Source organism: Vipera berus, assembly GCF_964194415.1.
Source record: "Vipera berus genome assembly, chromosome: 15".
NCBI lineage: Eukaryota > Metazoa > Chordata > Lepidosauria > Squamata > Viperidae > Vipera > Vipera berus.
This window is the reverse complement of record NC_138218.1, coordinates 4,311,145-4,379,859: the sequence shown is the minus strand read 5'-3', so window position 1 is coordinate 4,379,859 and position 68,715 is coordinate 4,311,145. Positions and strand designations below refer to the sequence as shown.

At 49.5% G+C, this 68,715-nt stretch overlaps 5 protein-coding genes across 16 annotated transcripts in view; 4 read left to right on the top strand and 1 right to left on the bottom strand.

Moving 5' to 3' along the window:
* Positions 1-6,751, top strand: part of PDCL (phosducin like) — a 21,653-nt gene extending 14,902 nt beyond the window's left edge. For all 3 annotated transcript variants that reach the window (XM_081340005.1, XM_081340003.1, XM_081340004.1), the window contains exons 3-4: positions 2,882-3,063; positions 5,384-6,751. In XM_081340005.1, the coding sequence (XP_081196131.1) occupies positions 2,882-3,063; positions 5,384-5,917 (716 nt within the window). In that variant the 3' untranslated portion in view covers positions 5,918-6,751. The remainder of the gene's footprint in view (positions 1-2,881; positions 3,064-5,383) is intronic.
* A 5,248-nt stretch (positions 6,752-11,999) lies between these two features.
* PTGS1 (prostaglandin-endoperoxide synthase 1) lies at positions 12,000-26,274 on the bottom strand. The gene is made up of 11 exons (XM_081339572.1): positions 26,136-26,274; positions 25,966-26,037; positions 20,590-20,706; positions 20,230-20,370; positions 19,900-20,043; positions 18,929-19,110; positions 17,630-17,713; positions 16,095-16,341; positions 15,029-15,315; positions 14,179-14,326; positions 12,000-12,604 (listed from the first exon to the last, which is right to left on the bottom strand). The coding sequence occupies exons 1-11, from the start codon at positions 26,140-26,142 to the stop codon at positions 12,243-12,245; spliced, it is 1,791 nt and encodes a 596-aa protein (XP_081195698.1). The 5' UTR covers positions 26,143-26,274; the 3' UTR covers positions 12,000-12,242.
* A 7,258-nt stretch (positions 26,275-33,532) lies between these two features.
* On the top strand, positions 33,533-35,715 carry LOC308674853 (uncharacterized protein). The gene is made up of 2 exons (XM_081339658.1): positions 33,533-33,550; positions 33,780-35,715. The coding sequence occupies exon 2, from the start codon at positions 33,863-33,865 to the stop codon at positions 35,360-35,362; it is 1,500 nt and encodes a 499-aa protein (XP_081195784.1). The 5' UTR covers positions 33,533-33,550; positions 33,780-33,862; the 3' UTR covers positions 35,363-35,715.
* A 7,851-nt stretch (positions 35,716-43,566) lies between these two features.
* On the top strand, positions 43,567-55,930 carry LOC308674854 (uncharacterized protein). Of its 7 annotated transcripts, none has more exons than XM_081339665.1 (10): positions 43,567-44,557; positions 45,717-45,819; positions 46,100-46,176; positions 46,510-46,725; positions 46,940-50,554; positions 50,892-51,055; positions 51,198-51,471; positions 51,674-52,525; positions 53,618-53,835; positions 54,016-55,930. In XM_081339665.1, exon 5 carries the CDS (start codon positions 47,023-47,025, stop codon positions 48,352-48,354), a length of 1,332 nt encoding a protein of 443 aa, XP_081195791.1. In that variant the 5' UTR covers positions 43,567-44,557; positions 45,717-45,819; positions 46,100-46,176; positions 46,510-46,725; positions 46,940-47,022; the 3' UTR covers positions 48,355-50,554; positions 50,892-51,055; positions 51,198-51,471; positions 51,674-52,525; positions 53,618-53,835; positions 54,016-55,930. The 7 variants fall into 7 exon arrangements, with proteins under 7 accessions (XP_081195791.1, XP_081195789.1, XP_081195787.1 ...); XM_081339663.1 differs by having other exon boundaries at positions 50,892-51,231; positions 51,285-51,471; XM_081339661.1 differs by having other exon boundaries at positions 46,940-48,872; positions 50,892-51,231.
* A 703-nt stretch (positions 55,931-56,633) lies between these two features.
* Positions 56,634-66,406, top strand: LOC308674856 (uncharacterized protein). Of its 4 annotated transcripts, XR_014027992.1 has the most exons (7): positions 56,634-57,624; positions 58,784-58,886; positions 59,167-59,243; positions 59,577-59,792; positions 60,007-61,939; positions 63,959-64,298; positions 64,741-66,406. XR_014027992.1 is itself a non-coding variant. In XM_081339667.1 (5 exons), the coding sequence occupies exon 5, from the start codon at positions 60,090-60,092 to the stop codon at positions 61,419-61,421; it is 1,332 nt and encodes a 443-aa protein (XP_081195793.1). In that variant the 5' UTR covers positions 56,634-57,624; positions 58,784-58,886; positions 59,167-59,243; positions 59,577-59,792; positions 60,007-60,089; the 3' UTR covers positions 61,422-62,264. The 4 variants fall into 4 exon arrangements, 3 of the variants coding, with proteins under 3 accessions (XP_081195793.1, XP_081195794.1, XP_081195795.1); XM_081339667.1 differs by lacking the exons at positions 63,959-64,298; positions 64,741-66,406 and having other exon boundaries at positions 60,007-62,264; XM_081339668.1 differs by lacking the exons at positions 58,784-58,886; positions 63,959-64,298; positions 64,741-66,406 and having other exon boundaries at positions 60,007-62,264.
* The last annotated feature ends 2,309 nt before the right edge of the window (positions 66,407-68,715 follow it).

Sequence of the window (68,715 nt, the reverse complement as noted above, 5' to 3'; positions counted from 1 at the left end):
CTAACTGATGAGAACATAAATGAGTTCGAAATGATCATCTTAGCCTCCCAAATTCTTTATTAGCAATTTGAATAATTTGCACATATATATATATATATATATATATATATATGGCCTCTCCCGTTTTCCAGCCTTTTCGGTATCCCATCTCTCCTCGTAGACCCAATTTTTTATTTAAAAAAAAATGTGTCAACGCTACAAATGTTGGGTGTTTTTGTTTTGACAATATAAGAGGCAGCCTTTTCCTTTAAATTGTTTTGCTCTTAAAATGAGATGAAGCTGGGGCTGGGAGGGAGAATGTTGTTGTTAGCTGCGAAGTCGTGTCCGACCCATCGTGACCTCATGGACAACGTTCCTCCAGGCCTTCCTGTCCTCTACCATCTTCTGGAGTCCATTTAAGCTCACGCCTGCTTCTTCAGTGACTCCATCCAGCCACCTCATTCTCTGTCGTCCCCTTCTTCTCTTGCCCTCAATCTTTCCCAGCATGAGGCTCTTCTCCAGTGAGTCCTTCCTTCTCATTAGGTGGCCAAAGTATTTGAGTTTCAGCTTCAGGATCTGGCCTTCTACAGAGCAGTCAGGGTTGATCTCCTCTAGGACTGACCGGTTTGATCGCCTTGCAGTCCAAGGGACTCGCAGGAGTCTTCTCCAGCACCAGAGTTCAAAGGCCTCAATTCTTTGGCGCTCAGACTTTCTTATGGTCCAGGGAGAATGTTATCCCACTTGTTTTTAATAAGATAAGAAATGGCAGCAAGTGCAGAAGGAAACTTTGCCCTTCAAACTGATGGGAGAATGTGATTTATGACTGCAAATTGGAGGAGGGAACTGTGCCAGATATTACCTGTTGAAGGGAGTGGAATTCAAATCTCGGCATCCATCCATGCCCTGCTGACGATTTGTTCTCATTATTATAGACTTTTTAGCGTAAACAATGCCTGGAGGTTCTTTGAAGTGTTTCATTAGTCAGAACCATGACAAAATGTTCGCAAAAAAGATTTTTTAATTATTATTATATGTTTTATTGTTTTTTTAAAAAACATAAATCACATCACAGTTGGCTAACAGTGTGTTTGCCGGGTTTACATTGGTAAAGAAAAATCCTTAACAATTGGTTTCTATAATCCAGAATCCACATGTTCAAACAAATGTTTCTTTTTTTCCCCCCCAATATTCTCTCTGGTAGGTCCCCTCATCTATATTCTTAATTTTCACTTTTTAATATTTTTCCCCTGACCCGTATCTTTCTCGGTCAGTGTGTTTTGCGGAGTCAGAAAGATTTTCTGTATATATATAATAGATTTTCTGTATATAATCTCAGATAAAGGGTATGACTAACTGATGAGAACATAAATGAGTTCGAAATGATCATCTTAGCCTCCCAAATTCTTTATTAGCAATTTGAATAATTTGCACAAATAATGAGCTGTCATAAGTTGACTAGTTCCTGTGGATAAGCCCTGAGCCGGGCCAAAACAGGAATGAAAGAGTTAATTAGCAAGGTCCATTCAAAAAGCCTTGACAAATACTTAAACATACATTTGCCTTGCCTTCCAGCTAATATAAGAGAGACAGAACCTGTGGCTCAGGAGGTTAAAACACTGCCTGATATACAATCAGCCCGGGTTCGAATCTCAGATAAAGGGTATGACTAACTGATGAGAACATAAATGAGTTCGAAATGATCATCTTAGCCTCCCAAATTCTTTATTAGCAATTTGAATAATTTGCACAAATAATGAGCTGTCATAAGTTGACTAGTTCCTGTGGATAAGCCCTGAGCCGGGCCAAAACAGGAATGAAAGAGTTAATTAGCAAGGTCCATTCAAAAAGCCTTGACAAATACTTAAACATATATATATATATATATATATATATATATATATATATATATATATATATATATATATATATATATATATATATATATATATATATATATATACACACACACACACACACATATTTAGCAATTTAAAATTTACACAAATATGAGCTGTAACCGGTGTGACTACTGCCTGTCGATTGCCTTCAGGTTAGGCTGACACAGGAAATAAAGATTGGGGCCTAGCAAGGTAATCTAAAAATAGTTAACAAGCATTTGACACATATCTCCCCTTGCTTCTCAGCTAACAAAGCGAGAGAGAGCCTGTGGCTTAGAGGTGAAAACAACTGCCTAATGTGCAATCAGCCCAGGTTCGAATCTCAGAAGGGTATGGCTGACTGATGAAAACTAATAAGTTTGAAATGCATATCAGTCTCCCTTAATTCTTTGTTAGCAATTTAAAATTTACATATATATATATATATATATATATATATATATATATATATATATATATATATATATATATATATATATATATATATATATATATATATTTTCCCCGACCAATTGCGCAATTTATTCCAGATTTCGTAATAAGCGGTTTCCCTCTTACCCTTCGAGTTCTAACGTCAACCTATCCGTTTCGGCACAGGATAAAATCTTATTTATTAATTACCTCTTCTGAGGGTGCCTGTCTCATTACCTTGCCAAGTTTACAAAAAGATTTGAACCCCTGCGCAGTTTTCCAGTCCTCAACACACACACCCATTCCCCTCTTGAAAACCTCTCGGAGGTTGGGTGGTGCTTTGATGGCCGTGGATTAAACGGTGGTTGGAGTTGGTGGGACCCGTTTTTGACCTCCTCCTCCTTTCTCCTTCCTTCCTTCCTTCCTTCCTTCCTTCCTTCCTTCCTTCCTTCCTTCCTTCCTTCCTTCCTTCCTTTCTTTCTCTTTCTTTCTTTCTTTCTTTCTTTCTTTCTTTCTTTCTTTCTTTCTTTCTTTCTTTCTTTCTTTCTTTCTTTCTTTCTTTCTTTCTTTTCTTCTTCCTTCCTTCTTCCCAGGTCCGAAAGGGGTGATCAACGACTGGAGGAGATTCAAACAGCTGGAGACAGAGCAGCGGGAGGAACAGTGTCGGGAGATGGAGAGGCTGGTCAAAAAGCTCTCCATGACCTGCCAGTCACACCTGGATGAAGAGAAGGACAAGCAGAAGCAGAAGGAGCTACAGGAGAAGCTGAACGACAAGGTAAAAACCTTCCCCGTTCACCTCGGATCCATTCCCCGACGTCGGCAGCGTTTCCGCACCGGGGTAGGGGTGGAGTTTATTTATTACAAGGGGGTCCTCGGCTTAACGACCGCAGCCCAGCATTTCTGTTGTTAAGCGAGACACTGGCGGTTTTGCCCCATTTTCCGCCTTTTCTCGCCGCGTTTCTTCAGTGAACGGCGGCGGTTGTTAAAATTAGCCACACGGTTGCCAAGCAAATCTGGCTTCTTCCCCCATTTGGCTTTGCTTGGCAGAAGGTCGCAAAAGGGGATCACATAACCACGGGAGGCTGCGACCGTCATAAATACGAGTCCGTTGCCAAGCCTCTGAATTTTGATCAGGTGACCTATCGTGATAGTAAGGGTGAAAACCGGTTGTACGTCACCTTTTTCAGAGCCCTTGTAACTTTGAACAGTCACTAAATGAACAGTTGTGAGTTGAGGACGGCCTTAGAAATTGTGGGCACTGCATCACTGGAGGCGTTTAAGAAGAGGGTGGACAGTCGCTTGTCTGAGACGGTATAAGTCCTCCTGCTTGAGCAGGGGGCTGGACTAGAAGACCTCCGAGGTCCCTTCCAGCTCCTATCCTATCCTATATTCCATTCCATTCATTTTCTATTCTATTCTATTCTTTCTGTATTATTATATTCTCTACTCTATTCTATTCTATTTTGTATTGTATACTATAATTCTATTCTGTTCTGTTCTAATTTCTATTCTATTCTATATTCCATTCATTTTCTATTCTGTTCTGTTCTTTATACTTTCTATATTCTATTCTATTTTTTATCATATATTCTATTCTTATTGTATATCTATTCTCTTTTATTCTATTCTATTCCTATTCTATTCTATTCTGTATTCCATTCATTTTCTATTCCTATTCCTATTCCTATTCTATTCTATTCTATTCTATTCTATTCTATTCTATTCTTATTATTCTATTCTATTCTATTCTATTCTATTCTATTCTATTCTTATTATTCTATTCTATTCTATTCTTATTCTTATTATTCTATTCTATTCTATTCTATTCTATTCTATTCTATTCTATTCTATTCTATTCTATTCTATTCTATTCTATTCTATTCTATTCTATTCTATTCTATTCTATTCTCTGCATTTCTTTATTTGTAAAATTCATTAGCCACCTACCTTGTCACACAGTAACTCTGGGTGGCTTACAATATTAAAACCCCAGCCGGCAGCCACCGGTTGCTCTTGCCTGCATCTCACCCTTTTAATTGTGGCTTGAGCCAGCAGGGCTATCTCTGAAAACTCTCCAGAGGCTTGTGATCCTCCCTTTCTGAAGGTGGCTGACCCGATTCTCAGCCCGATCTTGATCTTCCTCCAGGGGACCCTTGAGAAAGGTTGGCTTGGTCAGAATAGAAGAGAGTTGCTCTAGGATTCTCCGATGCTTTTCGCAAAACATCCAGTCTCGGGTTTCAGGAATTTTTATTTTTATTTTTATTTTAATTTCCATTTATATCCCGCCCTTCTCCGAAGACTCAGGGCGGCTTACAAGCTTAGCAGTAGCCTTCATTCTATGCATATGCCTGCTTATTACGGCTTTCACACACACCCCCAAGCGGCATTAATACAAAGTCAGCTTAATTGCCCCCAACAATCTGGGTCCTCATTGAGGCAAGACTTTCGTGGAGGCAGCCAAAGGAAAAGACAGATATGCAGGAACTTGGGTATGTCTAACCTAACAAAGAGAAAACATGGGGGGTGATATGATAACAGTGTTCCAGTACTTGAGGGGCCCCCCCACAGAGGAGAGGAGGGGGGGTCAACCGATCCTCCAAGGCCCCCGAAGGCAGGAGAAGAAGCAAAGGGTGGAAACCGATCAAGCAGAGAAGCAACCTGAAAATGAGGAGGAATTTTATGACAGTGAGGAAAAATTAATGAGTGGAAATGCTTCTCTTCAGAAGTCGTGGGCGCTCCATCCCTGGGGGATTTTAAGAAGAGACTGGACATTCATTTGTCTGGAATGGTATAGGGTCTCCTGTGTGAGCTGGGGGGTTGGACTAGAGGACCTCCAAGGTCCCTTCCGGCTCTGTTCTTCTGTATGAAAGTGTCTCCTGCACGAGCTGGGGGGTTGGACTAGAGGACCTCCAAGGTCCCTTGGGTTATGCTCCCTGATTCTTGGCTGGGTTCTTTGTCCTGTTAGCATTCCTGCTCGCATCCTCCAGGCAGCAACCGTGCAGGCATCCGGGCACGATCTCTCCCCCCCCCCGCTCCCCCCCTTGACCTCCTCCCGCCCATTAAAAGCTGTGGCCTCTTTCTTCCCCTCCCCCCAGCTGGCGCTGCACCAGGAAGCGGACGACGAGGAGTTCCTGCAGCAGTACCGCAAGCAGCGCATGGAGGAAATGCGCCGGCAGCTGCACCCCGGCCAGCAGTTCAAGCAGGTCTTCGAGATCCAGAGCGGGGAGGCCTTCCTGGAGACGGTGGACAGAGGCAACAAGAAGACGCTGGTGATGATCCACATCTACGAGGATCACCTGCCCGGGGCTGAAGCCCTGGACGGCTGCATGCTCTGCCTGGCCGCCGAGTACCCCACAGTGAAGTTCTGCCGGGTCCGCAGCTCCCTGATCGGCGCCAGCGCCCGCTTCACCGGCAACGCCTTGCCGGCCCTGCTGGTCTACAAGGGCGGGGAGCTGATCGGCAACTTCGTCCGCATCACTGACCAGCTGGGCGAGGACTTCTTCGCCGCGGACTTAGAGGCCTTCCTCCAGGAGTTCAGCCTGCTGCCGGAGAAGGACGTGGTGCTCTATGCCTCCATTCGCAGCGCGGCCGCCTGCTACGGCGAAGACAGCGACTTGGAGATAGACTGAGGGGTGCCAGGGCGCCGGGGCTCCTGGTCCTCCCCCGTCCTTCAGGGGCCCCTGGCTAGTTTGTAAAGGGTAGTTGTTCACCTCAGAGCTCCCCCCCAAAAAAACCCCACCTGGCAGGTCTGGCTGCTTCTTCGGTGGGGGTCCGTGACAGTTTGCCGTGGCCAAAACTCACCACGGACAACTCGCCAGGGAGAAGAGTCGCAGCAAGATCAAAGAAACAGAACAGAATAGTTAAAAGACAGTACGTGAAATGAGGCTGGAGCCGAACCGGAAGGGAAATGGGAATGGCCCAAGTTAAAATCGTTTTTTATGGGTTTCAAATAATGAAAAAGAACGGTTTCAATTGCCCTGCGGCGAGTTGTCCCACGTGCGAGTTTGCCGTGGCGAGTTTGTCCCGTTCCCCATTAGGTGTTGCCTCCGAGGCCTGCCCTGCTCCTGGGCACTGTGTAGTTTCACAAATAGGCCTTCCACTTTTTTAGTCCCGTGGGCTGTGGGTCAGCCCCACAGGTTTCCTTGGAGAGAGGGGAGGAGGGGGGGCATCTCACCTTTTGCTTGACCTGACAGTGACGGACAGGACGTGGACGTGTCTGGAACTGCTCCACCGGGTGGTGGCCGCTCCTAACCCTGTTGCCTTTTCCGTCCCATGAAGGGTTTTTTGGGAACTGTTGGTCTTCGTCTCGCCGAATGTGGCTGTCCCGTGGCGGGGGGAGGGGGATGTCTCCCCCCTCTCCCTCCCCACCCCCATCTTGTGCAGATTGACTGTTGAAGTTTCCTTCATGCCTAGCAGAACTTAAAAATGTTTTCTTCATGCATTAAAAGATTAAAAAACCCGAACCTTCTAATGGAGTAGTCGCTTGACCAAATCGAAGTGAGAAAAGGCCCCTCCTGGATATGGGGTGTGTGTGTGTGTGTGTGTGTGTGTAGGGGAGTGATGAAAGCTTTGAGAGGCAATGAAAAAACGGGAAGAAGTGCCCCCCCTCAAAAAAAAGCTTTTCCTCTTGCATCAGTTGAGAGGCAGACTTGAAGCCAGAGGGAGCTCAAGATGACTCAAAACTACATTCCTGGCACATTTTAGAAGGATGTTTGGAAGTTGCTATTAGTTTATGTTTGGCTTATCATAACAGGAAAACACGCTTGGGCACGAAATGGCCCAAGCGTAAGCCTGTTCAGTGGGGTGGTGGAGGGTGGGGTGATTGGTACATCAGGTAGGGCAGAGATTGGCATCGGTTAACCGAGATAGGTTTTGTCTAGCTAGAGAACAGAATGACAGAGTGGAAAGGGACCTTGGAGGTCTCGCTTCTCATCCCAGGAGCTTCTTGGCTGTTTTCTTGCAGACGTTTCATGACCCAACTAGGGAACATCGTCAGTGCTAGAAAGGAGGGGGGTTTGTGGAGAGGAGGAGGACTGTGGGGTCCTTGGTGCCCTCTGAGCTTGGCTGTTTTCTTGCAGACGTTTCATGACCCAACTAGGGAACATCATCAGTGCTGGCGCTGACGATGTTCCCTCGTTTGGGCCCTGAAACGTATGCCAGAAAACCCGCCAAGCTTTCGAGAGCGCCAGGGATCCCTCATTTCAACCTTGAGCTACAAATCATCTCCTTGGCGGTGTCCCTCGGCCTTGGTCCCGGCCAGCGTGCAGAGCGCAGAGCAGGCACAGGCAGCCACCACTGGCCCTTCCTGGTAGCTGCGTGGCCAGATTTCCAGCTGCGTCAAACCAGGAGAGGCTGGATTTGGGGCTTACTGGACACAGTCCGGAGAGAAGAAACCAGCCAGTCTTTGGAGGAGCCATTCCAGAGCTGAATTTTAGTTATTTTGCTTGAATGCCCCGTTTTCCGACAACTCTGCAGGTTTTATCGATGATTTATTGCCTGTACAATGCCAGGAAAGAGACCTTTTCCTCTGTTTCCTCTGCGTCAGACGAGGAGGGAGCGCCTTTAACGGCCGATGGGCCCTCTGGAGACACATCGGTGACTCAGGCCGTAAATATTTGTTTATATGCACTCGTAATTCAGACAGTAAACATTTGCTTATGTCCGTCCCGCCCTTGGCATGAAATGGAAGGCTGGCAGCTGCTGAGACAAACCTCTGGAGCCCCAGGGCCGGCCTGGGTTGCAGCAGCTGTCCCCAGCTGTGCCCTCCGGGTGGATTGTGCTCTCCCCCCCTCCTCCCCAGCCAGCGCATCCAGACCGGGGACGATGGGAGCCAGAAGGGAGCATCCCGGACCGGGGGGGGGGGAGCAGCAGGTGCACACCTGGGCCCGACAGGAAGGTGTTTACGTTGGGTGGAGACATCCCGTCAGGTCTGGCCTTTCAGAATCCAGGCAGCAGAGGTTAGGGGCTCTTTCTGCCCCACCCTCAGAGGAAGGAGCCGTGCCAGTGCGTTTTACACACACACACACACACACACACAGAGAGAGAGAGAGAGAGAGAGAGAGAGAGAGAGAGAGAGAGAGAGAGACGCCCTTTGGTTGAACTTCAGGAGGTTTTTTTAAAAAAAAACAGAAAAGAACACAAGGATTGAATAAGGGACTTGAAAACCAGGCTTGTAGTGGTAAAATTAAAATTTAAAGAGAGTACTGCCCCCCCCCGCTCTCTCTCCCTCTCCCTCCCTGTCTCATCTCCCTCTCTCCCTCTCCCTCCCTGTCTCTCCTTCCCTCTCTCTGTCTCCCTTTCTCTGTGTCTCCCTCCTCCCTCCCTCCCTGTCTCTTCCTCCCTCTCTCCCTCTCCGTCTCTCCCTGTCTCCCTCTCTCTCCCTGTCTCCCTTCCTCTCTTCCTCCCTCCCACCTTTTCTCCCTGTCTCTCCCTCCCTGTCTCTCCCTCTCTTCCTCCCTCCCTCCATCTCTGCCTCCCTCCTTTCTTCACTCCCTCTCTCCCTCCCCCTCCCTCCCTGCTTCTCCCTCCCTCCCTTCTCTCTCTCTCTCTCCCTCTCTCCCTCCCTCCTCTCTGCCTCCCTCCCTTCTTCCCTCCCTCTCTCCCCCTCCCTCCCTGCTTCTCCATCCCTCCCTCTCTTCTCTCTCTCTCTCCCTGTCTCTCCCTCCCTCCCTCCTCTGCCTCCCTCCCTTCTTCCCTCCCTCTCTCTCCCCCTCCCTCCCTGCTTCTCCCTCCCTCCCTCCCTTCTCTCTCTCTCCCTGTCTCTCCCTCCCTCCCTCCTCTCTGCCTCCCTCCCTTCTTCCTTCCCTCTCTCTCTCCCCCTTCCTCCCTGCTTCTCCCTCCCTCCCTCCCTTCTTCCCTCTATCTCTCTCTCCTTCTCTCCCTGTCTCTCCCTCTGTCTCCCTCTCTCCCTCTCTCATTTTTTCAGATCTCCTCTGCTACCTGAAGGCAGCTAATATCTGGAAATGTGTTACATGTTTTGTGCCAGCCCATGGCAGTTCCCCAAATAGGTCATCAGATGGAGCAAAGAGGCTTCTTTGCTCCCCTGCAGCAGCCCCATTGGCGAGAGAGTTTTATGGCTAGGGAGGGGCCGAGACCCTCCATAAATACCTCTGCCCAGGGGCTGCTTCTTAGTTCTGCTTCTCTTTCCTATCTTCTCACTTGCATGCATTCTCTATCATACAAGCATGGATGCTTCCATGCCATATAGCTCTTTTTATATAACCTGTCGATGAATAAAGCTTCATAATGACTGCATTTCTGCATTCTGCCTATTTCACTTGGAAGCACCTTAACGTCCCATCGATCTCTTGTGAAAGCTGCTTCACAAAATGCAACCCAACTCGATGCAGGCAAATTTACGTTGCCATAGCAGCCAGGAGGAGCACTCCCCCTGCCCCTCCCAAGCAGTCACTTTGGGTGCTGAAGGGCCGCGTTGAACATCTGCAGCGTCAAGGCAAGCGGGACTGTTGCCCCAGCTGACTTCTGCATGTGGCCAGGAGGGCGAGGGGAGGGGTGGCCTTTACAGGCAGGCTTGTGTGCTCAGGAGGGTGGCTTGAGGCCTGGGTGAGAACAGTGCCCCAAGGGAGAGGCTGAACCTCAGCGGTGCAAAGCAAATAGGAATTTTCCCTTTGTTTGCTTCCCTGGGCAAATGCGTCCGAGTGGTTTAACCCTCCTGGCCCAGCGAGGCAAGGGCAGGAAGTTTTGCTCCCTATCGCCAAGGTTCATCTGAATCTTCCCGAGAATGTATTCCTTCCGGAACAGAGCTGGGAGAAAGAAGAACTCAGGTCTCTTGCTTCGAGCAGTGGGTTGGACTAGACGACCTCTGAGGTCCCTTCCAGCCTTAGCATTCTATGTTCTATTAAAGGCAGGGACGGCTACTGGGGCAAGCAGCCCTTCAGACTCAAAACCCTCCCCTTGCCATCTTATAGCTCGGGGCTCTTAAAAGGGCGCACCTGGATCCCAGCGTCTTTTCCAGGTGAAGAAATGCCAACTTATGACAAATCGTCAGAAAAGTTTTCCGTTTTATTTCGAAACCTCTCTTTTTTCCCCCACCCCCACCCCTTGGCACAAAGGCGCACAGCTGCATAAATAAATTTGAAAGCGGAGACGGAGGCGGTCGCCAAAGTCTCACCTAGGGCAGGTTTGGTCCACCCCCCACTTCCTTTTGCACAACTTGTTCTTCCTCAAACGTCCCCGGGAGCAGCTACGAAAGGCAAAGCTAAAAGAGGGCGGGGAGGGGGGAGGGAGGAAGTGAAGACCACTAGGTGATCGGCCAGGGATGGATTCCTTCCACTCGACTGAGCTGGTGTTTCCTCTCCTCTCTGGACAGGATCCCCCGGAGGCATTTGCAGAATGTCAGGAGCGGGAAGGGACATTTAGGCGCCCATCTTAGTGTCTGGACAAATGGGCAGGTGGGAAGGGCAAGGGGTGGAGGACCCCCTTGGCCGGGGAGAATGGCCGGGGGAGGACCAGCAGAGGAGGAAAGCTGGCTGTAAATCAGCTGAGGAGGATGGCTGGGGGGTGGGGTGAAGGGGGGCGCGACCAATGGTGGGCGCCTGAACATCCTAAACCAGTGGTGGCGAACCTATGGCACGCATGCCAGAGGCGGCACTCGGAGCCCTCTCTGTGGGCACGCGTGCCGTCATACCAGCCCCGCCTCCCCCCACCCGCCTCCCCCTCACCAGCAGGCCCCCCCCCAAAAAAGAGTTGCCCCCAGGCACGGCCTGCACGAAGCAGCGCAGCCCAGCACATGGCAGCAGGGACAAGACTCCACCCTCGCGCCCCGTCGCACATAGATGATGCTGCGGGCACGGGTGGAAGGCGTGGCTGCCATGACGCTGCTGGACCGCCTGGGCCAGGGGTAGGCAACTTTGGCTCTTTTATGACTCGTGGACTTCAACTCCCAGAATTCCTGAGCCAGCATGGGGGAACCATGGCCCCTTCATGACTCGTGGACTTCAACTCCCAGAATTCCTGAGCCAGCATGGGGGAACTATGGCCCCTTAAGGACTTGTGGACTTCAACTCCCAGAATTCCTGAGCCAGCATGGGGAAACTATGGCCCCCTCATGACTCGTGGACTTCAACTCCCAGAATTCCTGAGCCAGCATAGGGAACTATGGCCCCCTCATGACTCGTGGACTTCAACTCCCAGAATTCCTCAGCCAGCATGGCTCAGCTTGGAAACCTCTCCCTTTCCCCTCAGCATGGCTGACTCGGGAATTCTGGGAGTTGAAGTCCACGAGTCATAAAAGAGCCAAGGTTGCCTATCCCTGGCCTGGGCGATCTGCTATGGCAGGCCATGGAGGCGGTGGGTGGTCCTGTGGGCGGGGGGGCGTAGTGAGGGGGCGGGGGGCGGTTTTTGGGCACTCGGTTTCTAAAAGGTTCACCATCACTGTCCTAAACCCATGAGGAGAAGGCTAGGTTACAAGCTGAGGGAGACAGGCCACATGCAGATCCACACACGCGCACACACACTCATTTCCCTTCTTGCTCTTCCGTCATGGCTTCCCGGCCTCAAAAGCCTGGAGGACTTGAGTACAGGTCATCCTCGACTTACGATCCAATTTCTGTTGCTAAGTGAGACCTTGGTTCACTGAGTTTCCGCCGCCACATTTGCTAAGCGAATCACTGCAGCTGTCGTTTAAATTAGTCACAGGGTTGTGAAGGGAAGCTGGCTTCCCTTGTGGACTTCCCCTGTCGGGAGGTGGCGAAAGGGGATAACGGGATTCCCCCCCTTCCCCCCCCCCGGGATGTTGCGGCGGTCGTAAATGTGAACCAGTGGCCAAGCCTCTGGATTTTGATCACGTGATCGTGGGGACGCTGCGGAGGTCGTAGCTATGAAAAACGGTCCTAGGTCCCTTTTTTTCCCCAGTGCCGTTGTGAGTTCGAGTGGGCACTAAACAAACCGTTGTAAGTTGAGGACTACCGTGTAACCCGACCGAGGAGAGCCTGGTTAGAGCTCCGTTGAAGGCCGCTGCTTCTCCTCTGAGCCTTCAGGAGCCTCTCCGTGGTCGGGCGTGTGGAAAGCCACGTAGGGACACCGCTTGACGTTCAGGCAGACCAGTTTTTCCAAGCTTGCCGTGTTCACGATTCGGAAGCCGGCGGCACCGCCAAAAGTGCTGGGCTTCCAGTATTCGGGGGAGCAGATGGGGTTCCCCAGGAGCCCCTTCAAGGAGAAAGGAGCCCCCATCTCTATCATGCTCTCTCCAAAGATGCTGTTGGGGTAGGTCTTCTCCACCAACAGGCCGGGGAAGAACTCCAGAGCATCAATGTCTCCATACAGCGCTTCCAGCTTGGCAACCATGTTCTCATCGTCTGTACCGAGGAGAGAAAAGAGAGAAATCAGGCAACGAGGCACCTCAGCTTGTGAAGGACATGCAAAGATTGTCCACATCTGGACTCGGCTTTGCTGCTGCCTCCCCCCACTGTGGAAAAGCTAGTTGGGGAGAGCTGGAGAAGCTTCTTGGGAGGAGAAGCGAAACGTCTTCAAATGTAAAAGCAGGGAAGGGGCCCGTTGATGTTTTCAACACTCAAGAAATGCTTGAGGGTGGAAGGAATTGCTACATCCACACAACTGTACACGTCCATTTGGACAAGCCCTCAAAAGAACGCTTCCTCTTGTCCTGTCATCCCCACAAATTCATCTTTAGAAGCAAAGCACGTCTTCCTTCCCCTGTCCTGACCACGTTCTACAGGGGGACAATCCTGTCGTACAGAATTACAGTCTAGTTTGGAAGCATCCCTGCTTCAGACAGGAAGGCGGTGCAGAGAGTGGTGAGGACGTCCAAAAAGATCATGGGCAGTTCCCTCCCTCCCATCCAGGACATAGCACAAAAGCGTTGTTTGAACAGGGTCTGTAAGATTGTCTGGGACACTACTCATCCTCTTCACCACCTGTTTTCCTTGTTACCTTCTGGGAGGAGGAGGCTTCGTGGTATCCGTAGCAAAACATCCAGATTCAGCCACAGTTTCATTCCCTACAGTATTAAACCTTGTGAACTCTCAAGCTTCCTCCTTCCGTTGTATATTCAAGATGGAGAGCGATTAATATTTATATGTTACTTATGTGTAAGGATGTAGGTCTATACATATGTTGTATATAGTAAGTTTTAATTGTGCGTTATGCATGTGTACACTTTGAAGGAAGCAACTAGATTTCATTTTTAATGTGTGCCATTGTGCTCACAGGAAAAAAAGGACAATAAAGGCTAATCTAATCTAATCTAATCTAAATCTAATCTAATCTATAATAATAATAATAATAAAGTTGGAAGGGACCTTGGAGGTCATCTAGTCCAACCCTACACCATTTCAGGCAAATAGCTGTCCAGTCTCCTCTTAAAAACTTCCAGTGTTGGAGCATTCACAGCTTCTGGAGGCTGGTTGTTCCACTGGTTGTTCTAACTGTCAGGAAGTTCCTCCTTAGTTCCAGGTTGCTTCTCTTCTTGATGAGTTTCCATCTGTTGCTTCTTGTCCTGCCTTCAGGCGCTTTGGAGAATAGCTTGACTCCCTCTTCTTTGGAGCCGCCCCTGAGATACTGGAAGACTGCTATCATGTCCCCCCCTAGTCCTTCTCATCATTAAACTAGACAGACCCAATTCCAGCAACCGTTCCTGATATGTTTCAGCCTCCAGTCCCCTAATCATCTTTGTTGCTCTTCTCTACACTCTTTCCAGAGTCTCAACCTCTTTTTTACATGAAGGTGACCAAAACTGGATGCAAGATTCCAACCTATTCTAATCTAATCTAAAAAGTCCTGTTTGGCTTTCCAGATAGGGACATGTGCTCATTCTGGTACCCAACATGGCCAAGGCAATTCTTTCAAGAGGTCCATACATGCTGACAGCATCTGAAGAAGCTGACTTAGAGGTTTCTCCTGGGGCTGTTACCTGTCAGTTCTCGGAAGGATGTGTACGGCTTCAGATGGAACCTCTTTCGGTATTCGTTAAAAGGACGGAAACGCAACAGCCGCGATTCTTTGATCACTCCAATAGACACTTTGAGAAGATTCTTGTTGATATTCGGCTTCCCACCGATCTGAAACGGAGAGTCAAAGGAGGTCCTTTGTCAAGAACAATTTAAAAAAAAAATATTGTCTGATACAGACCGGTCTCTGGATCTACAGCCTGAGACATTCCTACTCTTCCAGCAGACCATCAGAATCAGAATAGAGCTGGGAGGGACCTTGGAGGTCTTCTAGTCCAGCCCCCTGCTCAAGCGGGAGACCCTAGACCAGGGGTGTCAAACTGCCGGCCCGCGGGCCGGAGCGTCACGGAGAAACTGCGCCCATCCCATTGCCGGCAATGGGAAAAAGTTCCGATACGTCGCGCGACGTCACGTGACGTCGTGAGTTTGACATGTCTGCCCTAGACCAGACAAGTGGCCGTCTCTTCTTCAAATCAAGGAAGGAAGGAAGGAAGGAAGGAAGGAAGGAAGGAAGGAAGGAAGGAAGGAAGGAAGGAAGGAAGGAAGGAATATAACAGTTGGAAGGGACCTTGGAGGTCTTCTAGTCCAGCCCCCTGCTCAAGCAAGGAGACCCTATACCATTTCGGACAAATGGCTGTCCAGTCTCCCCTCAAAAGCCTCCAATTTTCATGTTCAAATGGGACTTTTTGGCTAGGAGATGAAGATAGCTCAGAATTGGCACCTTTGAAGAGGAAGACGAAGGCGGGCCAGATGCAACCTCCCCCCCCCTTTGCTCCGCAAGCAGACTCCCCCGGTTCTTGCCAGTGGACCCACCTGTCCAGCTCGCTGCTTGGAGAAGGCCTCCACCAGGGTCTCTAGGCTATAGTGGGTGAAAATGGTGTGGTTGAAAAGGAACTGGTCGTAGCTGAATTCTCGGTCCGGCAGCTGGAAGGAGTCTGGCATTAAGGCGTGCCAGTGGTACAGCTGGTTGAACTCCAGAGCAATGCGGTTCTGGTACTGGAACTGGGCCCCAAAAAGAAGCTCAGGCTCAAACATCAGCTTCAGGTGGTAGCCGCTGAGATGCTGGACGTAGTCCTCAATGACAATTTTGATCGTCTCGCCTGGAAAGAGCAGAGGTTTAGACTAACAGAGTCAGAAGGGACCTCGGAGGTCTTCTAGCCCAACCCCCTGCTCAGGCAGGAAAGCCTATAAACCGTTTCAGACCAATTGGTTGTCCAATCTTTTCTGGAAAACTTCCAGCGTTGGAGCACCCACAACTTCTGGAGGCAGGTTGTTCCACTGGTTAATTGTTCTAATTGTCAGGAAGTTTCTCCTTAGTTCTAGGTTGCTTCTCTCCTTGGTTAGTTTCCATCCGTTGCTTCTTGTCCTGCCTTCAGGCGCTTTGGAGAATGGCTTGACTCCCTCTTCTTTGGGGCAGTCCCTGAGATACTGGAACACTGCTATCATGTCCCCCCTTCTCCTTCTCTTCATTAAACTAGAGATACCCAATTCCAGGAACCGTCCCTTATACGTTTTAGCCTCCAGTCCCCTGATCATCTTTGTTGCTCTTTGCACACTTTCTAGAGTCTCAACATCTTGTTTACATCGTGCTGAACAAAACGGTATGCCTTACTTTTTTTTAACCTTGGATTTCATTTTGTTAGATGGTTTTTCAGGTGACAACTCAAGTTGTACGCACACACAGACACACACACACACGTGTGCGCGGCAGGAAAGTGGCATTGGCTGTGAAGGCCTCTAAAATACCTTCTGAAATAGCTAAGAGTTGGGACAATAATTAAATACTAGCTTATTAACTTTATTGCCCGTTTGGGACTTCCTATGAACCCCAAACTCACAACAGGCAACTTGGACACCCTGCAGCCCCCCCCCCGCCCACCTGTCAGAATCAGCCGGGCGGTCTGGAACAGCTGCTCGTCATCCCAGGTGGGGTGTTCCTGTTTCAGGAGGTCACAGACCCGATTGTGTTCCCGCAGCCAGAGGGTGGCATACATCAGGAGGCCTGGGAGAAGACCGAAGACTTCTTGGCCCAGGGCAAACTTCTGCTCCGGAGGGGTGCCCTTTGGGTAGATCATGTGCACGGCGGCTTCCAACACTGTTGGGGGGTAGATCTCTCCCTTGATCACCTGGGGAGAGGAGGACAAAGGATCACACTTGGGAGGTCGGAAGAGCATCAGCCAGAAAAGCTAACACGATCCCGGGTTGTATAAACAGAGGCACAGCATCAAAATCAGGTGAAGTATTGGGGCCGCTTTATAAAGCCTTAGTAAGGCCCCCACCTGGAATACGGCATCCGGTTTCGGTTACCACGTTAGAAAAAAAGATGTGGAGATTTTGGGAAAAGTCCAAAGAAGAGCAACTAAGATGATTAAAGGCCTGGAGACAAAAAAAAACCTCTATGAAGAACGGTTGCAGAATTTGGGTTTGGCCAGTCTGGAGAAAAGATGGACTAGGGATGACATGAGAGCTGTGTTCCAGTATTTGAGGGGCTGCCACAAAGAAGAGGGTGTGTGTGTGTGTGTGTCAGGTTATTCTCCAAAGCACCAGAAGGCAGGAGGAGAAACAATGGATGGAAACCAATCAAGGAGAGAAGCAACCTGGAATTGAGGAGAAACTTCCTAACAGTGAGGACAATTAACCAGTGGAACAGCTTGCCACCAGAAGTTGTGGGTGCTTCATCACTGGAGGTTTTTAAGAAGAGTTGGGACAGTCACTTGTCTGGAATGGTATAGGCTTTCCTGCTTGAGCAGGGGGTTGGACTAGAAGACCTCCAAGGTCCCTTCTAGATTCTATTCTATTCCATCCAATAATTCTATTCTATTCTATTCTATTCTATTCTATTCTATTCTATTCTATTCTATTCTATTCTATTCTATTCTATTCTATTCTATTCTATTCTATTCTATTCTATTCTATTCTATCCCAAGCATCATAGAAGGCTTCCCCAGTTGTTGACAAGGCTGTTATCAAACAATTGGCATCCCATCAAGGGTAGATTCAAGGCCTTGGGGTTTGCTGCGCTCTTACACAGCATCATTTTTGTCTTGTGTTTCATTTGCTACAAAGAAAAATACACCTGGGCAGGCAAAGGAGCTCCCCCCACACACACACAATTGCTAAATTCCCCGCAAAGCAGAGGGTAGGCAGACGAGAAGGGGGGGGGGGAGCCGGGAAGCTGCCTTCTTCATCCTGGACTCCACCTGCCATCGTCCCCTTCTGGCTGGGAACGAGCGGCAGAGTGGTCCAGCAAATGGGGAGGACTGTGAAAATGTGGGGCATTTGCCAGCGTGCCCTATAGAGGAGATGCTTTGTGGGGAGGGGGGTGAAATCCACAGCCAGGCACAAACTCCCCCTCCCCCCCCCGCCGAGTTAAGAGTTTCTGCAGGCGACAAGAGGCTTGTTTGACTTTCTCACCTGGTATTTCAGCTTCCCGTCCTTGAAGAGACGCAGCTGATGCTGGCGCTCCAGGTTGTCTCCATAGATGTGGCCAAGATCCACCTTGCAAGGAAGAGCCGACATAACAACCCAGTGAGTCGTTTCTCTCTCTCCTCTGGGTCTGTGCGAGCGTGTGTGCTTGTGTTGTGTGTGCGAGAGAGGGAGACGGTTCGGTACAGGTGGTCCCCGACTTACAATAGGTCGTTGGGTGACCTCTCAAAGTCACAGTGCCACCGAAAAAAGGGACTTAGGGCTGTTTCCCCACAGATACGGCCTATGCAGCATCCCCCCACGGTTATGGGATCAAAATTCAGAGGATCAGGCGGTGGTTCATGCTTACGACCGTTGCTGTGTCCCGAGATCAGGCAATTAATCTGGCTGGACTGGAAGACTATTTCTATTCTATTCTATTTTTCTATTCTATTCTGTTCTGTTCTGTTCTGTTCTGTTCTGTTCTGTTCTGTTCTATTCTATATTCTATTCTGTTCTGTTCTGTTCTATTCTATTCTACTCTATACTCTATTCTGTTTTTCTATTCTATTCTGTTCTATTTTTCTATTCTATTCTATTCTAATTTTCTATTCTATTCTATTCTAATTTTCTATTGTATTGTATTCTATATTCTATTCTATTATTATTTGTATTCTATTCTATTTTTTCTTTTCTATTCTATTCTATTCTATATTACGGTATATTCTATTCTATTCTGTTCCGTTCCATATTCTATTCTATTTTTCTATTCTATTCTATTCTATTTTCTATTCTATTCTATTATTATTTCTATTCTATTCTATATGGAATAGAATGGAATGGAATGGAATGGAATAGAATAATAGAATAGAATAGAATAGAATAGAATAGAATAGAATAGAATAGAATAGAATAGAATAGAATAGAATAGAATAGAATAGAATAGAATAGAATAGAAGCTGGAAGGGACCTTATAGGTCATCTAGTCCAACCCCCTGCCCAAGCAGGAGACCCCACACCTTTTCTGACCAATGGCAGCCCAGTCTCCTCTTGAAAGCTTCCAGTAGCGTAGACTAAGCCAAGCCCCACCGTGAGAAATGTTGGAGACCCTTGAATCAATTCCGGGGGCTCTGGATCTGCCCCCCTCAGGTGTCTCCCCACCGAAGCTAAGGCGAGAGGCCTCCAACTTCCTCTTCCGGGGCTGAGCGTGGCCCTTCCCCACCTCAGGATCTGCCCACCACAGCCTCACAGCCGGGTTGTTGATTCTGATCTGGGGAGAGGATTATTGGGGCCTGCTTGTCTCCTCACCCCGTGGCCCAAAGCCCGGGTGAATCCGCGGCCCATCTTCCCAAACGTCTTGAAGAACTGGTGGGTGAAGTGCTGGGCAAAGAAGGCGAACATCAAGTTGGTCCTCTGCGGGTCCGGATGGAACGTCCGGCGCAGCAGAAGTTCTTCGGCCACCAGCTCGGCTGCTGGCAGCTCCAGTGGTCCTGTGAGGTCAAGAAGAAAGCCCTGCCTGGGTCTGGTCTCCTGGGCATGTGCCAGTCTCCTTCTGTCCTCCTCCTCCTCCTCCTCCTCCTCCTCCTCCATTCCACAAATCCCACTCCCTTCTATACTGATGATTTTACCTAGTTGGATCATGAAACATCTCGAAGAAAACAACCAAGTTCAGGGAGAACCAAGTATTCTGCAATCCTCCTCCTCTCCCTCCTCCTCCTCCTCCTCCTCCCTCCACCTCTTCCTTCTTCTCTCTCCTCCTCCTTCTTCTCCTTCTTCTCCCTCCACCTCTTCCTTCTTCTTCTCTCTCGTCCTTCTTCTCCCCCTCCTTCTTGTCTCTCTTCTTCTCCCCTCCTCCTCCTCCTCCTTCTTCTCCCTCCTCCTCTTCCTTCTTCTCTCATCCTCCTTCCCCTCCTCCTCCTTCTTCTCCCTCCTCCTCTCCCTCCTCCTCCTCCTCCTCCCTCCACCTCTTCCTTCTTCTCTCTCCTCCTCCTTCTTCTCCCTCCACCTCTTCCTTCTTCTCTCTCGTCCTCCTTCTTCTCCCCCTCCTTCTTGTCTCTCTTCTTCTCCCCCCTCCTCCTCCACCTTCTTCTCTCTCCACCTCTTCCTTCTTCTCTCATCCTCCTTCTTCTCCTCCTCCTCGTCCCTCTTCTTCCCCTCCTCCTCCTCCTCCTTCTTCTCCCTCCTCCTCTCCCTCCTCCTCCTCCTTCTCCTCCCTCCTCCTCCTCCTCCTGACAAAGCAGAGCCAGGCAGCTGGGAAAGGGGGCTACAGCATGAAGTACCTTTCACTCCCATCGGAGTGGGGCAGTTGGGGGGCACCGGCGGGAGGATGCGGGTGAAGTAGCTGAGGTTGCTGTAGGATTCCCAGTTCAGGTATCCGTAGTTGCCGCTGAAGGTGGGCGGGCTGGGGATGAGGTTGGCGCGGGCTGCCGGGCGAAAGGCGGGAAGATGGAAGAGAGCTCAGAGAGCGGGCACCTGGGACTGGCAGGTGGGGGTGGGAAGTGTCCCGGGACTGGCAGCTGGGTGGCTCTGGGCCTGGTGAGCCTCTCAAGCCCAAGAGGGCAGGAAGCCTTTCTGAAGAGCTGTGCCAGTCCGAGCCCTCGCCCGCTCACCTGTCAACACCAGCCGCATCAGAAGACCTCGGACGAAAGTCCGGTTGATGAGGCTCCACAGCCAACGGAAGTGGGTCAGCAGGTGGTGAACGGAAGACGGCCCCGGCTTCAGGGTGTGGTACAGCCATGTCCAGAACTCCGCTGGGGGGGGCATGGGGGGGAAAGAACTTTTTGAAAAAACCACAGATATTTCCTTAAAGATGTCCCATTTGGAGGGTTTGCCAGGAAGAACCAATGGAAGCTTCCCTTCTCAGTTCTGGGGAGTGATGGGAGGGTACATTGAGGTAGAGTGCCTCTGAACCGGGAGGTTCTGTGCCTCGGCTTCTCTCTGCGTACACAGATGTCGGAGGCGATACTCACCCGAGCTGCAGTTGGTGCCATAGTATCCCGTCCGGGTGCAATCACATTCGTAGCCCTCCGTGCCAACCCGGACGCACAAACCGCTGTGTTGGCAGGGAAAATAGCAGCACGGGTCCACTGCAAGGAGAAAGAGGGAAGCAAGGAAGGACAAGAAGCAAAATCACAGGATTGTTTGCTGCCAAATAAATAAATAAATAAATAAAAATGAGCAGGGTGTGAAATGTAATCATGGACAAATCAAGAAACCGCCCAGGGTCGCTCAAGCAGAGAAGGGCGGTGAGGAAACTTGATAGATCAATCCATCAATCAGGACTTCTGGGTAAAAGCTCAAATTACTAGCCCTGAGGATACGGAGAAGTTGTTCTGGGTTCTTAATCAATCGGAAAGCTGCTGAGTAATAAATTTGCTTTCTTTGGGGAGATTTCACCTGGGTTTGTTTTCACGTCAGGAAATGTGGTTTACAAGTTAATCCTCGAGTTACCGTCACAGCTGAGCCCAAAGTTTCTGTGGTTAAATAAGACATGTCATGGTTCCGAGAAATGAAACTCTTCAAAGAACTTCCAGGCAATGGTTTACCTTAAAGAATCTTTATTCGAGAAGCGTAACTTGGGCACGTACACAGGCGAAGCCGAAATCTGAATTCCCCTCCCCTCAGCACATCGGATCAAGCACAATTCCCTCCTCTAACTAACAGTCATAAATCACAAATGGCAAATCTAGACAGTACGCTAAAAAGCAGAGACATCACCCTGCCAACAAAAGTGCGTATAGTCAAGGCTATGGTCTTCCCAGTTGCAATGTGTGGCTGTGAAAGTTGGACCGTAAGAAAGGCTGAGCGCCAAAGAATCGAGGCCTTTTGAACTCTGGTGCTGGAGAAGACTCCTGCGAGTCCCTTGGACTGCAAGGCGATCAAACCGGTCAGCCCTAGACTAGACTAGACTGCTCTTTAGAAGCAGTCAATAAAACATATAATAATAATTAAAAAATCTTTTTTGCAAACATTTTGTCATGGTTCTGACTAATGAAACACTTCAAAGAACCTCCAGGCATTGTTTACGCTAAAAAGTCTATAATAATGAGAACAAATCGTCAACAGGGCATGGATGGATGCCGAGATCTGAATTCCACTCCCTTCAACAGGTAATATCTGGCACAGTTCCCTCCTCCAATTTGCAGTCATAAATCACATTCTCCCATCAGTTTGAAGGGCAAAGTTTCCTTCTGCACTTGCTGCCATTTCTTATCTTATTAAAAACAACTGGGGTAACATTCTCCCTGGACTATAACAAAGGCTGAGCGCCAAAGAATTGAGGCCTTTGAACTCTGGTGCTGGAGAAGACTCCTGCGAGTCACTTGGACTGCAAGGCGATCAAACCGGTCAGTCCTAGAGGAGATCCACCCTGACTGCTCTTTAGAAGGCCAGATCCTGAAGCTAAAACTCAAATCCTTTGGCCACCTAATGAGAAGGAAGGACTCACTGGAGAAGAGCCTAATGGTGGGAAAGGTTGAGGGCAAGAGAAGAAGGGGACGACAGAGAAGGAGGTGGCTGGATGGAGTCACTGAAGCAGGAGACGTGAGCTTAAATGGACTCCAGAAGATGGTAGAGGACAGGAAGGCATGGAGGAATGTTGTCCATGGGGTCGTGATGGGTCGGACATGACTTCGCAACTAACAACAACAACAACAAAATCACATTCTCCAATTAGTTTGAAATGCAGGCCTTCTCTCCAGTTCTCCAACCCGTTATTTCTTATCACCTCTTATTTCAAAAAAACCTTGGTTCTCACCCTGTTACAACATTGTTATGTCTAACTAATCCCCACACACAGTCTTCCTCCTCCCCTTAGAATTAACTCTAATGCTAAGAGTAAACCATAAGAAGGAAAATGGCTGCATCTCCACACGTTGGCAAAGCAAGAACATCCGATGTTAGCAGCATTAACATTTGCCCCACTTTACGACCTTTCTGGCCACAGTCGTTAAGTGACTTGCTGGAGTCGTTAAATTAGTCACGTGGTCGCTAAGCGAATCTGACTTCCCTTTGCTCACCGTAAGGTCGCAAAAAAGAGGATCAGCTGACCTTGGAACCTTGCAACCGACAGAGATACATGCCAGTTGCCGAGCCTCTGAATTTGGATCACCCGACTATGAGGAGGCTGCAAAGGTCGCAACTGTGGAAAAAAGTCACAAGTCCCATTTTTCAGCGCCGTCGTAACTTTGAACGGTCAGTAAAAGAACTATTGTGAGATAGGACTACCTGCATTTGTCACCGGCCTGCATTGAATTGTGCCCTCAAACCGACAACCCTGTTGCCAATTTGACACAAGGGGTCGTTGACTTGTGAGCCAAAGCTTAGTTTGTTTAACAGAGCTACAGTAGCCACCAAGAGGCAAATTAACTTCAGATTGGATCTAAGTCTGTTTGCTTTCTTTCTTTCTTTTTTTTAACCGACCCAATATTTGGTTAAAAAAAACCCCACACAAAACAAGAGTTACAAAGGAACAGGTAAGTTGCTTTTAACACGGCAGCCTTACTTTTTAAAAAGGTCAATCTTGTCGAAGCAGGAAGTTTGCACGGCACCCCTTTGTCTGTCGTGATGGGGATTGCATCACTTTGCAGAGTTTTTTTTTTTTTTAGTAGCGCAAAGCCAGGCCAGATGTCAGGAGTTCAGGCTGCTGTGACTGTGAATTGTAAAGTGCTAAGCAAACTTCCTATCCGTCACCCGTCTCAGAGTGGTGCCCGTTTCATGGCTGGTGGAGTTAGAGAAGAAAAAACAGCATCTAGGATTGAGATAAGCTTGAAGCCAGCTCTTAGAACATAGAAAAATAAGAGTTGGAAGGGACCGTGGAGGTCTTCTAGTCCAACCCCCTACTCGAGCAGGGGATCCTATATAATAATAATAATAATAATAATAATAATGATGATGATGATGATGATGATGATGATGATGATGATGGAAAGGACCTTGGAGGTCATCTAGTCCAACCCCCTACTCGAGCAGGGGATCCTATATAATAATAATAATAATAATAATAATAATAATAATAATAATAATAATAATAATAATAATAAAGTTGGAAGGGACCTTGGAGGTCATCTAGTCCAACCCCCTGCTCAGGCAGGAAACCCTATCCCATTTCAGACAAATGGCTGTCCAGTCTGTTCTTAAAAACTTCCAGTGTTGGAGCATTCACCGCTTCTGGAGGCAGGTGGTTCCACTGGTTAATTGTTCTCACTGTCAGGAAGTTTCTCCTTAGTTCTAGGTTGCTTCTCTCCGTTGCTTCTTGTCCTGCCTTCAGGTGCTTTGGAGAATAGCTTGACTCCTTCTTCTTTGTGGCAGCCCCTGAGATACTGGAGCACTGCTATCGTGTCCCCCCTCGCTTTTCTCTTCATTAAACTAGACCTACCCAGTTCCAGCAACTGGTCCTTATATTATTTTAACCTCCAGTCCCCTGATTATCTTTATTGCTCTTCTCTGTACTCTTTCTAGAGTCTCAACATCTGTTTTACATTGTAGTGACCAAAACTGGATGCAGTATTCCAGGTGTGGCCTTACCAAGGCCTTGTAAAAGTGGCTGTATAGTATCTTCTTAAAAGCCTGCAGTGATGAAGCACTTCTAGAGGCTGGTTGTTCCACTGGCTAATTGTCTTCGCTGTTAGGAAGTTTCTTCTTAATTCCAGGTTGCTTCTCTCCTTGATGAGTTTCCATCCACTGTTTCTTGTGTTGCCCTCTGGTGCTTTGGAGAATAATTTGACCCCCTCCTCTTTGTGGCAGCCCCTCAGAAACTGGAATGCTGCTATCATGTCTCCCCTAGTCCTTCTTTTTTCCAGACTAGACCTACCCAAGCCCTGCAACCCTTTTAGCCTTCAGCCCCCTGATCGTCTTTGTTGCTCTTCTCTGCAGCCTTTCTAGAGTCTCAACATCTTTTTTGTATTGCGGTCACCAGAACTGGATGCTCTTCCAGTTGCCCTTTAAGTGGAAAGGGGGATGTGAGGGTTTATCGTGGGTTACAGTCCTGGTGCACGTTTGTGCTCTGGGGTAGAGGATGGTTCTAGAGACCCAGAGCGGTCAGGACAGAAGATGGCGTTCCTTGGTGGCTCCTGTTCTCAAACATTGCATTGCCTTCCCTTCGTGTCCATCTTCAGCAGCCCTTGGGGCAAAAAGTGGTTTTTATAGCCTTTTAAAAGACAGAGCTCTGATAAGACCTGGAGATAGGGTCTGAACTAAGAAGCATGGGCGGTACCCAGGAGGCTGAGAATGGGCTGGGAAGCCTTTGATTTTCAAGGCTAATTTCGAGAACCCCTTGGAGTTAGGAAAGGTCAGACTGTTGAAGTCCTAGAGGCAGCCTAGGAGAAAAGCCTCAGAAGGGCCTTTGAACCGCTGGAAAAAGAGGGAGATTCGGGTCAGGCACTCAATGTGACTTGAACCCATGACCCTGCTGAGAGAAACTGTGAAAGGAAAGGGCACCGGGAGATGACAAGAGAAGCCACAGACCCAACTGGACTGGTCCAAATGGTGAAGAACACGCAAGCTCCAGGAAGGAGAAGATTCTTGAGCCCAACAGTTGTGCAAAATACAGGGAACATTACGGGCGCGCAAGGTTTTTTATTAGGGAAAAATCACACAGCATTCTTTGCGGGAAGGGTGGGACGAAAGGAGATGGTGGAAGATAGAGATTTTTTCCCCCCATTATTGCTTCCATTAAAAAACAAAACAAAAAAGCCCTCAGCAAAACTTGGGCAACAAACAATACATTCCGGGAAAATTCAGAATTACTGCCTCCTCTAGCGGGAGTCCCTCTGCCTCTTCTGACCAAGCTTCTCAACCAGGATTCAGAGCTGGCGAAACTATGTAAGACTTCAGATTCCCACCGTTCAAGTCCAGCTTGCAAGCTAGGCGGGAGAATGAGAAATTCAGCCGCCGCCACACCACGCTGGTACCCAACATCTCTGCCAACCGGGTTTCCCCCGCGTTAAAATACTCCAGCAGTGCCTCTCTCCTTAGATGGTAGTCACGGAGGGAAGGCATCCTTTGCTTTGCTAAGACAGCTCGTTCATCTTTGCATCGTTTGCTCCTGAACCAATTCCCAATATGCTTAAACAATCACAAAGGCAGAGCAAAGTCCCCGTAGGGGGTCCAAAGACAGTGAGTGGGTCCGGATTAAAATCCACCCTCACTCAGAAGATCCCTGCCCAAGTTCTGCAGGCAATGATTCCCTGGGCACCTCGGTCACATCCAAGAGTTGCAAACCGGCAGCGAATTTGGGGTGGGGGGTGGGGGTGGGGCGGCCAAGCCCCCACCCACCTCCACCCCATACCCCGGGTGTAGCCAGGTCTGTTTCAAACGGCTGGCTTTTTCGCCCTCTTTCGCCTTACCTGAACTGGAGTCTCCTGGGCTGGCATTCAGACCCACTAGCAACGCCAAGGGCAGGCAGGCAGACCACAAGCCTAGAAAACAAGAAAAGGGAATAATTGGGTGGGTGGGTGGGAGGAAAGTGTGGATGGGGTGAGGGGGGGGGAAAGGCAGGAACTCGCCTGGGACTTACAGTGCATTGTGCAGGAGAGAAGGAAGGAAGGAAGGGAAGGAGGGAGGGCCACTGTGCTTCCACCAGGCAGCTGAGCAGCTCCTAGACGTTTTTCTCCAAGACAGCCTGGTCTCCACCTTCTTCCAAGCTCCTCCTCCTCCTCCTCCTCCTCCTCTGCCTACTCTGGGATGTGGGTGCAGGAGCCTGGGGGCATCTTCTGACAGCACCCGAGCAAAACACCTTTGGCAGAAGCTCCAAATCTTGGGAGAGTCCCAGGAGAGTCTCCAGTTCTGAGTGTTAGGGGCCCCTGGCTCTCCAGTCGCCCGGCTTTTTCTCCCCCAGACATGCCTCCTCTTCCCTCCCGGGTCCTTGCAGGAGATAAGCGGTCGAGGCTTTTGTGGTTTTTAACTCCAGACTTCAGGAAGAGATGGGGGCTTTGGGGAGGGGGAACCCCTTTAGTTTTTGCGGGCTTGGGCGTGCGTTGGCACGCTTCACCCGAAGCTCCTAACCAGCTCCTCGTGGCTTGCTTGTCCAGGAAAGGCTGGTAGGGAATAAGCTGCTTCGGAAGGCCGGGCCCCGGATATTAGTGTGTGTGTATGTGTGTGTGAACTCCTCGGCTGCCCTGGGTTGGATCCGTGGTCTTGAAAGGCTCAGCTCCTCACCAGCCATGGAGACCCCCGACTCAACTCAGCCGTGGAGATCCCATTCTGGGAGAGGAAGCACAATTATGCTGGCCAGGAAGGCAGTCTTAAATGAAGCAGGGATGGGCAGCTGGGGCCACCTTATCAACGTCTCCCCACCTTCCCGAAGTCCCAGAAAGCATTCTTAGCAGCTCCGGCCCAGAACTAGATCGATTTTCTTGATGCCCTCCGCTCAGCAGCTGCTCCGAACTTTGCCTTGTCTTCTGATTTTTTTTTTCCTGGATTTGTGTGGTTGCTGGCGGCTGGGATGTATGCTCTCAGCCAGCCAGGTTGTCTTCGGAGGCATCAGGAGAGCTCTGCGCTGAACACACACACAAACACACACACACAAACAAACACAGAGGAAGACAAAAGCTTTAATTTTGCAAATTCGGTCCTTCTTTTCATTCCCCCTTGTTTTCATTCCTGGTCTGAAATATTTTGCTCTTCTTCCCATCCCTCTCTCTCTCTCTCTTTCTCTCTTTCTTGTGGCATTCTTTCTAACCAGCAGTAAATTCCAAGGAGGAGCAATAGAAAAGTACATTTAGCAAAAGAATGAAGCTGCAGGGCGTGTGTGTATATGTGTGCGTGTGTGTCTGTGTGTGTGTGTTGGGGGGAAGATTTCAAAGGGCTGGCATCTTTGAATAGCATTCTCCAACTGCATGGCATCCAGATGGGCTGGGAGTAGGCATTTCCAGCAGCCTCAGAAGCTGTTAAGGCCGGCACCTCTGGAAAGCAACAATTCGAGGAAGTCTGCTCTACAAACATTGCCTTAAACAAGCTGGAGGGAGCGTGAAAGATGGTTTGTTAATCTTAAGCATTTCTAGGAGGAAAAACAGATCAGGGCTGTGGCTCTGACACAAAATAATGGATTTGAAAATCTTTTCTGCAAGGTGTCCTAAGATGGTCACCAAGTAGCTGCGATCCGGAAAAAAAATATAAATCCATCGGATAATCTGATTTCAAATTACCGGATTATTTGCTCCTGCTTCAGCAGGGGGCTGGACTAGATGACCTCCAAGCTCCCTTCCAGCTCTATTCTGATTCTGATTCTGACTTGACTCAGCCTCTTTTAAAGAGCTTTTTTTTTCCCTGCCGAGTTTTTACATTTTAAAATATCTTTGCAAATATTGTTCAAATCGAATTGAGTTGAGCGCCCGGCCGTATAGTTGTTCCATTTTTTCCCCCTTTTTGTCCAAATCTCATTGTCAACAATTTCTCTTTCCATGTTTTCCTACTGTGTATCATTTCCTTCTGTGAGGTTTTTTTTTCTTTTAGAAAATCCTTGCTTATTTTGGAAAGGGTTAATTAACCCTTTATTGGACTATTTTATTCTATTGCGCGGTCTCCTTAAATATGTTTTGTGTGTGTGTTTGTGTGTGTGTTTTGGGCCAGCTTGGAGATATAGATAGGTCTTTTTTGGGCAACCTTAAAAGCAAGTATATTGTTGCAGGAAATTTCTTTGGAATCAAGAAATGAAATGCACGCCTCATGTATTTATGAAAGCAGTTAGTGAAAAAGTAGTTCCTAAGACAATTTGTTTATCTCTTAGGTGGAGAGCCGTTCGCAAGGAAGTGAGTGTTTAGTTAACTCAACCGTGGAGGGTCATTCTCCTAAATTACCAGGAATTCAAACTATTTCTTACTGCATTAGAGGCTGTAGTCAAAGCTTACAAATCTTCCTAGCCTTCTTCCTCCCCCTCCCCCCTCCCCTTTTTCCTTCCCTTTCTCCTCTCCTCTCTTTTTTCCTTCCCTTCGTTCTCCTTCCCTTCCCTTTTTTCTTTCCTTCTTTCTCCTTTCCTTCTTTTTCTCCTTCCTTCCAGAAGCAGAATAGAATCTGGAAGGGACCTTGGAGGTCTTCTAGTCCAGCCCCCTGCTCAAGCAGGAGAACCTATGCCATTTCAGACAGGTGACTGTCCAGACCACAGGTCTGCAACCCGCGGCTCCGGAGCCACATGCAGCTTTTTCAGCCGTCTCCTGCGGCTCCCGGTCCTCTGCCATGTGCAGTCCAAAAAAAAAAAAGTGGGACTAAAAAATTTCAACCAATCAATTCAAATATGCAGGGTAGGTGCATATCTCGCCTTGGCTCCACTCTTCAGTCAAACCCTGTTCTGCGCATGTGCGCATGTACGTGCATGCGTACATATTCTTTGCGGCTCCCAGTTTTTCCTTTTGTGAGGGAACCGGTTCCGAGTGGCTCTTTCACTGTTTCAGGTTGCTGACCCCTGGTCTACAGTGGCGTAGCATGGGGGGTGCAGGGGGGGCCGGCCGCACCGGGCACAACATCTGGGGGGGGCGCGCTCGCACTGAGCTGCTCAGGGAGCCCCAAGGGCTGCACAGAGTCGGCTTGACTCCGCTCTCGAGCTGCTCTTTCTTGCAAAGCGAAACGAGTCCGGCAGGTGAGATGGGCGGCCACATAAACTGAATAAAATAAATAGAAGTGCCCAACTCTCCGCCCAGGCTCAGGCCATCCGCATGCGCCCTGCAGGCGCCCCGGCAGGCTTGACCAAGCGAAGACGGACCCGCCGGCCGGCCGGCCTAGCTTCATGCGCATGGGTGGCTTTATTTAGCGGGGCTCACGTGCGAGCTTGAATGCAGCGGCTCTTGCAGGTCGGAGCCCCACCCAGCCGCCCTTGAGAGGGACCCGGAAGCATCCCGCATGCGCGCGACTCTTCTTGGAAAGTCTACGCCGCTGCAGGGCGCGTCTTTTCGGGGGTGCCGTGATGTCACTTGCCTTGCCCCGGGTACTGACAACCCACGCTACGCCACTGCTGGTCTAGACTCTATCCTCTTCTTAAAAACCTCCAGTGATGGAGCGCCCACAACATCTGGTGGCAAGCTGTTCCACTGGTTAATTGTCCTCCCTGTCAGGAAGTTTCTCCTTAATTCCAGGTTGCTTCTCTCCTTGCTCAGTTTCCATCCATTCTTCCCTCCCCTTCTCCTCTCGCTTTTCCTTCTTTCCACAGTAGAGGAAAAATTACCAGTGGGACAAAAGCCAAATGACTACTCTCTCAGAACAAGAGAGATAGCTGCAATAACCCTTTGCAATAAGAACAATATTTCCCTGGGGCTTTTAATCTCCCTCTTGAGTGATGCACCGTCGCAGGGGATAACACGAACGGATCTTGGGCAGACCTCTACCCTTGGGGGGGAGCAGAGGAGCCCTGGAAATTGCAGAAATCAGTTGCTGGACTTGCCCTCTGGAGGTGAGGCTGTCTCCCACCTCTCCTGTGCTCCAGGGAAGGAAAGATAAACCAGCTCAAAACCTGCCCTGCTGGAGCTCTTGCCTAGCCTCCCGCCCCCTTTCAAGCTGATGGGGGCTCCTGTTGTCCCTGCTAAAAGCTCTGATATTTTGACAGAGGTAGAACAGAGCAAGAACTGTGTTCTTTTCAGAACATCAGGATCTAATCAATCAATCAGAATAGAATTTGAAGGGACCTCGGAGGTCTTCTAGGGACGCGGTGGCTCAGTGGGTTAGGACGGCGAGCTTGTCGATCAGAAGGTCGGCAGTTTGGCGGGTCGAATCCCGAGTGCCGCGTAACAGAGTGAGCGCCTGTTACTCATCCCAGCTTCTGCCAACCTAGCAGTTCAAAAGCACGTAAAAATGCAAGTAGAAAAATAGGGACCACTCCGGTGGGAAGGTAACAGCGTTCCGTGCACCTCTAGCATCTAGTCATGCCGGCCACATGACCACAGAGACGTCCTCGGACAAGCTCTTCAGCTTTGAAACGGAGATGAGCACCGGCCCCTAGAGTCGGAAACGACTAGCACGCATGTGCGGGGGAACCTTTACCTTTTACCTGGAGGTCTTCTAGCCCAACCCCCTGCTCATGCAGGAGATCCTATACCATTCCAGACAAGTGGCTGTCCAGTCTCTTTAAAAAAACAACCTCCAATGATGGAGCACCCACAACATCTGGTGGTGAGCTGTTCCTCTGGTTAATTGTCCTCATTGTTAGGAATTTTCTCCTTAATTCCAGGTTGCTTCTCTCCTTGATTAGTTTCCATTCATTGTTTTGCCTTCTGAGGCTTTGGGGAATAAATGGACCCCCTCCTCCTTGTGGCAGCCCTTCAAATACTGGAATAATTGCTATCATGTCCCCCCACAGTCCTTCTTTTCTCTAGACAGGCCATTCCCAAATCCTGCAACCGTTCTTCATATGTTTTAGTCTCCAGGCCTTTCATCCCTTTGGTTGCTCTTCTCTGCACTTTTTTTTCCCCCAAACTCTCAGCATTTTTTATTTTTTGAAACAAGACCGCCCTTCGAATGGATCCGAACTTTAGAAAGAACTTTGGAAATTTAGGCTCTGTCTTCAGGCTCAAGGTTGACTCAGCCTTCCATCCTTCCGAGGTCGGTAAAATGAGGACCCAGATTCTTGGGGGCAATTAAGCTGACTTTAATAATGCCGCTTGTGTGTGTGAAAGCCCTAATAAGCAGGCATATACATAGAATGAAGGCTACTGCTAAGCTTGTAAGCCACCCTGAGTCTTTGGAGAAGGGCGGAATATAAATGGAATTTTTTAAAAAAAACCAACTGTAAATTTATCTTTCTAACTCTGCTTGCACCAGCGCTTGGCTGTTTGAGAAGGAAAGTGCCCGAGAGAATCTCTGCGGCTTCCTTCTCGCTTTCTCCGATGCCCGTTTGCAGAAAGATAACGTGCCTCGGATGTGAGCCGCTCAGAAGGGGAAATCCTGAGACTCTGAACTATGCAGGCTATGCCCCAGGCATGTTCCCAGACTGTTTATCTCTCAGCTGGTCCTGCTTTGCATGCTGTCCTGGTTTGCAATGGTCTTAAAAGTATTAAGCAAGGTTAGAGGTCCAGAGTCTGCTTTGAATGTCATTTTCCTTGCATAGTTTGTGTTTTGAGGGTCGATCCAACGGTTCGTTGTGATTCCTCGCCAGCCAGTGGATCCGGCAGCGGAGTCTGAGGAATCAGATGAGGGGCCTGGAGTGACAAAGGTACTTGTATCTTTGATTGTTCCTGTCCTCCAGGCTACCTGTCCTGTCAGATTATTGCATTTTGCAGAAAACAAGATTGGAAAGTTTAAGATTTGCAAAGCTAGCCAAATTTAGGAATACTGAACGATGAACGAATCAGCGCAGAATGGGTCAAAGATGCATTCTTTGAAAATTAAAAACTTTTGTTTGGAAGTTGGTGGTTCAGATAACGGTCGAAAGTGAGTCAAAGGGTCCAGAATGAGAAGTGAGGAAAGCCCAGTTAAGCATCCAGGAAAGTGGGCTAAACTATGATTACGCTCAGGTACTATATGGAAAGTATTCCACCAGAGGAGACGAAGGCAAGGAGACAAATATACACAGGACTTTTCTAAAACGCGAAATGAAAAAAAAAAGTTTGAAATGACTTCTATCTTCTAACTAATCCAGGCGAGAAGCAACCTGGAATTAAGGAGAAACTTCCTGACAGTGAGGACAATTAACCAGGGGAACAGCTTGCCACCAGAAGTTGTGGGTTCTTCATCACTGGAGGTTTTTAAGAAGAGACTGGGCAGCCAGCCACTTGTCTGGAATGGTATAGGATCTCCTGCTTGACAAGGGGGCTGGACTAGAAGACCTTTAAGGTGTTTAAGCTCAGCCAATCTCAACGTATCCATGGTTGCACTTTGACAATAAAGGTTCATTCGTTCATCCATCCAGCTCTGTTTGGATTTGATTGATTGAAATGGTCTAGTCTAGGGTCTCCTGCTTGAGCAGAGCATGGGACTAGATAACCTCTAAGGGCCCTTCCAGCTTCTATTCTGATTCTGAATTCTTTCCTTAAGGGCGTTTGTCAGGTCACACGCGCACACGCACCCCTCCCATAATCTGGGCGTCACACAAACAACAGCAAAACGTGTTTTAACATTGGCAAACTAGCAGGACTCCCTGGGAATCGGGGTGGCAAGTAAATTTAAAGAACAACTAATAAGAATTCCCAGAAGGATGACTGTGCTCAAGGCATGTTTGGTGCTGGCAATAATGGCGACCCCTCCCCTCCGCCTTTCCTTCCAGCAGGCAGAGAAACAAGGTCCCCAAGGGTCCCTGCGAAGAAGCCAGGCGGCCTGGGGGCGTCTACATTGGGTGGGGGTGCTGGTGGGGGCGTTCCCAAGTGAGACCCAGCTGCAAACGCCGCCCCCTCCCAGGAGGAGAGAAGGGAAAGGGGGCCACCCGGCGATGCACGCCTAGCTCGGGGCAGATCCGGACCCAGCAGGGGCTCCGTGGGGCGGGAAAAGGAGCAGCTCCGGGGAAAGAAGAGGCAGCAGCCGAAGCGGGAAAGGTTCCCAGGCCGGCAAGGGGAGCGTCCATCCCCAGGCGACCCTCGCAGCCCCTCCGGGCAGCCCATCTCCCAGCGGAGCCAGGCGGGCGGCGAGGAGGCGGGGCGGAAGAGCCGCCCGGGAAGAGCCGCGGAGGGAGGGGGGGGAACAGCACCGCAGGGGCGTGGCCAAGACAGGGGAGGAGCCCAGACGGGAGGCCAGCCAAAGCGAGGACTTAGGGGCGCGGCAGAGTCGAGCAGGGGGCGAGGCCACGCGGCCGGCAAGCCAATGGCGTGGCTCAAGAGGCGCCCGTATGCAAAATACGGACGGCCTGACGGGACAGCCCACAAGTTCCACAGGAGGAGACCGAACGAAGGCGGCGCCTGGAGAGGAAGGGGCGGGGCTTCGTCGAAAGGCGGCGCTCGGAGGCCCCACCTCTACATTCGGAATCAAAGAGCTGACTCGAGCAGCGCGGCGCTTCGGGGTTGGAGAAACCGGATGCAAGTAGGGCGCAAGGGATGCCGGGAGTCGCAGTCCGAGAGGCTCTCTGGCGGAGGAGGGAGGGAGGGGGAGGCCGAGGCCTGGTCTGGCGGGACGGGCGATGGGAGGGAGGCCTGCCCGGAAAGTCTCACTGAGAGGCCGAGGCTTCGGCCTTCCTCCCCGGACGGGGCTGGGACTCCCCTCCGGGGAAGGGACGAAGCCGTGACCCGCCTCTCCCCTTTCGCCCCTGCAGGACTTCGAGCGAGCCCGGCGGAGGAAGGAAGGAGGCCCCGCGGAGCAGCCCCGGGAGGAGACTGCGGGGAAGGCGCGGAAGGGATGAGCCGAAGGGGACTCCGCGAAAGGAGGCCGCCTGGAGGGCGAAGCGGGGAGCGGGAACCGGGCGGAGAAAAGAAATACCAGTGCACAGAATGTGGAAGTTCCTTCAAAACGAATGAAAACCTGGAAAACCACCTTAGAATCCACACTGGGGAGAAACCATTTAAATGCCTGGAGTGTGGAAAAAGCTTCAGTCAGAGTGGAACCCTTTATGCCCATCAAAGGATCCACACGGGAGAAAAACCCTACAAATGCCTGGAATGTGGGAAAACCTTCAGTTTAAGCGGAAACCTTTACGCCCATCAAAGGATCCACACGGGAGAAAAACCATTTAAATGCCTCGAATGCGGAAAGGCCTTCAGGCTCAGTGGAAACCTTTGCATACATAAAAGAATCCACACTGGAGTAAAACCATATAGATGCCTGGAGTGTGGGAAAAACTTTATTGTGAGTGGGCACCTCCTTCGACACCAAAGAATCCACGCCGGGGAAAAGCTGCATAAATGCCGGGAATGTGGAAAGACCTTTAGTGAGAGGGAAAACCTTTGTAAACATCAAAGGATCCACTCGAGAGGAAAAGTCCATAAATGCCTGGAATGTGGAAAGACCTTCAGTCAGAGGAGAAGCCTTTCTAATCATCAGAGAGTTCACACTGGAGAAAAAGAATATAAATGTCTGGAGTGTGGAAAGACCTTCAGTCAGAGGAAAAGCCTTTCTAATCATCAGAGAGTTCACACTAGAGAAAAAGAATATAAATGCCTGGAGTGTGGAAAGAGCTTCAGTCAAAGGGGACACCTTTATAGACATCAAAGAATCCACTCAGGGGAGAAACCGTACAAATGTCTGGAGTGTGGGAAAACCTTTACTGAAAATGCCCATCTCCGTCAACATCAAAGAATCCACACAGGAGAGAAGCCATATGAGTGCCTGGATTGTGGAAAGAGATTCCGTCAAAATGGGAGCCTTTACATGCATCAAAGAATTCACACAGGAAAGAAACCATATAAATGCTTAGAGTGTGGAAAGAGCTTTACGGATGGCGGACACCTCAGTCAACATCAAAGAATCCACACAGGAGAGAAACCATATGAATGCCTGGAGTGTGGAAAAACTTTCAGTCGGGCAGAGCACCTCAGTCGGCACGAAAGAATTCACACAGGACAGAAACCATATAAATGTGTGAAGTGTGGAAAGAGTTTCAGTCACCAGGCAAGCCTTCATACACATCAAAGAATCCACTCGGGAGAAAAACCCTTTAAATGCCTGAAGTGTGGAAAATGCTTTACTCAGGGTGGACATCTCTGTCAACATCAAAGGATTCACACGGGAGAGAAACCCTACAAATGCCTGAAGTGTGGAAAGAGCTTCAGTCAGCGGGGAAACTATTATACCCATCAAAGAATCCATTCTGGTGAGAAGTCCTATAAATGCTTGGCATTGGCAGGAAATTTACTCAGAGTGGACACCTTCATCAACTTCAAAGAGTTTGCACAAGAGTAAAACTCTGTACATACCTGGAGTGCAGAAAGAGCTTCAGTGACAATGTAGGCCTGAGTAAATATTATGGACCTCGCCCGGAGAAGAAAGTTTACATTTGTACAGATTGAAAAATCCTTCAAAAGAAGTGGAATTCTCCCCAAACCATCCAAGAATCTACACAGAAGCAAAGCCATAGAAATGGGACAGATGAACAATTTGCCCCATCCAGTTGTTTTCCGATTCTTAAGGGTGATGCTCATCTGTGTTTCTTCACCAAGAGAGCCAGCGTGATGCAGAGAGATTTCCGTGGTCATGTGGCCAGCACGACTATATGCTGATGCGCCTGGAATGCTGTTACTCTCCCACCAAAGTGTTACCTGTTTATCATAAACTTAAGCTCTCTACAAGAATCTGGATTACTAACCATCAAGGGAAATTAACGGGAGCTAAGAATAGAAAGGAATTCAAGGTGGGCTGGAGTTAGATCTCTTATGGGTGCGAAGGGACTCACGACCGATGAAGCATTTGGCCCCTCCCTTGACCTAAGCCTGGTCATCTACAGCCCTTGGGTCTTGAACCTGGGCTGTCAGTTTTCCAGCTGACAAGCTCAAAATCTTTAACTGCTGAGCCATTGCATCCCCTTATAGAGTGTTGTTACAATGCTTCTGTACCCAGCAGTGTCAGTGCAGCACGTAATGCACAAAGGGTTTTTTTTAAGGCTAAGAAACTTTGAATATTCATCACAGATCTAATTACCATCCAGTAAAACCCAGATGTAGATACTTACCCTTCATTACCATCTCAACCTGTGTGCTTCAACATGTGTGCATAATGTATTATCAGCCCGAGTATCAGCCATCTTAACTCTCCGAACCGGGTCATTTTACTATTTCCTTTCTTGCTACAGTTTAATGATTGTGCTATTTTGAGTTGCTTCATAGTTTAATGTGAATGACGTCACAAATTATTTTTCTCTGATCACTCATAGTTTCTTACAAATTGATCCACATCTTGCAAATACTGCAAGGAGTGCATATACCTGTTCAATTATGGATACTTATCCTCACAAATTTGTGGTGCTATATTTTATATATTACTCAGCAAGCCAGAACAGATTTTTTTTCAGTAGCTGAGGCACATGCAAGTTAGATCTCTTGTGGGTGCAAAGGTACTCATGACTTATGACACATTTGACCCCCTCGGGCTCAGCCTGGTCGTCTACAGTTCTTGAGTCTCGAACCCAGGCTGTCATCTCTCCAAGCTCAGTCTTTAACCACTGAGTCATCCCGCCCCATTATAGATAAGAGTGTTGCTACAATGCTTCAATACCCAGCAAAGTCAATGCAACCCTAGAGATGTAGTGCACAAAGGTTTATTAAAGGCTAAGAAACTCCTTGAATATTTATCATAAATCTAATTACCATCCAATAAGGTCCTTTTTCAAGAGGCGACTAGACTTTCTTGTTTTCCTTTGAAGATGTTTCGCTTCTTCATCTCTGAACAGCCTCCCACTCACCATCTCTCGCAATTCCCAGCAGTCCCCGTGCTCTACTTGCAGCCGGTTCCTGCAGCAGTGAAGCACCATGCTCCTTCAGTCGGAGCTGAAGAAGCTCCTTGGATGAGAAGCAAAACGTCTTCAAAGAAATTCTAAGTCCAATTGCCTCTTGCGACAAGGACAACTGAGAATCCGCATAGACATTTGCCCTTCATTGCCATCTCAACCAGTGTGTTTCAACTTGAGCGCATAATGTATTATCAACCCAAGCATTAGGAAGCACACTTCTGAACGGGACCATTTTACTATTTCCTTTATTGCTACGGTTTACTGATTGTACCATTTTATTTTGCTTGGTAGTTTAATTTGAATGACATTAATGGGGGACCACGAGGAAATGCAAGAGATGCTGTGTAGCACTGGAAAGTTAAAAAAAAAAAGAACCAGCTCAGTCTGTATTGCTATTCAGAAAATACCTTGAAGGTGCTTGCGAAGATACGGACTGTAGGGTGTGACGTGAGGATGGTTTCTGTGCTCAGTTGACTAATGGCTGATCTGGGAAAAGATTAATTGAGGTCCAGCCGCTTTAGCACCTGCGCTGGGGTTCTGCAGGTGGTTTGAGCAAGAGAGCGTTTTGCTGTGCAATGCAGTAAGTGTTTTGCCCTGATGTACACGTTCTTTCCCCTTTTATTTTTATCTTTTCTAAGCCACCCAGCCATTGGGAGGTGGGCTGCTCTCTAAATTTAATAAAAAAAGTCATTCCTAAATAACTGGGCACCTCCCCCAAATTCCCTGCCCTTGGATATCCCAGAGAACCACTTTGAAAAATCCCCGAGTGGATGCTGGCTTCTCTTTCAGGGACAATTCCAAGGTGGCAAATCATCATAGTGAAATCCTCAGGGCGCAACAACCATCCTGTGGGCTGGTTCTCTGACTTAGGGGAAAAAGTGAGCATAATGTCCTTTGCCCCCCCTCCCCCCTTTGTCTGCTTCAGGGTTTGATGCTTGAGCTGCTGAAGCTGAAATGAGTTCCTGGGAACAGTTCAGAGCTGACATTGGTGGTTACTGAAGGCAAATTCAAGTTTAGAATAGATCTGGAAGGGACCCGAGAGGTCTCCCAGTCCAGCTCCCTACTCCAGCAGGAGCCCCTATAGACCAGGCATGTCTAAGTGACGACCCACGGGCCGGATGCGTCACACCAAAACCGCGCCCACCCCACTGCCGGCAATGGGGAAAAAGTCCCGACAGGCCTTTAACTATCTTAGTTGGTCTTCTTTGCACTTTTCCCAAAGTCTCAGCAGGTGGGTGCTTACAGATGCCCATTGAAATGGACAGGTAAGTGGGGGGGGAAGGGGAGAATGAACTTGCAAATGTGCTGGCGGATAAACAGGTGTATTGATTTGCCAGTCAGCTGCAGGAAGAAAATGAGATAACTGCCAACCCAGATAACTGCCAACCCAGGGCCCAGCTAGCAGCTGTAACAGGAGCCCCCTCCAAAGGGGGGTGTGGATAGGAGGAAAATGTGTGCCTGTGTGGCAGCTTCAGCATCAGTGTGCCAAAAGGCCAACAAAGGTAAAAAAAACATGTATGAAGGGTAGAAGCGTTGGAGGGGTTCCCCCCCCTCAGCTGCAGTTTTGCAAAGGGGTCCTGGGGAGAGAAGGGGCCAGAGAGGAGAAGCTGGGTCTGGGCAGGGAGGGGCTGGGGATGCCGCCAGAGGGGAGGGGGCTGACTGACCCAACCCTCTTTGCTGCCCCTGTGATGCTTTTTGCAGTTATCCTTCCTGACAGCTTGACAGTAGTCCCAGTCCCAGCACTCAGGGATTGGATTCGGAAGCTGGCAGGTGGGCTGCAACAGATCCCAGGAACCGACTCAGAGCTCTCTCGATGGCAGTGCTAGGAACACCTAAGATCCTGCGCAGAAACTTCAATCTCTGGCCTGCGATGGAAGTCAGGATTGAGGAAGAGACACACCTGCCACCCTCGGGGCGTGGATGGATTCTTCTCTCAAAGGAAGCTCCCAAAGGGGTAGCAGCATTAGCTCTTATACAGCACCCCAAATGTACTCCAGTCCGAAGCACCCTGAGAGGCTGGGGAAGATGGTCCTTAAGGCCAATTTATGGCGGGGCTCCTTCATCCTCCCCACTTTCCCCCTTCCCCTTTGGTAGGGCAGAACAGGAGAGAGAAAAACTGAAGAAAAACATTTGAGAAAAGCATGAGCTGAATATAAATATTTAAAGTCAAACAATACATATAAACAATGCATATAAACAATACAATAAATTAAATGGGATATAATCTTATGCAGAATTGACTTGGGAGACCGGTGTGTGGTGTAGTTGGTTCACATAGTGTGGTGGGATGGGGGGTTTGTTGTCACTGTGTGTTGGGGGGAGAGAGCACAGGGGGAGGCTCAGCTAATCTCAATGTACACATGTTGTACTTTGACAATAAAGGTTTATTTATTTATATTTATTTATTTATATTTCCTTTTCCCCCACGTGCGCGAAGACGTTCCGGTGTGAATGCAGAGTGAGGGGAATGAGAGGCAGAAACTCTGAACAGCAAAACCCCGAGAAAGCCAGGATCGTCCACGAGATCAGAATCACAGAAGTAGAAGGGACCTTGTAAATAATAACAATAATAGAGTTGGAAGGGATGTGGGAGGTCATCTAGTCCAACCCGCTGCTCAGGCAGGAGACCCTATACCAGACATGTCAAACACAAGGCCCGGGGGCCAGATCCGGCCTGTGGTTTCATGGGGCCCGCAAAGCCATCCTGGAAACAGTGAGGGAATGCCTCCCACTAGCCTTGGCCCTGACCCAGAGACCCTCAGATCTGTCCCACTCCTGCCCAGGCCCCCCATAGGCACCCTTGATGCCAACGATGTAGAGCTGGCCATGCCCACCCAGTAGGCCATACGCACTCTAGCCACACCCACCCAGTAGGCCACACCCACCCAGCCCTCAATGAAATTGACTTTGACACCCCATGCCCTAGACCAGGGGTAGGCAACCTTGGCTCTTTTATGACTCGTGGACTTCAACTCCCAGAATTCCTGAGCCAGCACGGCTCAGTTTGGAAACCTCTCCCTTTTCCCTCAGCATAGCTGGCTCAGGAATTCTGGGAGTTGAAGTCCACGAGTCATAAAAGAGCCAAGGTTGCCTACCCCTGCCCTAGACCATTTCAGACAAATGACTCTTCTTTAAAAGCTCCAGTGTTGGAGCATTCACAGCTTCTGGGGGCAGGTCGTCCCGCTGGTTTATTGCCCTCCCTGTCAGGAAATCCCTCCTTCCTCCCTGGCTGCTTCCCTCCCCGCTCGGTTTCCCTTCGTCGCTGCTTCTCCGGCCTTGGGGGGGGGGGCTTTGGGGAAGAGCCCGGCTCCCTCCTCCTCCTCCTCCTCCTCGGGGCGCCCCCCAGATACGGGAAGGCTGCTCTCCCGCCTCCCCCGCCCTTCTCCCCATCGGCTCCCACCCCCGCGCGGAGGGGGGCTGCCTGGGGGCCGCGGGGGGGCCTGGCCGGAGCCCCCAGGGAGGAAGAAGGGAGGGAGCGCCCCCCCAACTCCCCCCCCGCCCTGCCTGGGGAGAGACACAGCCCGGGAGGCCCGTCAGCTCCGCCAGCCTGGAGGCGGGGGGGGCCAGGAGAGACGGGACCCCAAAGCTCAAAGGGAGCCGCTCCCCCGCCCACTTTGCCGAAAACAACCTCTCGCTACTGCGCAGGCGCGCTCTGGCTGATCGAACGAAAGGAAGGCGCAGATTGGTGGCTCGGGAGAGGACGGCGATTGGCAGGAGGACTCCTCGGGGCGGTCCTTTCAAGGAAAGAGGAAAAGCTACCGATAACAGGAAAAGGATTCTCAGCCAAGTCCCGCCTCCGCTTCCGGAAACGAATAGAAGCGAGGCACCTAATTGATTCGGCCCGCGGACGGGCTGGGAGCCAGGTAGGGCGCAGGGGGAGCGGGGGAGCCCGAGGCCTGGTCTGGCGGGACGGGCGTTGGGAGGGAGGTCTGGCCGGAAAGTCTCTCTGAGAGGCCGAGGCTTCGGCCTTCCGGTCGGGGCTGGGACTCCCCTCCGGGGAAGAAACGAAGCCGTGACCCGCCTCTCCCCCTTCGCCCCTGCAGGAGTTCGGGCGAGCCTGGCGGAGGAAGGAAGGAAGGACGCCCCGCGGAGCAGCCCCGGGAGGAGACGGCGGGCAAGGCGCGGAAGGGATGAGCCGAAGGGGACTCCGCAAAAGGAGGCCGCCTGGAGGGCGAAGCGGGGAGCGGGAAACGGGCGGAGACCCCGAGACGGGCCTGGAGGGCGGAGGGTCCCTCAGAAGAGGCGGGAAACTCGGGAAACGCCACAGAATCCAGGAAGGAGGAAAGAAATATCGGTGCCCGGAATGTGGAAAATCCTTCAAAACAAATACAATTCTTAAAAACCATCTAAGAATCCATACTGGAGTGAGACCGTATGAATGCCCGGAGTGTGGAAGGAGCTTCAGTCGGAGGGGAAGCCTTTATGTACATGAAAGGCTCCACTCAGGAGAGAAACCACATAAATGCCTGGAGTGTGGAAAGAGCTTCAGTCAGAGTAGTAACCTTTATGTACATCAAAGAACCCACACAGGAGAAAAACCTTATAAATGTCCGGAGTGTGGAAAGAGCTTCAGTGTGAAGAGCACCCTTTATAGACATCAAAGAATTCACACTGGAGAAATACCATTTAAATGCCTGGAGTGTGGAAAGAGCTTCAGTCTGAGGGGAAGCCTTTATGTACATGAAAGGTTCCACTCAGGAGAGAAACCACATAAATGCCTGGAGTGTGGAAAGAGCTTCAGTCAGAGTAGTAACCTTTATGTACATCAAAGAACCCACACAGGAGAAAAACCTTATAAATGTCCGGAGTGTGGAAAGAGCTTCAGTGTGAAGAGCACCCTTTATAGACATCAAAGAATTCACACTGGAGAAAAACCGTATAAATGCCTGGAGTGTGAAAAGACCTTCACTCAGAATGGCAATCTTTATAGACATCAAAGGACCCACAAAGTATAGAAACCACATAAAGGCCTGGAGTGTGGAAGGTGCTTCAATAAGAGGGGGCACCTTGATACACATGAAACTATCCACTCAGGAGACAAACCCTAGACAAGCGTTTATACATATCAAACACTCAAGTCACGAGAGAAATCATCAGTGTCTGGGTGTGGAAAGAGATTGTATGAGAAGTGAAGTCTTCATAAGCATCGATCCACTTGGGAGAAAAACCATACTTTGAGTGTGGAAAGAGCTTTATTGTTAACGAACATCTCTGTGGACATTAAAGGATACAGTACATATGGGGAAAAAGCACTAAATATGCCTGAGTGTGCAGACCCTCAGTCACAACGGTGCCATTAAAATAACAATAGCATTTAGACTTATCTGCCACCCCATAGTGCTTTACAGTGCTGTCTGGGAGATTTACAAGGTCACCATTATTTGCATATTGCCCGCAACAATCTGGGTCTCATTTTACACCCTCAGAAGGATGGAAGGCTGAGACGAGGCTGAGCGCTGTCAACGGGGTGAACAGCAGCAGACTTAGGAGGCAGCCCTGTGGATAACCTGTGCTCATGAAAATGATACTAGAGGTATTTGTTCCAACTCGCACATATTGGGGCCTGTTGGTAAGAAAGTCAAGAATCCAGTTACATAAAGTGTTTCAGCCTAAAAGGCCCAGTTTATCTACTAGATGCTTGGAAATGATTGTGTTAAATGCCGAACTGAAATTGTGTGGTTGAAAACGCACCTCATTTGACTCGTGATACTTTTCCCCTTGTGAAGATTCTTTTAATGCAATGCACATTTCAATGGTTATGCTTAATATTATGGGATGTTATTGCCTATATGTGGAATAACTGAGCAGGATGATTTCTTCCGTTCAATTAAGTCTTGTTTTGTACTTTTTCTAATATATGGCATATAAAATGAAACCAGATTCTGTGTCCTGGATGCCCTCTTTTCATTGAGGGAAATCTTTTTGTTATAAGTCTAATAAATTGCCTTTAAATCATCATCCCACTCAATTCCTAATTGAAGCAAATGTGCCATGGCTCAATCTAGGTCTAATTTGGCCTTCATTGTTGTGGGTGTGAAAGAACGGCTCCATCTCATTTTTGATATAATCTATATGGGTTTTCCAAATGTCAGCATCATGTAAAGCCATCCCCAGATATATGAAACTCTTGTAAATTGGATGCTGTCTATGGTCTCCTTGTCTTCAAGGCTTTTTAGCAGAAACAAGAGACTTTGTAAAGCCAACAAAGCTCCGTGAGATACTATCCATATCCTCAGCATACAGGAAGAAGGGTCCACAGATTGAGGCAGATGTAAGTAGGAGACGATGAAATGAGCTGTCAAGGAGTTGAGATACAACTTAAAGAGGGTGGAGGTCTAAATACAGCCCTGTGAGACTTTTCTGAAGAGGTACCAGGTTGGTTAGCACATTTGGTACAAATGCTGAATGAGAAAAAGTAACATGCCTTTATATTGTATTCTCCACATTACCAAGATTTCAAGTGGAATCAAATGTAGGCTTAAAATCTACAAAGGCTACTTGCAGTGATTTTGTCCATACCATTTATTTAGAATAATGTTAAGTCATAAATCAAAATTTACACCCAATGCATTATGAAACAATAAATTGTCCATGCCATTTAATTGTTTCAGTTTCAACAGATATCACAGTAAATTGAAATTATTTGAAAAAAAATTACCCCTAAATACTTTTAGCTGCAATAAGAGGATTCGACCATTCACCTTGTCCTTCTCTGATTCTCCTGTACAGAATTTGAGGGGCCCAAAGTAGGCACAGTATTTATGATGCAGGTTGAGCAAGCAGAACCAACCAGAACAATTCTCAGCCTCTATTTCATGGCCCTGATCTGAATTCTTAGGAGAGGACAGTTTCTGGCTCCTTCTCCTCCTTCAGGAAGGGATTCAGCTGCATCCAGGATGGCCCAGAAAAGGGGCAGCTGAGAGGGTGGCTGTAACTCGAGCAGGAAGGCTGGTCTTGGACAACAGGAAAAGCCCCGGAAATCCAGCCCTTCTCAACACTGCCACAATTAGCACATGTGAATGTGGTTTTTAGACCCTAGGGAGGAAGTTGTGTTGTGTGAACGGAAACAAGATGTGCTGAACTATAAACTGGCAATTTCTTGCCATTCAGCCTCTGGAATGCCTTCGCCAGCCTACCTGAGCAGGTTGTTGTGAGCTGTAATTTAGGGCCAGCCATTGCTCTACTATCCCCTTCGGAGGATGAGCTGTGTTCCAAAAGAAACCCGGGGCCCAGCCTCTCTGGGCTGCAGGGCTCCCGAGGACCGGCAGGTGGCGTTAACAGCCATCCTTTGCTGCCCCCTGATGGCCGGTGGGGCAGTTGCCGCTCAGCTGTACTTCATCTGCAGGGCCGGGAAAGTCCGTGCCCCCCCACCGCCCCTCGCAGGAAAGACCTCAGTGGGTCCCTCAAACATCTCGTCCCACGCCTCGGTTTACAGCCCTCCAGCCTTGAACGGGGTAGCAGCGGGAAGAGGACCCACTAGAGCTGCGCTGCACTATTGGTTGCTCTAATCTATACGTTCTTTCACATGGGATGAGTCACGCTTCTTGACGTGGAAGAGGCCTACGAGGAGAAACGCTGGTGGGCGCCATTTTGGTGCTGGGCGGAAGCGATGGAGGCTGCGGGCGCCCTCTTTACAGAAGGCGGAAGGAAAAGTAAGTTAGCACTGTCGCCTTCTGTGCAGCTGACGGAACAGAGCGAGAGTGCGCGCTCCCTCTGCAGGGAAAAGCTGGGAAAGGGAAGGAAGGAACAGGGCGATGGCTTGGAAGGATGCCCCTTTTAGGACGATCCAGCCAAATACTGTCCAAGCGGCCTCAGGAATTCTGGGAGTTGAAGTCATAAAAGGTCCATCATTGCTCACTTCTGACCTGGGAAAGCCCTAAAAAAGAACCCAGCAGGACCAGAGGCTCTGTTCACAAGACTTCTTTCCCCACTCCTCGGTTTGCACATCCAGACCCCTAGCATTGTTCAACAGGCTCTTTGGAGGCCAACTTAACCTGGCATAAGACTAGCCAAACTGAGCATGTTGTGGAAATGTGAGGGCTTCCCTTGCCATTGAGTCTTATTGCAAGGACTCGCCCGGACAGTGTCCATCAGGGAACCTTCTCCAGCCAGGTGTCTCTCACTCTGTCCCTGGACATGTCTGGCTGACTTGAGAAGTAAAGCTTGTTTACACGTAGTTGGCACTTGGATGGGGCAGCACCAGGAAATGCAAGAGAAGCTGTCTAGCACTGGAAAGTTAAAAAAAGAACCAGCTCAGTCTCTATTGCTGTGCATAAATTCCCTTGAAAGGGCTTGTGAAGATAAGGACTGTAGGGTTTGACACGAGTATGGTTTCTCTGCTCAGTTGACTAATGGCTGATCTGGGAAAAGGTTAATTGAGGTCCAGCCTCTTTAGCACCTGGAGCACAGCAGGGACTGGAATTGGAAAGGCAGCGATGGCCCATTGCTTTCATGTTGCCCCCCAAGAGAGCTGCAACCACCTCCCCTCTCGAACAGCATCACCCAGAGATTTCTGTGCTTCACCCAACAAATGTTCCACACATCTTTGAGGAGGAGGCTTTGCTCCTGGACTGGGGGGGTCAGGCAGGTGGTTTGAGCCAGAGGGAGCTATGATGTGCAATGCAATAAGGTGTACTCCTTCTTTCCTTTTTTGTTCTTCTCTTTTGTAAGGCACTCATAGTCATTGGGAGTTGGGCTGCTCTCCAAATAAGTCATTCCGAAATAAATGGGCACCTCCCCCAATCCCTTCCGCTTGGATACCTCAGAGGATCCCTTTGAAACATCCCTGATGGAACTTGGTTTCTATCTCAGGCATGCAGGACAAGATCTGCCCCCCCCCTCCACTCTTTCTTCCGGGTTTGATGCTTCAGCTGCTGAAGATGGAATGAGTTCCTGGGAAGAGTTCAGAGCTGAGGTTGGTTATTAGTGAAGGAAAATTCAAAGTCAAATTTAGAACAGAGCTGGAAGGGACCTTGGAGATCTCCTAGTCCACCCCCGCCCCCCTCAAGCAGGAGACCCAATATACCATTTCAGACAACTGGCTGTCCAATCTCTTCTTAATTCCAGGTTGCTTCTCTCTTGTTTCAGTTTCTGTTCTGGTGCTTTGGAAAAAGCCCTCAAATATTGGAAACTGTCAAGTCCCCCCTTAGTCCTTCTTTTCTCCAAACCCTGCCACCGTTTTTCATTTGTTTTAGTCTCCAGGAAACCCCCGAAGAAATACATTTGGGAAAAGCATCATTGGCATACAAATATTTAAAGTCCAAGAATACAGGTAATTGCAGATCCTCCTATTTCCCCACGTGCGCGAAGAGGTTCCAGTGTGAATGCAGAGCGAGGGAAAGGAGAGGCAGAACTTCTGAAGAGCAGAACTCGTGGGGGGAGCCTGGCCCGAGCCCCCCCCGGAGGAAGAGCCCCCCAACCCCCCCGCCCTGCCCAGGGAGAGACCCCGGAGGAGGAGGGAGAGAGGGGAGGAGACGCAGCCCGGGAGGCCCGTCAGCTCCGCCGGCCTGGATGCGGTGGGGGGGAGAAGACGGGACCCCAAAGGTCAAGGGGAGCCCCTCGCCTCAGCCCCCCCTTGCCAAAGCGAAACTCCGCTACTGCGCAGGCGCGCTCTGGCTGATTGAACGGAAGGATGCCGAATGGTCGCTCTGGCGATGACGGCGATTGGCGGGAGGACTCCTCGGGGCGGTCCATTCCAAGAAAACAGGAAGAGCTACCGGTAACAGGAAACAGGCCTGGCAGCGAAGTCCCGCCTCTACTTCCGGAAAGGAAAAGAACTGAGGCACCGAATTGATTCGTCCGCGGACGGGCTCGGACCCAGGTAGGGCGCAAGGGATGCCGGGAGTCGCAATCCGAGAGGCTCTCTGGAGGAGAAGGGAGGGCGAGGCCTGGTCTGGCGGGACGGGCGTTGGGAGGGAGGTCTGGCCGGAAAGTCTCACTGAGCGGCTGAGGCTTCGGCCTTCCGGTCGGGGCTGGGACTCCCCTCTGGAGAAGGGACGAAGCCGTGACCCGCCTCTCTCCCTTCGCCCCTGCAGGAGTTCGTGCGAGCCCGGCGGAGGAAGGAAGGAGGCCCCGCGGAGCAGCCCCTGGAGGAGACGGCGGGGAAGGCGCGGAAGGGATGAGCCGACGGGGACTCCGCGAAAGGAGGCCGCCTGGAGGGCGAAGCGGGGAGCGGGAAACGGGCGGAGAAAAGAAATACCAGTGCACAGAATGTGCAAGTTCCTTCAAAACGAATGAAAACCTGGAAAACCACCTTAGAATCCACACTGGGGAGAAACCATTTAAATGCCTGGAGTGTGGAAAAAGCTTCAGTCAGAGTGGAACCCTTTATGCCCATCAAAGGATCCACACGGGAGAAAAACCATTTAAATGCCTCGAATGCGGAAAGGCCTTCAGGCTCAGTGGAAACCTTTACATACATAAAAGAATCCACACTGGAGTAAAACCATATAGATGCCTGGAGTGTGGGAAAAACTTTATTGTGAGTGGGCACCTCCTTCGACACCAAAGAATCCATGCCGGGGAAAAGCTGCATAAATGCCGGGAATGTGGAAAGACCTTTAGTGAGAGGGAAAACCTTTGTAAACATCAAAGGATCCACTCGAGAGGAAAAGTCCATAAATGCCTGGAATGTGGAAAGACCTTCAGTCAGAGGAGAAGCCTTTCTAATCATCAGAGAGTTCACACTAGAGAAAAAGAATATAAATGCCTGGAGTGTGGAAAGAGCTTCAGTCAAAGGGGACACCTTTATAGACATCAAAGAATCCACTCAGGGGAGAAACCGTACAAATGTCTGGAGTGTGGGAAAACCTTTACTGAAAACGCCCATCTCCGTCAACATCAAAGAATCCACACAGGAGAGAAGCCATATGAGTGCCTGGATTGTGGAAAGAGATTCCGTCAAAATGGGAGCCTTTACATGCATCAAAGAATTCACACAGGAAAGAAACCATATAAATGCTTAGAGTGTGGAAAGAGCTTTACGGATGGCGGACACCTCAGTCAACATCAAAGAATCCACACAGGAGAGAAACCATATGAATGCCTGGAGTGTGGAAAAACTTTCAGTCGGGCAGAGCACCTCAGTCGGCACGAAAGAATTCACACAGGACAGAAACCATATAAATGTGTGAAGTGTGGAAAGAGTTTCAGTCACCAGGCAAGCCTTCATACACATCAAAGAATCCACTCGGGAGAAAAACCCTTTAAATGCCTGAAGTGTGGAAAATGCTTTACTCAGGGTGGACATCTCTGTCAACATCAAAGGATTCACACGGGAGAGAAACCCTACAAATGCCTGGAGTGTGGAAAGAGCTTCAGTCAGCAAGGAAACTATTATACCCATCAAAGAATCCATTCAGGTGAGAAGTCCTATAAATGCTTGGCATTGGCAGGAAATTTACTCAGAGTGGACACCTTCATCAACTTCAAAGAGTTCGCACAAGAGTAAAACTCTGTACATGCCTGGAGTGCAGAAAGAGCTTCAGTGACAATGTAGGCCTGAGTAAATATTATGGACCTCGCCCGGAGAAGAAAGTTTACATTTGTACAGATTGAAAAATCCTTCAAAAGAAGTGGAATTCTCCCCAAACCATCCAAGAATCTACACAGAAGCAAAGCCATAGAAATGGACAGATGAATGATTTGCCCCATGCAGTTGTTTTCCGATTCTTAAGGGCGGTGCTCATCTGTGTTTCTTCGCCAAGAGACCCAGCGTGCAGAGACATACTCTCCCACCAAAGTGTTACCTGTTTATCGGCTTTCATTTGCATGTTTTCAAATGGCTAATTGGGCAGAAGCTGGGGCTCGTCCCATCACGCATCTCTTGTCAAGCACCAGGAAAAAACGGAGATCCAGACAGTTCAAATGTGTATAAAAAATTATCATAAACTTAAGCTCTCTACAAGAATCTGCATTACTAACCATCAAGGGAAATTAACGGGAGTTAAGAATAGAAAGGAATTCAAGGTGGGCTGGAGTTAGATCTCTTGTGGGTGCGAAGGGACTCACGACCGATGAAGCATTTGGCCCCTCCCTCGACCTAAGCCTGGTCATCTACAGCCCTTGGGTCTTGAACCTGGGCTGTCAGTTTTCCAGCTGACAAGCTCAAAGTCTTTAACTGCTGAGCCATTGCATCCCCTTATAGAGTGTTGTTACAATGCTTCTGTACCCAGCAGTGTCAGTGCAGCACTGGATGTAATGCACAAAGGTTTTGTTTTTAAGGCTAAGAAACTCCTTGAATATTCATCACAGATCTAATTACCATCCAGTAAAACCCAGATGTAGATACTTACCCTTCATTACCATCTCAACCTGTGTGTTTCAACTTGTGTGCATAATGTATTATCAGCCCGAGTATCAGCCATCTTAACTCTCCGAACCGGGTCATTTTACTATTTCCTTTCTTGCTACAGTTTAATGATTGTGCTATTTTGAGTTGCTTCATAATTTAATGTGAATGACGTCACAAATTATTTTTCTCTGATCACTCATAGTTTCTTACAAATTGATCCACATCTTGCAAATACTGCAAGGAGTGCATATACCTGTTCAATTATGGATACTTATCCTCACAAATTTGTGGTGCTATATTTTATATATTACTCAGCAAGCCAGAACAGATTTTTTTTCAGTAGCTGAGGCACATGCAAGTTAGATCTCTTGTGGGTGCAAAGGTACTCATGACTTATGACACATTTGACCCCCTCGGGCTCAGCCTGGTCGTCTACAGTTCTTGAGTCTCGAACCCGGGCTGTCATCTCTCCAAGCTCAGTCTTTAACCACTGAGTCATCCCGCCCCATTATAGATAAGAGTGTTGCTACAATGCTTCAATACCCAGCAAAGTCAATGCAACCCTAGAGATGTAGTGCACAAAGGTTTATTAAAGGCTAAGAAACTCCTTGAATATTTATCATAAATCTAATTACCATCCAATAAGGTCCTTTTTCAAGAGGCGACTAGACTTTCTTGTTTTCCTTTGAAGATGTTTCGCTTCTTCATCTCTGAACAGCCTCCCACTCACCATCTCTCGCAATTCCCAGCAGTCCCCGTGCTCTACTTGCAGCCGGTTCCTGCAGCAGTGAAGCACCATGCTCCTTCAGTCGAAGCTGAAGAAGCTCCTTGGATGAGAAGCAAAACGTCTTCAAAGAAATTCAAAGTCCAATTGCCTCTTGCGACAATGACAACTGAGAATCCCCATAGACATTTGCCCTTCATTGCCATCTCAACCAGTGTGTTTCAACTTGAGCGCATAATGTATTATCAACCCAAGCATTAGGAAGCACACTTCTGAACGGGACCATTTTACTATTTCCTTTATTGCTACGGTTTACTGATTGTACCATTTTATTTTGCTTGGTAGTTTAATTTTAATGACATTAATGGGGGACCACGAGGAAATGCAAGAGATGCTGTGTAGCACTGGAAAGTTAAAAAAAAAAGAACCAGCTCAGTCTGTATTGCTATTCAGAAAATACCTTGAAGGTGCTTGCGAAGATACGGACTGTAGGGTGTGACGTGAGGATGGTTTCTGTGCTCAGTTGACTAATGGCTGATCTGGGAAAAGATTAATTGAGGTCCAGCCGCTTTAGCACCTGCGCTGGGGTTCTGCAGGTGGTTTGAGCAAGAGAGCGTTTTGCTGTGCAATGCAGTAAGTGTTTTGCCCTGATGTACACGTTCTTTCCCCTTTTATCTTTTCTAAGCCACCCAGCCATTGGGAGGTGGGCTGCTCTCTAAATTTAATAAAAAAAGTCATTCCTAAATAACTGGGCACCTCCCCCAAATTCCCTGCCCTTGGATATCCCAGAGAACCACTTTGAAAAATCCCCGAGTGGATGCTGGCTTCTCTTTCAGGGACAATTCCAAGGTGGCAAATCATCATAGTGAAATCCTCGGGGCGCAACAACCATCCTGTGGGCTGGTTCTCTGACTTAGGGGAAAAAGTGAGCATAATGTCCTTTGCCCCCCCCCCCTTTTGTCTTCTTCAGGGTTTGATGCTTGAGCTGCTGAAGCTGAAATGAGTTCCTGGGAACAGTTCAGAGCTGACATTGGTGGTTACTGAAGGCAAATTCAAGTTTAGAATAGATCTGGAAGGGACCCGAGAGGTCTCCCAGTCCAGCTCCCTACTCCAGCAGGAGCCCCTATAGACCAGGCATGTCTAAGTGACGACCCACGGGCCGGATGCGTCACACCAAAACCGCGCCCACCCCACTGCTGGCAATGGGGAAAAAGTCCCAACAGGCCTTTAACTATCTTAGTTGCTGTTCTTTGCACTTTTTCCAATGTCTCAGCAGCTGGGTGATTACAGATGCCCATTGAAATGGACAGGTAAGTTGGGGGCAGGGGAGAATTAACTTGCAAATGTGCTGGCAAATAAACAGGTGTGTTGATTTGCCAATCAGCTGTAGGAAGAAAATGAGATAACTGCCAACCCAGATAACTGCCAACCCGGGGCCCAGCTAGCAGCTGTAACAGGAGCCCCCTCCAAAGGGCGGTGGGGGGTGCATAGGAGGAAAATGTGTGCCTGTGCGGCAGCTTGAGCATCAGGGTGCCAAAAGGCCAACAAAGGTAAAAAAAAAAACATGTATGAAGGGTAGAAGCGTTGGAGGGGTCCCCCCCCCTCAGCTGCAGTTTTGCAAAGGGGTCCTGGGGAGAGAAGGGGCCAGAGAGGAGAAGCTGGGTCTGGGCAGGGAGGGGCTGGGGATGCCGCCAGAGGGGAGGGGGCTGACTGACCCAACCCTCTTTGCTGCCCCTGTGATGCTTTTTGCAGTTATCCTTCCTGACAGCTTGACAGTAGTCCCAGTCCCAGCACTCAGGGATTGGATTCGGAAGCTGGCAGAGGTGCTGCAACAGATCCCAGGAACCGACTCAGAGCTCTCTCGATGGCAGTGCTAGGAACACCTAAGATCCTGCGCAGAAACTTCAATCTCTGGCCTGCGATGGAAGTCAGGATTGAGGAAGAGACACACCTGCCACCCTCGGGGCGTGGATGGATTCTTCTCTCAAAGGAAGCTCCCAAAGGGGTAGCAGCATTAGCTCTTATACAGCACCCCAAATGTACTCCAGTCCGAAGCACCCTGAGAGGCTGGGGAAGATGGTCCTTAAGGCCAATTTATGGCGGGGCTCCTTCATCCTCCCCACTTTCCCCCTTCCCCTTTGGTAGGGCAGAACAGGAGAGAGAAAAACTGAAGAAAAACATTTGAGAAAAGCATGAGCTGAATATAAATATTTAAAGTCAAACAATACATATAAACAATGCATATAAACAATACAATAAATTAAATGGGATATAATCTTATGCAGAATTGACTTGGGAGACCGGTGTGTGGTGTAGTTGGTTCACATAGTGTGGTGGGATGGGGGGTTTGTTGTCACTGTGTGTTGGGGGGAGAGAGCACAGGGGGAGGCTCAGCTAATCTCAATGTACACATGTTGTACTTTGACAATAAAGGTTTATTTATTTATATTTATTTATTTATATTTCCTTTTCCCCCACGTGCGCGAAGACGTTCCGGTGTGAATGCAGAGTGAGGGGAATGAGAGGCAGAAACTCTGAACAGCAAAACCCCGAGAAAGCCAGGATCGTCCACGAGATCAGAATCACAGAAGTAGAAGGGACCTTGTAAATAATAACAATAATAGAGTTGGAAGGGATGTGGGAGGTCATCTAGTCCAACCCGCTGCTCAGGCAGGAGACCCTATACCAGACATGTCAAACACAAGGCCCGGGGGCCAGATCCGGCCTGTGGTTTCATGGGGCCCGCGAAGCCATCCTGGAAACAGTGAGGGAATGCCTCCCACTAGCATTGGCCCTGACCCAGAGACCCTCAGATCTGTCCCACTCCTGCCCAGGCCCCCCATAGGCACCCTTGATGCCAACGATGTAGAGCTGGCCATGCCCACCCAGTAGGCCATACGCACTCTAGCCACACCCACCCAGTAGGCCACACCCACCCAGCCCTCAATGAAATTGACTTTGACACCCCATGCCCTAGACCAGGGGTAGGCAACCTTGGCTCTTTTATGACTCGTGGACTTCAACTCCCAGAATTCCTGAGCCAGCACGGCTCAGTTTGGAAACCTCTCCCTTTTCCCTCAGCATAGCTGGCTCAGGAATTCTGGGAGTTGAAGTCCACGAGTCATAAAAGAGCCAAGGTTGCCTACCCCTGCCCTAGACCATTTCAGACAAATGACTCTTCTTTAAAAGCTCCAGTGTTGGAGCATTCACAGCTTCTGGGGGCAGGTCGTCCCGCTGGTTTATTGCCCTCCCTGTCAGGAAATCCCTCCTTCCTCCCTGGCTGCTTCCCTCCCCGCTCGGTTTCCCTTCGTCGCTGCTTCTCCGGCCTTGGGGGGGGGGCTTTGGGGAAGAGCCCGGCTCCCTCCTCCTCCTCCTCCTCCTCGGGGCGCCCCCCAGATACGGGAAGGCTGCTCTCCCGCCTCCCCCGCCCTTCTCCCCATCGGCTCCCACCCCCGCGCGGAGGGGGGCTGCCTGGGGGCCGCGGGGGGGCCTGGCCGGAGCCCCCAGGGAGGAAGAAGGGAGGGAGCGCCCCCCCAACTCCCCACCCCGCCCTGCCTGGGGAGAGACGCAGCCCGGGAGGCCCGTCAGCTCCGCCAGCCTGGAGGCGGGGGGGGGAAGGAGAGACGGGACCCCAAAGCTCAAAGGGAGCCGCTCCCCCGCCCACTTTGCCGAAAACAACCTCTCGCTACTGCGCAGGCGCGCTCTGGCTGATCGAACGAAAGGAAGGCGCAGATTGGTGGCTCGGGAGAGGACGGCGATTGGCAGGAGGACTCCTCGGGGCGGTCCTTTCAAGGAAAGAGGAAAAGCTACCGATAACAGGAAAAGGATTCTCAGCGAAGTCCCGCCTCCGCTTCCGGAAACGAATAGAAGCGAGGCACCTAATTGATTCGGCCCGCGGACGGGCTGGGAGGCAGGTAGGGCGCAGGGGGAGCGGGGGAGCCCGAGGCCTGGTCTGGCGGGACGGGCGTTGGGAGGGAGGTCTGGCCGGAAAGTCTCTCTGAGAGGCCGAGGCTTCGGCCTTCCGGTCGGGGCTGGGACTCCCCTCCGTGGAAGGGACGAAGCCGTGACCCGCCTCTCCCCCTTCTCCCCTGCAGGAGTTCGGGCGAGCACGGCGGAGGAAGGAAGGAAGGAGGCCCCGCGGAGCAGCCCCGGGAGGAGACGGCGGGCAAGGCGCGGAAGGGATGAGCCGAAGGGGACTCCGCGAAAGGAGGCCGCCTGGAGGGCGAAGCGGGGAGCGGGAAACGGGTGGAGACCCCGAGACGGGCCTGGAGGGCGGAGGGTCCCTCAGAAGAGGCGGGAAACTCGGGAAACGCCACAGAATCCAGGAAGGAGGAAAGAAATATCGGTGCCCGGAATGTGGAAAATCCTTCAAAACAAATACAATTCTTAAAAACCATCTAAGAATCCATACTGGAGTGAGACCGTATGAATGCCCGGAGTGTGGAAGGAGCTTCAGTCGGAGGGGAAGCCTTTATGTACATGAAAGGCTCCACTCAGGAGAGAAACCACATAAATGCCTGGAGTGTGGAAAGAGCTTCAGTCAGAGTAGTAACCTTTATGTACATCAAAGAACCCACACAGGAGAAAAACCTTATAAATGTCCGGAGTGTGGAAAGAGCTTCAGTGTGAAGAGCACCCTTTATAGACATCAAAGAATTCACACTGGAGAAATACCATTTAAATGCCTGGAGTGTGGAAAGAGCTTCAGTCTGAGGGGAAGCCTTTATGTACATGAAAGGTTCCACTCAGGAGAGAAACCACATAAATGCCTGGAGTGTGGAAAGAGCTTCAGTCAGAGTAGTAACCTTTATGTACATCAAAGAACCCACACAGGAGAAAAACCTTATAAATGTCCGGAGTGTGGAAAGAGCTTCAGTGTGAAGAGCACCCTTTATAGACATCAAAGAATTCACACTGGAGAAAAACCGTATAAATGCCTGGAGTGTGAAAAGACCTTCACTCAGAATGGCAATCTTTATAGACATCAAAGGACCCACAAAGTATAGAAACCACATAAAGGCCTGGAGTGTGGAAGGTGCTTCAATAAGAGGGGGCACCTTGATACACATGAAACTATCCACTCAGGAGACAAACCCTAGACAAGCGTTTATACATATCAAACACTCAAGTCACGAGAGAAATCATCAGTGTCTGGGTGTGGAAAGAGATTGTATGAGAAGTGAAGTCTTCATAAGCATCGATCCACTTGGGAGAAAAACCATACTTTGAGTGTGGAAAGAGCTTTATTGTTAACGAACATCTCTGTGGACATTAAAGGATACAGTACATATGGGGAAAAAGCACTAAATATGCCTGAGTGTGCAGACCCTCAGTCACAACGGTGCCATTAAAATAACAATAGCATTTAGACTTATCTGCCACCCCATAGTGCTTTACAGTGCTGTCTGGGAGATTTACAAGGTCACCATTATTTGCATATTGCCCGCAACAATCTGGGTCTCATTTTACACCCTCAGAAGGATGGAAGGCTGAGACGAGGCTGAGCGCTGTCAACGGGGTGAACAGCAGCAGACTTAGGAGGCAGCCCTGTGGATAACCTGTGCTCATGAAAATGATACTAGAGGTATTTGTTCCAACTCGCACATATTGGGGCCTGTTGGTAAGAAAGTCAAGAATCCAGTTACATAAAGTGTTTCAGCCTAAAAGGCCCAGTTTATCTACTAGATGCTTGGAAATGATTGTGTTAAATGCCGAACTGAAATTGTGTGGTTGAAAACGCACCTCATTTGACTCGTGATACTTTTCCCCTTGTGAAGATTCTTTTAATGCAATGCACATTTCAATGGTTATGCTTAATATTATGGGATGTTATTGCCTATATGTGGAATAACTGAGCAGGATGATTTCTTCCGTTCAATTAAGTCTTGTTTTGTACTTTTTCTAATATATGGCATATAAAATGAAACCAGATTCTGTGTCCTGGATGCCCTCTTTTCATTGAGGGAAATCTTTTTGTTATAAGTCTAATAAATTGCCTTTAAATCATCATCCCACTCAATTCCTAATTGAAGCAAATGTGCCATGGCTCAATCTAGGTCTAATTTGGCCTTCATTGTTGTGGGTGTGAAAGAACGGCTCCATCTCATTTTTGATATAATCTATATGGGTTTTCCAAATGTCAGCATCATGTAAAGCCATCCCCAGATATATGAAACTCTTGTAAATTGGATGCTGTCTATGGTCTCCTTGTCTTCAAGGCTTTTTAGCAGAAACAAGAGACTTTGTAAAGCCAACAAAGCTCCGTGAGATACTATCCATATCCTCAGCATACAGGAAGAAGGGTCCACAGATTGAGGCAGATGTAAGTAGGAGACGATGAAATGAGCTGTCAAGGAGTTGAGATACAACTTAAAGAGGGTGGAGGTCTAAATACAGCCCTGTGAGACTTTTCTGAAGAGGTACCAGGTTGGTTAGCACATTTGGTACAAATGCTGAATGAGAAAAAGTAACATGCCTTTATATTGTATTCTCCACATTACCAAGATTTCAAGTGGAATCAAATGTAGGCTTAAAATCTACAAAGGCTACTTGCAGTGATTTTGTCCATACCATTTATTTAGAATAATGTTAAGTCATAAATCAAAATTTACACCCAATGCATTATGAAACAATAAATTGTCCATGCCATTTAATTGTTTCAGTTTCAACAGATATCACAGTAAATTGAAATTATTTGAAAAAAAATTACCCCTAAATACTTTTAGCTGCAATAAGAGGATTCGACCATTCACCTTGTCCTTCTCTGATTCTCCTGTACAGAATTTGAGGGGCCCAAAGTAGGCACAGTATTTATGATGCAGGTTGAGCAAGCAGAACCAACCAGAACAATTCTCAGCCTCTATTTCATGGCCCTGATCTGAATTCTTAGGAGAGGACAGTTTCTGGCTCCTTCTCCTCCTTCAGGAAGGGATTCAGCTGCATCCAGGATGGCCCAGAAAAGGGGCAGCTGAGAGGGTGGCTGTAACTCGAGCAGGAAGGCTGGTCTTGGACAACAGGAAAAGCCCCGGAAATCCAGCCCTTCTCAACACTGCCACAATTAGCACATGTGAATGTGGTTTTTAGACCCTAGGGAGGAAGTTGTGTTGTGTGAACGGAAACAAGATGTGCTGAACTATAAACTGGCAATTTCTTGCCATTCAGCCTCTGGAATGCCTTCGCCAGCCTACCTGAGCAGGTTGTTGTGAGCTGTAATTTAGGGCCAGCCATTGCTCTACTATCCCCTTCGGAGGATGAGCTGTGTTCCAAAAGAAACCCGGGGCCCAGCCTCTCTGGGCTGCAGGGCTCCCGAGGACCGGCAGGTGGCGTTAACAGCCATCCTTTGCTGCCCCCTGATGGCCGGTGGGGCAGTTGCCGCTCAGCTGTACTTCATCTGCAGGGCCGGGAAAGTCCGTGCCCCCCCACCGCCCCTCGCAGGAAAGACCTCAGTGGGTCCCTCAAACATCTCGTCCCACGCCTCGGTTTACAGCCCTCCAGCCTTGAACGGGGTAGCAGCGGGAAGAGGACCCACTAGAGCTGCGCTGCACTATTGGTTGCTCTAATCTATACGTTCTTTCACATGGGATGAGTCACGCTTCTTGACGTGGAAGAGGCCTACGAGGAGAAACGCTGGTGGGCGCCATTTTGGTGCTGGGCGGAAGCGATGGAGGCTGCGGGCGCCCTCTTTACAGAAGGCGGAAGGAAAAGTAAGTTAGCACTGTCGCCTTCTGTGCAGCTGACGGAACAGAGCGAGAGTGCGCGCTCCCTCTGCAGGGAAAAGCTGGGAAAGGGAAGGAAGGAACAGGGCGATGGCTTGGAAGGATGCCCCTTTTAGGACGATCCAGCCAAATACTGTCCAAGCGGCCTCAGGAATTCTGGGAGTTGAAGTCATAAAAGGTCCATCATTGCTCACTTCTGACCTGGGAAAGCCCTAAAAAAGAACCCAGCAGGACCAGAGGCTCTGTTCACAAGACTTCTTTCCCCACTCCTCGGTTTGCACATCCAGACCCCTAGCATTGTTCAACAGGCTCTTTGGAGGCCAACTTAACCTGGCATAAGACTAGCCAAACTGAGCATGTTGTGGAAATGTGAGGGCTTCCCTTGCCATTGAGTCTTATTGCAAGGACTCGCCCGGACAGTGTCCATCAGGGAACCTTCTCCAGCCAGGTGTCTCTCACTCTGTCCCTGGACATGTCTGGCTGACTTGAGAAGTAAAGCTTGTTTACACGTAGTTGGCACTTGGATGGGGCAGCACCAGGAAATGCAAGAGAAGCTGTCTAGCACTGGAAAGTTAAAAAAAGAACCAGCTCAGTCTCTATTGCTGTGCATAAATTCCCTTGAAAGGGCTTGTGAAGATAAGGACTGTAGGGTTTGACACGAGTATGGTTTCTCTGCTCAGTTGACTAATGGCTGATCTGGGAAAAGGTTAATTGAGGTCCAGCCTCTTTAGCACCTGGAGCACAGCAGGGACTGGAATTGGAAAGGCAGCGATGGCCCATTGCTTTCATGTTGCCCCCCAAGAGAGCTGCAACCACCTCCCCTCTCGAACAGCATCACCCAGAGATTTCTGTGCTTCACCCAACAAATGTTCCACACATCTTTGAGGAGGAGGCTTTGCTCCTGGACTGGGGGGGTCAGGCAGGTGGTTTGAGCCAGAGGGAGCTATGATGTGCAATGCAATAAGGTGTACTCCTTCTTTCCTTTTTTGTTCTTCTCTTTTGTAAGGCACTCATAGTCATTGGGAGTTGGGCTGCTCTCCAAATAAGTCATTCCGAAATAAATGGGCACCTCCCCCAATCCCTTCCGCTTGGATACCTCAGAGGATCCCTTTGAAACATCCCTGATGGAACTTGGTTTCTATCTCAGGCATGCAGGACAAGATCTGCCCCCCCCCTCCACTCTTTCTTCCGGGTTTGATGCTTCAGCTGCTGAAGATGGAATGAGTTCCTGGGAAGAGTTCAGAGCTGAGGTTGGTTATTAGTGAAGGAAAATTCAAAGTCAAATTTAGAACAGAGCTGGAAGGGACCTTGGAGATCTCCTAGTCCACCCCCGCCCCCCTCAAGCAGGAGACCCAATATACCATTTCAGACAACTGGCTGTCCAATCTCTTCTTAATTCCAGGTTGCTTCTCTCTTGTTTCAGTTTCTGTTCTGGTGCTTTGGAAAAAGCCCTCAAATATTGGAAACTGTCAAGTCCCCCCTTAGTCCTTCTTTTCTCCAAACCCTGCCACCGTTTTTCATTTGTTTTAGTCTCCAGGAAACCCCCGAAGAAATACATTTGGGAAAAGCATCATTGGCATACAAATATTTAAAGTCCAAGAATACAGGTAATTGCAGATCCTCCTATTTCCCCACGTGCGCGAAGAGGTTCCAGTGTGAATGCAGAGCGAGGGAAAGGAGAGGCAGAACTTCTGAAGAGCAGAACTCGTGGGGGGAGCCTGGCCCGAGCCCCCCCCGGAGGAAGAGCCCCCCAACCCCCCCGCCCTGCCCAGGGAGAGACCCCGGAGGAGGAGGGAGAGAGGGGAGGAGACGCAGCCCGGGAGGCCCGTCAGCTCCGCCGGCCTGGATGCGGTGGGGGGGAGAAGACGGGACCCCAAAGGTCAAGGGGAGCCCCTCGCCTCAGCCCCCCCTTGCCAAAGCGAAACTCCGCTACTGCGCAGGCGCGCTCTGGCTGATTGAACGGAAGGATGCCGAATGGTCGCTCTGGCGATGACGGCGATTGGCGGGAGGACTCCTCGGGGCGGTCCATTCCAAGAAAACAGGAAGAGCTACCGGTAACAGGAAACAGGCCTGGCAGCGAAGTCCCGCCTCTACTTCCGGAAAGGAAAAGAACTGAGGCACCGAATTGATTCGTCCGCGGACGGGCTCGGACCCAGGTAGGGCGCAAGGGATGCCGGGAGTCGCAATCCGAGAGGCTCTCTGGAGGAGAAGGGAGGGCGAGGCCTGGTCTGGCGGGACGGGCGTTGGGAGGGAGGTCTGGCCGGAAAGTCTCACTGAGCGGCTGAGGCTTCGGCCTTCCGGTCGGGGCTGGGACTCCCCTCTGGAGAAGGGACGAAGCCGTGACCCGCCTCTCTCCCTTCGCCCCTGCAGGAGTTCGTGCGAGCCCGGCGGAGGAAGGAAGGAGGCCCCGCGGAGCAGCCCCTGGAGGAGACGGCGGGGAAGGCGCGGAAGGGATGAGCCGACGGGGACTCCGCGAAAGGAGGCCGCCTGGAGGGCGAAGCGGGGAGCGGGAAACGGGCGGAGAAAAGAAATACCAGTGCACAGAATGTGCAAGTTCCTTCAAAACGAATGAAAACCTGGAAAACCACCTTAGAATCCACACTGGGGAGAAACCATTTAAATGCCTGGAGTGTGGAAAAAGCTTCAGTCAGAGTGGAACCCTTTATGCCCATCAAAGGATCCACACGGGAGAAAAACCATTTAAATGCCTCGAATGCGGAAAGGCCTTCAGGCTCAGTGGAAACCTTTACATACATAAAAGAATCCACACTGGAGTAAAACCATATAGATGCCTGGAGTGTGGGAAAAACTTTATTGTGAGTGGGCACCTCCTTCGACACCAAAGAATCCATGCCGGGGAAAAGCTGCATAAATGCCGGGAATGTGGAAAGACCTTTAGTGAGAGGGAAAACCTTTGTAAACATCAAAGGATCCACTCGAGAGGAAAAGTCCATAAATGCCTGGAATGTGGAAAGACCTTCAGTCAGAGGAGAAGCCTTTCTAATCATCAGAGAGTTCACACTAGAGAAAAAGAATATAAATGCCTGGAGTGTGGAAAGAGCTTCAGTCAAAGGGGACACCTTTATAGACATCAAAGAATCCACTCAGGGGAGAAACCGTACAAATGTCTGGAGTGTGGGAAAACCTTTACTGAAAACGCCCATCTCCGTCAACATCAAAGAATCCACACAGGAGAGAAGCCATATGAGTGCCTGGATTGTGGAAAGAGATTCCGTCAAAATGGGAGCCTTTACATGCATCAAAGAATTCACACAGGAAAGAAACCATATAAATGCTTAGAGTGTGGAAAGAGCTTTACGGATGGCGGACACCTCAGTCAACATCAAAGAATCCACACAGGAGAGAAACCATATGAATGCCTGGAGTGTGGAAAAACTTTCAGTCGGGCAGAGCACCTCAGTCGGCACGAAAGAATTCACACAGGACAGAAACCATATAAATGTGTGAAGTGTGGAAAGAGTTTCAGTCACCAGGCAAGCCTTCATACACATCAAAGAATCCACTCGGGAGAAAAACCCTTTAAATGCCTGAAGTGTGGAAAATGCTTTACTCAGGGTGGACATCTCTGTCAACATCAAAGGATTCACACGGGAGAGAAACCCTACAAATGCCTGGAGTGTGGAAAGAGCTTCAGTCAGCAAGGAAACTATTATACCCATCAAAGAATCCATTCAGGTGAGAAGTCCTATAAATGCTTGGCATTGGCAGGAAATTTACTCAGAGTGGACACCTTCATCAACTTCAAAGAGTTCGCACAAGAGTAAAACTCTGTACATGCCTGGAGTGCAGAAAGAGCTTCAGTGACAATGTAGGCCTGAGTAAATATTATGGACCTCGCCCGGAGAAGAAAGTTTACATTTGTACAGATTGAAAAATCCTTCAAAAGAAGTGGAATTCTCCCCAAACCATCCAAGAATCTACACAGAAGCAAAGCCATAGAAATGGACAGATGAATGATTTGCCCCATGCAGTTGTTTTCCGATTCTTAAGGGCGGTGCTCATCTGTGTTTCTTCGCCAAGAGACCCAGCGTGCAGAGACATACTCTCCCACCAAAGTGTTACCTGTTTATCGGCTTTCATTTGCATGTTTTCAAATGGCTAATTGGGCAGAAGCTGGGGCTCGTCCCATCACGCATCTCTTGTCAAGCACCAGGAAAAAACGGAGATCCAGACAGTTCAAATGTGTATAAAAAATTATCATAAACTTAAGCTCTCTACAAGAATCTGCATTACTAACCATCAAGGGAAATTAACGGGAGTTAAGAATAGAAAGGAATTCAAGGTGGGCTGGAGTTAGATCTCTTGTGGGTGCGAAGGGACTCACGACCGATGAAGCATTTGGCCCCTCCCTCGACCTAAGCCTGGTCATCTACAGCCCTTGGGTCTTGAACCTGGGCTGTCAGTTTTCCAGCTGACAAGCTCAAAGTCTTTAACTGCTGAGCCATTGCATCCCCTTATAGAGTGTTGTTACAATGCTTCTGTACCCAGCAGTGTCAGTGCAGCACTGGATGTAATGCACAAAGGTTTTGTTTTTAAGGCTAAGAAACTCCTTGAATATTCATCACAGATCTAATTACCATCCAGTAAAACCCAGATGTAGATACTTACCCTTCATTACCATCTCAACCTGTGTGTTTCAACTTGTGTGCATAATGTATTATCAGCCCGAGTATCAGCCATCTTAACTCTCCGAACCGGGTCATTTTACTATTTCCTTTCTTGCTACAGTTTAATGATTGTGCTATTTTGAGTTGCTTCATAATTTAATGTGAATGACGTCACAAATTATTTTTCTCTGATCACTCATAGTTTCTTACAAATTGATCCACATCTTGCAAATACTGCAAGGAGTGCATATACCTGTTCAATTATGGATACTTATCCTCACAAATTTGTGGTGCTATATTTTATATATTACTCAGCAAGCCAGAACAGATTTTTTTTCAGTAGCTGAGGCACATGCAAGTTAGATCTCTTGTGGGTGCAAAGGTACTCATGACTTATGACACATTTGACCCCCTCGGGCTCAGCCTGGTCGTCTACAGTTCTTGAGTCTCGAACCCGGGCTGTCATCTCTCCAAGCTCAGTCTTTAACCACTGAGTCATCCCGCCCCATTATAGATAAGAGTGTTGCTACAATGCTTCAATACCCAGCAAAGTCAATGCAACCCTAGAGATGTAGTGCACAAAGGTTTATTAAAGGCTAAGAAACTCCTTGAATATTTATCATAAATCTAATTACCATCCAATAAGGTCCTTTTTCAAGAGGCGACTAGACTTTCTTGTTTTCCTTTGAAGATGTTTCGCTTCTTCATCTCTGAACAGCCTCCCACTCACCATCTCTCGCAATTCCCAGCAGTCCCCGTGCTCTACTTGCAGCCGGTTCCTGCAGCAGTGAAGCACCATGCTCCTTCAGTCGAAGCTGAAGAAGCTCCTTGGATGAGAAGCAAAACGTCTTCAAAGAAATTCAAAGTCCAATTGCCTCTTGCGACAATGACAACTGAGAATCCCCATAGACATTTGCCCTTCATTGCCATCTCAACCAGTGTGTTTCAACTTGAGCGCATAATGTATTATCAACCCAAGCATTAGGAAGCACACTTCTGAACGGGACCATTTTACTATTTCCTTTATTGCTACGGTTTACTGATTGTACCATTTTATTTTGCTTGGTAGTTTAATTTTAATGACATTAATGGGGGACCACGAGGAAATGCAAGAGATGCTGTGTAGCACTGGAAAGTTAAAAAAAAAAGAACCAGCTCAGTCTGTATTGCTATTCAGAAAATACCTTGAAGGTGCTTGCGAAGATACGGACTGTAGGGTGTGACGTGAGGATGGTTTCTGTGCTCAGTTGACTAATGGCTGATCTGGGAAAAGATTAATTGAGGTCCAGCCGCTTTAGCACCTGCGCTGGGGTTCTGCAGGTGGTTTGAGCAAGAGAGCGTTTTGCTGTGCAATGCAGTAAGTGTTTTGCCCTGATGTACACGTTCTTTCCCCTTTTATCTTTTCTAAGCCACCCAGCCATTGGGAGGTGGGCTGCTCTCTAAATTTAATAAAAAAAGTCATTCCTAAATAACTGGGCACCTCCCCCAAATTCCCTGCCCTTGGATATCCCAGAGAACCACTTTGAAAAATCCCCGAGTGGATGCTGGCTTCTCTTTCAGGGACAATTCCAAGGTGGCAAATCATCATAGTGAAATCCTCGGGGCGCAACAACCATCCTGTGGGCTGGTTCTCTGACTTAGGGGAAAAAGTGAGCATAATGTCCTTTGCCCCCCCCCCCTTTTGTCTTCTTCAGGGTTTGATGCTTGAGCTGCTGAAGCTGAAATGAGTTCCTGGGAACAGTTCAGAGCTGACATTGGTGGTTACTGAAGGCAAATTCAAGTTTAGAATAGATCTGGAAGGGACCCGAGAGGTCTCCCAGTCCAGCTCCCTACTCCAGCAGGAGCCCCTATAGACCAGGCATGTCTAAGTGACGACCCACGGGCCGGATGCGTCACACCAAAACCGCGCCCACCCCACTGCTGGCAATGGGGAAAAAGTCCCAACAGGCCTTTAACTATCTTAGTTGCTGTTCTTTGCACTTTTTCCAATGTCTCAGCAGCTGGGTGATTACAGATGCCCATTGAAATGGACAGGTAAGTTGGGGGCAGGGGAGAATTAACTTGCAAATGTGCTGGCAAATAAACAGGTGTGTTGATTTGCCAATCAGCTGTAGGAAGAAAATGAGATAACTGCCAACCCAGATAACTGCCAACCCGGGGCCCAGCTAGCAGCTGTAACAGGAGCCCCCTCCAAAGGGCGGTGGGGGGTGCATAGGAGGAAAATGTGTGCCTGTGCGGCAGCTTGAGCATCAGGGTGCCAAAAGGCCAACAAAGGTAAAAAAAAAAACATGTATGAAGGGTAGAAGCGTTGGAGGGGTCCCCCCCCCTCAGCTGCAGTTTTGCAAAGGGGTCCTGGGGAGAGAAGGGGCCAGAGAGGAGAAGCTGGGTCTGGGCAGGGAGGGGCTGGGGATGCCGCCAGAGGGGAGGGGGCTGACTGACCCAACCCTCTTTGCTGCCCCTGTGATGCTTTTTGCAGTTATCCTTCCTGACAGCTTGACAGTAGTCCCAGTCCCAGCACTCAGGGATTGGATTCGGAAGCTGGCAGAGGTGCTGCAACAGATCCCAGGAACCGACTCAGAGCTCTCTCGATGGCAGTGCTAGGAACACCTAAGATCCTGCGCAGAAACTTCAATCTCTGGCCTGCGATGGAAGTCAGGATTGAGGAAGAGACACACCTGCCACCCTCGGGGCGTGGATGGATTCTTCTCTCAAAGGAAGCTCCCAAAGGGGTAGCAGCATTAGCTCTTATACAGCACCCCAAATGTACTCCAGTCCGAAGCACCCTGAGAGGCTGGGGAAGATGGTCCTTAAGGCCAATTTATGGCGGGGCTCCTTCATCCTCCCCACTTTCCCCCTTCCCCTTTGGTAGGGCAGAACAGGAGAGAGAAAAACTGAAGAAAAACATTTGAGAAAAGCATGAGCTGAATATAAATATTTAAAGTCAAACAATACATATAAACAATGCATATAAACAATACAATAAATTAAATGGGATATAATCTTATGCAGAATTGACTTGGGAGACCGGTGTGTGGTGTAGTTGGTTCACATAGTGTGGTGGGATGGGGGGTTTGTTGTCACTGTGTGTTGGGGGGAGAGAGCACAGGGGGAGGCTCAGCTAATCTCAATGTACACATGTTGTACTTTGACAATAAAGGTTTATTTATTTATATTTATTTATTTATATTTCCTTTTCCCCCACGTGCGCGAAGACGTTCCGGTGTGAATGCAGAGTGAGGGGAATGAGAGGCAGAAACTCTGAACAGCAAAACCCCGAGAAAGCCAGGATCGTCCACGAGATCAGAATCACAGAAGTAGAAGGGACCTTGTAAATAATAACAATAATAGAGTTGGAAGGGATGTGGGAGGTCATCTAGTCCAACCCGCTGCTCAGGCAGGAGACCCTATACCAGACATGTCAAACACAAGGCCCGGGGGCCAGATCCGGCCTGTGGTTTCATGGGGCCCGCGAAGCCATCCTGGAAACAGTGAGGGAATGCCTCCCACTAGCATTGGCCCTGACCCAGAGACCCTCAGATCTGTCCCACTCCTGCCCAGGCCCCCCATAGGCACCCTTGATGCCAACGATGTAGAGCTGGCCATGCCCACCCAGTAGGCCATACGCACTCTAGCCACACCCACCCAGTAGGCCACACCCACCCAGCCCTCAATGAAATTGACTTTGACACCCCATGCCCTAGACCAGGGGTAGGCAACCTTGGCTCTTTTATGACTCGTGGACTTCAACTCCCAGAATTCCTGAGCCAGCACGGCTCAGTTTGGAAACCTCTCCCTTTTCCCTCAGCATAGCTGGCTCAGGAATTCTGGGAGTTGAAGTCCACGAGTCATAAAAGAGCCAAGGTTGCCTACCCCTGCCCTAGACCATTTCAGACAAATGACTCTTCTTTAAAAGCTCCAGTGTTGGAGCATTCACAGCTTCTGGGGGCAGGTCGTCCCGCTGGTTTATTGCCCTCCCTGTCAGGAAATCCCTCCTTCCTCCCTGGCTGCTTCCCTCCCCGCTCGGTTTCCCTTCGTCGCTGCTTCTCCGGCCTTGGGGGGGGGGCTTTGGGGAAGAGCCCGGCTCCCTCCTCCTCCTCCTCCTCCTCGGGGCGCCCCCCAGATACGGGAAGGCTGCTCTCCCGCCTCCCCCGCCCTTCTCCCCATCGGCTCCCACCCCCGCGCGGAGGGGGGCTGCCTGGGGGCCGCGGGGGGGCCTGGCCGGAGCCCCCAGGGAGGAAGAAGGGAGGGAGCGCCCCCCCAACTCCCCACCCCGCCCTGCCTGGGGAGAGACGCAGCCCGGGAGGCCCGTCAGCTCCGCCAGCCTGGAGGCGGGGGGGGGAAGGAGAGACGGGACCCCAAAGCTCAAAGGGAGCCGCTCCCCCGCCCACTTTGCCGAAAACAACCTCTCGCTACTGCGCAGGCGCGCTCTGGCTGATCGAACGAAAGGAAGGCGCAGATTGGTGGCTCGGGAGAGGACGGCGATTGGCAGGAGGACTCCTCGGGGCGGTCCTTTCAAGGAAAGAGGAAAAGCTACCGATAACAGGAAAAGGATTCTCAGCGAAGTCCCGCCTCCGCTTCCGGAAACGAATAGAAGCGAGGCACCTAATTGATTCGGCCCGCGGACGGGCTGGGAGGCAGGTAGGGCGCAGGGGGAGCGGGGGAGCCCGAGGCCTGGTCTGGCGGGACGGGCGTTGGGAGGGAGGTCTGGCCGGAAAGTCTCTCTGAGAGGCCGAGGCTTCGGCCTTCCGGTCGGGGCTGGGACTCCCCTCCGTGGAAGGGACGAAGCCGTGACCCGCCTCTCCCCCTTCTCCCCTGCAGGAGTTCGGGCGAGCACGGCGGAGGAAGGAAGGAAGGAGGCCCCGCGGAGCAGCCCCGGGAGGAGACGGCGGGCAAGGCGCGGAAGGGATGAGCCGAAGGGGACTCCGCGAAAGGAGGCCGCCTGGAGGGCGAAGCGGGGAGCGGGAAACGGGTGGAGACCCCGAGACGGGCCTGGAGGGCGGAGGGTCCCTCAGAAGAGGCGGGAAACTCGGGAAACGCCACAGAATCCAGGAAGGAGGAAAGAAATATCGGTGCCCGGAATGTGGAAAATCCTTCAAAACAAATACAATTCTTAAAAACCATCTAAGAATCCATACTGGAGTGAGACCGTATGAATGCCCGGAGTGTGGAAGGAGCTTCAGTCGGAGGGGAAGCCTTTATGTACATGAAAGGCTCCACTCAGGAGAGAAACCACATAAATGCCTGGAGTGTGGAAAGAGCTTCAGTCAGAGTAGTAACCTTTATGTACATCAAAGAACCCACACAGGAGAAAAACCTTATAAATGTCCGGAGTGTGGAAAGAGCTTCAGTGTGAAGAGCACCCTTTATAGACATCAAAGAATTCACACTGGAGAAATACCATTTAAATGCCTGGAGTGTGGAAAGAGCTTCAGTCTGAGGGGAAGCCTTTATGTACATGAAAGGTTCCACTCAGGAGAGAAACCACATAAATGCCTGGAGTGTGGAAAGAGCTTCAGTCAGAGTAGTAACCTTTATGTACATCAAAGAACCCACACAGGAGAAAAACCTTATAAATGTCCGGAGTGTGGAAAGAGCTTCAGTGTGAAGAGCACCCTTTATAGACATCAAAGAATTCACACTGGAGAAAAACCGTATAAATGCCTGGAGTGTGAAAAGACCTTCACTCAGAATGGCAATCTTTATAGACATCAAAGGACCCACAAAGTATAGAAACCACATAAAGGCCTGGAGTGTGGAAGGTGCTTCAATAAGAGGGGGCACCTTGATACACATGAAACTATCCACTCAGGAGACAAACCCTAGACAAGCGTTTATACATATCAAACACTCAAGTCACGAGAGAAATCATCAGTGTCTGGGTGTGGAAAGAGATTGTATGAGAAGTGAAGTCTTCATAAGCATCGATCCACTTGGGAGAGAAACCATACTTTGAGTGTGGAAAGAGCTTTATTGTTAAGAAACATCTCCGTGGACATTAAAGGATACAGTACATATGGGGAAAAAGCACTAAATATGCCTGAGTGTGCAGACCCTCAGTCACAACGGTGCCATTAAAATAACAATAGCATTTAGACTTATCTGCCACCCCATAGTGCTTTACAGTGCTGTCTGGGAGATTTACAAGGTAACCATTATTTGCATATTGCCCGCAACAATCTGGGTCTCATTTTACACCCTTAGAAGGATGGAAGGCTGAGACGAGGCTGAGCGCTGTCAGAATAGAACTCCAGGCTGTGAACAGTCTTCCTGCAATACTGCACTTTTAATAACTGGGCCACCAGAACTTAAAATGCGATTGATGAAATGCAAAAGGGCTTCTCAAGGGCTAAGAAGCTGCTTGAATATTTATCACAGACCTAATTACAGCTCAGGGACACGGTGGCTCGGTTAGGATGCTGAGCTTGTCAATCAGAAGGTCGACAGTTTGGCT

Excerpts from the sequence above, each read along its gene's own strand:
- LOC308674854 (XM_081339662.1), top strand. The coding sequence starts at position 47,023 with ATGAGCCGACGGGGACTCCGCGAAAGGAGGCCGCCTGGAGGGCGAAGC.
- LOC308674853 (XM_081339658.1), top strand. The coding sequence starts at position 33,863 with ATGAGCCGAAGGGGACTCCGCGAAAGGAGGCCGCCTGGAGGGCGAAGC.
- LOC308674856 (XM_081339668.1), top strand. The coding sequence starts at position 60,090 with ATGAGCCGACGGGGACTCCGCGAAAGGAGGCCGCCTGGAGGGCGAAGC.
- PTGS1 (XM_081339572.1), bottom strand. Across the intron at positions 16,342-17,629 it reads ACGGGAAGCTGAAATACCAG|GTGATCAAGGGAGAGATCTA; the intron begins GTGAGAAAGTCA and ends TCCTCTCCCCAG. Across the intron at positions 14,327-15,028 it reads CCAAGCAGCGAGCTGGACAG|ATCGGTGGGAAGCCGAATAT; the intron begins GTGGGTCCACTG and ends TCTCCGTTTCAG.